At 43.5% G+C, this 71,254-nt stretch overlaps 1 protein-coding gene across 20 annotated transcripts; it reads left to right on the forward strand.

Moving 5' to 3' along the window:
- The first annotated feature begins 1,272 nt into the window (after positions 1 to 1,272).
- GPATCH2L (G-patch domain containing 2 like) lies at positions 1,273 to 40,380 on the forward strand. 20 transcript variants are annotated; one of them, XM_035540105.2, is made up of 11 exons: positions 1,273 to 1,358; positions 1,923 to 2,256; positions 2,369 to 3,036; positions 8,793 to 8,857; positions 12,042 to 12,218; positions 12,565 to 12,644; positions 14,746 to 14,813; positions 15,624 to 15,663; positions 17,851 to 17,936; positions 27,882 to 27,973; positions 32,882 to 40,380. In XM_035540105.2, the coding sequence occupies exons 3-11, from the start codon at positions 2,378 to 2,380 to the stop codon at positions 33,052 to 33,054; spliced, it is 1,440 nt and encodes a 479-aa protein (XP_035395998.1). In that variant the 5' UTR covers positions 1,273 to 1,358; positions 1,923 to 2,256; positions 2,369 to 2,377; the 3' UTR covers positions 33,055 to 40,380. The 20 variants fall into 20 exon arrangements, with proteins under 20 accessions (XP_035395998.1, XP_035395995.1, XP_035395996.1 ...); XM_035540102.2 differs by lacking the exon at positions 15,624 to 15,663 and adding an exon at positions 15,716 to 15,770 and having other exon boundaries at positions 1,279 to 1,358; positions 1,923 to 2,260; XM_035540103.2 differs by having other exon boundaries at positions 1,279 to 1,358; positions 2,366 to 3,036.
- The last annotated feature ends 30,874 nt before the right edge of the window (positions 40,381 to 71,254 follow it).

A 71,254-nucleotide genomic window follows, 5' to 3' on the forward strand; every position in this document is an offset into this window, starting at 1 on the left:
TACAAAAGATAATAGATCCATAAGCAATAAGCAGCGGTGTAGATTTATAGAGAACAAATCATGTCAGACAAACCTGATTACTTTCTCTGATTTAATTTACAAAATTAGCAGATGAAGAGAATGTCGTGTACATAATATATCTGGACTTCAGCAAAGCCTTTAATATATTGCCTCGTAAAATGTTACTTGAAAAATGAACCAATATTGTCTTGAATATGAATGCTGCCACATGGATTAAATAAACGGAAAGACAGGAAACAAAAGGAAACGCTAAGTAAAACGTGAGTGTGGGGACACACTTGGCTTTACTGATGGCTGCTGGTGATCTAGAAAATGGGAAAGATTATAAGAATATGCTGTGACAATATGAAGTGAGGTACAGCTCTTAAGGACAAGGGAATTACACAGAGAGGTTTAACTTGAGAAATAACAAAGTTTCATCCAGATATATAAAATCGGTGTGTCAGCACTGAAATGAAATGGAGGAGTTTTGGTACATAGTTTACTGGTTACCTACATCTTACAATTAAAAAATAAAAATAAAAATCAAGCAGCGCAAGAGTGAGCGCATGACAAGAGCTGCAAACATACAGCTTCTATTAGCAGCTAATGATCTGTAGAGACACGGGCTGGGACTCCGACAACAGGACCTACCAAAGCACAAATCTTCAGAAAATCGATAAGGAACACCGGGCCTTCTATAGGGCAGATGTTACTTTCATTCGCAAGCAGGCCAGAGGTCAGATAAGCCGGTGGCTGATATTTCCATAAATAAGAACTTCATAAACCGACCCATGGCACCTGATAATATACATGCACTAAATCAAGGGATGTGTCGAGATTAGAGATCTGGGTGCCGAGCTTCAGGAAGGACCTCAGACGCTGGGCCATGTGTCTGAAGGTGTTCAGTGGTCACTGGGGTGAAACATGAAAACACGAGGGGATCTTCATGTGGGACAAGTTGTGGTCGTGGTTTGGGGTGACAGTGAACCTCGGTGGCGTGGCAGCAGTCCCAGCACCTCACAGACACCCCCCCACGAAGCAGTGCCACGTTGAGGCACCTCATGTCCACCCTATCCCAAAAGCGCCTGGAAGAGGATCGGGGGACACAACTCCGCGAGCTTAAGCCCAGTAACAGGAGCACTGCGGAGGGGACGCCCCTCCGACCACCCCGCCATTACGCAGCGCTCCCTCAGAGCACCCCGCCGGCCCCGAGGGGCGGGCCTCGAGGCGCTGCGGCCCCGTCCCGGGCCAACCCCCGGCGCCAGGCCCGCCCCTCGGCGGGGCGGGCGGGGAGGAAGCGGCCCGGGCAGGCCGGAAGCGCCGTTGCGAGGGGCGGGCGGAGCGGCCGCTGGCCGGTGAGCGGGGCCGGGGGGCCGCGGCCCGGCGGCGGGGCCGGGGGGGGGCGGCGGGGCCGGGAGCGGCTCGGCCGGGCCGGGCCGGGCCGGGCCGGCGGGGCCCCGGTGGGCTCCCTGGCCGGGCCTCGGTGCGCGGCAGGCCCGTGCTGCGGGGCCGGGGGCTGCCCGGGGGGCTGCGGGAGGGCGCCGGCTGCCCCTCGGGGCGGAGGGGCGTTATGGGGCGGCCGGAGGCGGCCTGCGGCAGCCGGGGCTGCTCTGGGACGGGGCTGCGGGTGTTTGCAGGCTCGGGCCCTGTGGCTGAGTGTGAAACCTTCAGTTTGGGGAGGGAAATCCCGCCTCGGCGTGGCACGGAGGGGGAGGTGACTGTGGTGGGGTTAGGAGTTTGGCCAGGAGCTTAGGACACTAACAGCCCAGAGGTAGGGTGGGTGGGAATTCTGCCTGTGGCAAGTGGGGCTTCGTCTTATGCACGCTGTTGTAAGGATCACAGTGTCCGTGTGTCTTGTTTTGCTGCTGATTTGGTGCTGACTTGCAAACTGCCTGTTTTACTTTTTGTTTTGCTCCCAGCTTTACTGCCTGTCTACTTTTTGGAAGACTTCAGTCTGTTTGCCGTGCAGGCTGATCCCTGTGGCTTATAGTAACCAACACAATCACATGAGGTAGAGAGCTAGTTGCAGGCTCTGTTGCTCTTAAGATGTGTAATAAAGCACATCCCTTCAAAGCAAAAGATGCAGCCGTAAGGCCCTTCCAGACGCAGAGCACTTGACCCAGCTGCCGCAGTAGTGACGTCTCTGCCACCATGGTTAGAAGCGGGTTTTAACTCTTGCAAAAGGAAGGAAGGAGTGAACATTAGCCCAAGAAACAGCAGTTGCGCTGCATTGTTTCTCCTAGGCAGCTCAAAGTAAGTGCGTAACTCAGTTAATGTTACAAAGGCTATAGCATACTGTGGTTTAGCAATGTGTTAGTAGTGACACTTATGTCTGGTGCTAATTGTTTGCTGTTGTTTTTAGTAGGTATTGCCAATGGATGAACTGGTGCATGACTTGGCTTCAGCCTTAGAGCAGACTTCAGAACAAAACAAGCTGGATGAGCTATGGGAAGAGATGGCCCTAAGCCCACGGCAGCAGCGACGTCAGCTTCGCAAGAGACGGGGTCGCAAACGACGCTCAGACTTCACGCATCAGGCAGAACATGCCTGCTGCTACAGCGAGGCCTCAGAGTCAAGCTTGGATGAAGCTGTGAAGGATTGCCGGGAGGTGCTGACAGCCAATTTCAGTGACTCTGATGACACAGCAGTGGTCAAACGACATCCAGCTCTCAGTGCCACCCTGAGGAGCAAGCAACACTCGTGGCATGAGTCAGACTCCTTTACAGAGAACGCGCCGTGTCGACCTCTCAGGCGCCGTCGGAAAGTCAAACGCGTGACATCAGAGGTGGCTGCCAGTCTCCAGCAAAAGCTCAGGGTGTCGGAGTGGAACTACGAGAGGGGCTGCAGGTTCAAGTCAGCTAAGAAACAACGTCTTTCACGCTGGAAGGAAAACGCCCCTTGGACATCATCTAGTCGTGGCCTTTGTGAAACAGGAGAGAACAGGCCCTTCCTCAGCAAAGGGGGAAGGAAGGAGCGGATGGAGTGCGAAGCTGATGAGCAGAAGCAGGGCTCAGATGAAAATATGTCTGAATGGTGAGATCTCAGTTTCTTCCCTGTGTTAGAGCTAGATGGCTGCCTTGCTTGCAGCTGCTTGTAAATCCTGTGCTTTGCTTTTAGAAGTTCTTATCAAAATTATTCAGTGCTGTTCTCTTTTTGAAGAGGGAAAATCCCTCAGCTACTTTTAAACTGTGGATTTTTTTCCAACAGCATTTCCTGTTAGTGCTGTACTGATGACCCAAACACTTTGAAAAGTTGGTGAAGTTATTATGTTTCTGACTTACATTATACAAGCAGCCCTCTGAAAAGTCCGTGGCCTTGCTGCTACAAAGTAGCATGCTTGTGGCTTGAGAATTGGCAGCTAAATCCACTGCGGGCACTTGGGTTGTCTGATTGATTTGAACTGATCTTAGATTCTTGTTTTCAGAACTTACCATAAGTGATAGAGAACAGGTCAGATCTCCCATCGTGACCGCTAGTCTTCCGTGCAGGTACTGTATGGACCTCAGTCAAAACATCTTGTCTACTGTTCTGCATCTCTGAGTGGATCTGGAATCAGGTCCTGGAAAGCTAGCTTTGGGAGAAAGTAGTGAGAAGATTAATTCAGTTTCACCCGACTTCTTTATACTTACAGGATAGGTCTGCACAAGCAGCGGAGTCTGGTATATCTCTGTGTCCCGTTTTGAAAAACTTTTGATGAAATAAGAAATGTAGAGATGAAAATAAGAAGTGTAAATATTGTGGTCTGAGTTTGTTCATGTGTTGCTCTTGAGAAGTTTTCCCTTGAGTTTCATTTTTAGAATATTTGGGGTTGTAATGCTGCTTCTGTACAAAGAGACTTTTCAGGTTAGAAAAGAAACAACTGCTGAGAGTCAAATGGAGGAGATTTCTTAACGAATGGCGTACTAAAAGGGAATAGAGACTGTCATTGTGTGAGAAGCAGGAGACGTTCAATACAAAAATTGTATTACTTTTCATACACACAATTTTTGGAACTCTGCTGTGGGACACTTTGGAGAAACTTTTCTGTATCCAAAAGGGGGATGTGGAGGATGGATTTATCAGGGGCTGTTAAGCATTATAGCCCAGATGGAAGATCTTGCTCAGGAAGTCCCAAAACTGCTGGAAGCTATAGGATCATACCGAAGAAATAGTCAGTCGGTGTTACGATCTTATATTCTTTCCTTGGGCATCCACTATAATAGGCACCGCCAGAGAGAGGACAGTGAATTTGACAAGTATAATTGTTTGCTCCAGTGTAATTGTTCATATGTTCGGGTTCATTTAAGTGTTCTGGCTGTCTAGCTGCTGCAGTTTGTCAGAGCGGACAAGTGGCACTTAGTTATTGAGGGCTTTGTGGGTAATAGCTGCAAACTCCTCAAAGGTATTTTCTGAGAGACTCTGAAAAGCACAGGCTGTGATACGTCCTCACTGTCCTGATCCCGGGAACCACTATTGCTTTTTTGGTTTGTATGTGACTGCTAGAGGATGGAAGTAGCAAAAAAAGGTCTTTTTTTCTTGAAAAGTGGCTCTCTTTAGGTTAAAAAGTGAGTACAGAGTGGGCCTTTTCAAGAGACTAGTGGATGTGTTTTTGTTATGAGTTGTTAAAAGCACTTCAGTCTTTTCAGGGCTGTTGCTGGTGGTCCAGGAAAGGAAACACGCCGAGTAGCCCCTGAATGTTGCACGTCACTGGTGATGGACTGAGAGATACCCTTACTTGATGTGGCAGTGATGGACAGGGTTCCTTGAGTTTTTTTTTTTCCACCAGTCAGAGCCTGTTCCATCATGTCAAACTTGAACTTAAACCAGCAGGCTTTCATCCAGCCTTTATTTGTGCCAGACTTTAAAAGAGTAAGCAAACAGCTTTGTCTGGACTGTTACTTAAGGACCGTGCTGAGGATATTGCTTTGTTCTGTCTCAGTTGTCCCTTGCTCTCAAAGTAATTCTTGTGCAAGTGTCTGCATCAAATGACACTTACCATCTGCTGCCAAATCCTTGGGATTCTCTTTCTGAGAAATCAAATATTTCTCAGAGTATTTGATGTCTCCAACACCACATGTGTGATCTGCGCTGTGACTCACTAGGGAGGGTCAAAGTTGGAGAGAAACACACGCAACCCTCTTCGCTGCAGACTATCCCTCGCAGCAGTGAAGGATCACGCTTTGGTCTCTGCTGCTCCAAATATAGCTGCTAGCAGAGCGAAACTGGCTGTGCTCACCCTGCTCTTACTCTGCTCTAGCTGCTTTTCCTGGTACCATGAGAGGAGTACTTTGCACAGATGTGTAACAAGGACATACCCTGAGGAAAGGAGAAGAAAATTGGATGCCTAGGAGAGAGGATCATATGGGTGTCATCACAAGCTGAGGGGAGGGAAGGTGACTGATAAAGCTCACGGTACTTGGAAACAGCCCATCGTGATCGAGCAATTTATGGAGTGTTTTGATACTGTATTGGTTCTGTTGCTGTTCATGGAATCATTTTGGTTGGAAAAAACGTTCAAGATCATCACGTCCAACCACCTAACACTGCAAGTCCGCTGCTAAACCATGTCCCTAAGCACCACATCCACACATCTCTTAAATACCTCCAGGGATGTTGACTCCACCACCTCCCTGCCTCGTGTCCTTTGCTTTTCACCTGAGAAAAGAGACCCCCGGTGATGGGGAGTTTCACAAAACTAATGTGTTTTTAGACAACTAAGTTGTACCTTCAGAACTGATGGTTTCTTTCACCTTCTTTTTCCTCCACTCCAATGACACTTGCTTTTCTTTGTTATGTAGGAAAGAATCTCTTTAAATGCTAACATACCAGCATTTTCTCTGCTTTCTACAAAGCCCCTTATCCTAGGTCAGATCAAAAGCCTACTGTATTCAGTAGATAAACTCCCATTCATTGAGAAAGCTTTGGAAATGTATACTTAACTGGGAGGTAATACTTACAGTTTGCTTGTAAGGCTTCACCTCATCTTTTTTTTGTGGAAGGAGATGTGCTGCATCATTGTGATTCAAGCTGTGCACGAAATATTTGAAATTGCCAAATGTGGCAAGAGGTGAACTGAGAGAAGGAAAGATGTGCAGGAACAGGATGAGGGAAAGTGATGTTTCTAAGTTGGGTAATGACACAACTCAAAGCCTAATTTGTAAGTAATTGTGGAAACAACAGAGGAAGCAAGTGATGTTAGTTTAAATAGTCATCTGTATATTTGTACAAGGGTGACAATTAACTGCTAAGACTGTTAGAAGTAACCTTCTGTCTCTTCTAATGCTCTGAGATTCCCTGCAGCCATAATAAAGCAAAGGGAAGTTATATATTGAGTGCTGAAGTTCTTTCTCTTGTTGATCTAAGCTGAGTACTCTCAGAATGGTCTGGGTTTAGCTAGAGGGCAGAACAAACCATGGTACAAGAGCTGTCTGACAGATCACTTTGAGTGATGTGCTTGCTAGTGAGAGATGTTTGGTTTGGCTAATCTGCTATCAAGTGCTGTAACTTGACTTTTTCAAACTGCATTGCACTGACCCACCAGTGCTGTGACTTCACTGGCTGATGCTGATATATTCTGGCTTGGGAGTGTAACCAGTGGTGCTGGAAGGGAGCTGTTCTGATGACAGCCTGCAGTGGCACTCGAGAGCCTGGCTACGCTGATGAATTGGAGGCCAGTCTCTCAGTAAAGAAAAAATTCCTCTCTTGGAAGGCAAGTGACAAAGACAGAGTGTTCAGCATCCCCTCCTTCTCCAGCCCAGCCTGACCTTCTGCAGCCCCTCGGTGCCTCTTGTTTTCTTATTTTTATAGAAAATCAATATCTCTCCTGACACAAACAATAGCTCAGGAGAAAGAATAAATGGGGGAAACCTGAGATCTCTGTCCATCACCTCTCACTTTAACTCCCCCAAACTATTTAATTATAAGCATGCTTTGCTCCAGGTGTTTGTGACAGTGAAATTGCTAAATGAGGACCATTTTAACCAAAGATTGGGTGATCAATAACACTCTATAGCAGTAGGTTGTTGGATCAATAGGATTCATTATTTCATGGTTAAGGTAAGTAGCCTCCTTTGCAAGTGGAGGTCATTAATCAGCGCTTACTGGACCTGCAGAAAGGCTTGTGGAGGAGTCTAGTTTGTGTTCAGCCCTGAAGTGTAAAATGGGCGGTAAAGAGGGTGAGTGAGGTCCACGAAAATTCATTCAAGTAAGGCACCGGCAGTCTTGCTTATCTGTAAGGAACTAAAGAGCTCTCGGTACAACAGGATGCTAAAAGTACTGTTAACGTGATCTGGAATCTTGACTTAATGCGTTTTCCTTTCTCAGGCACCTTTCCTCTGAAGATGCTAAAGCTCTTACAAAGCAGTCACTCAATCCTTGCATCTGCTGCTTGTGAGGACTATTAATCCAGGCTTTCAAAAGGGAAAGCAGACATGCTAAGAGATTTGCCCAGGGTCATACAGTGAGTTGGTAGGAGAGCTAGGAATGAAACAAATGACTCGTGGTTATCAGTCCTTGGCCTTAATTGTTGTTGTGTTTATGTGGGAGGGCAAATGGATGGCCAAACTTTGTAATGAATTGATTTGGAATTTGATATTAACTTACATACTGAAATGTGGGAATAATATACAGACCGTTCATCCTTTCAGTTTAAATGGCCTTTATGCAATGATGAATATGCGGAGTTTATAGATACCACGCATGATGAGTTTATTTGGTTACACTTCAGAGTGTATTTTCCAAGAGTAATAATGTACTCAAGAATAGGTTTATTATGTTCCTGCAGTTCTTTGGGATTACACTTCTTGTGATAACGCATCCTTCTGCTTTGAAAACAGAGGGGTTTTGTGTCTAGTATGACCCAATCCCCTTGGAGTGGGCAAGGGATGCTTTCTAACAACGCTTCCCAACTGGGGATTGATTGGGATGCTGACTTACATCTGATGTTCACATCTTCTATAAGGCCTTAGTGCTAAAGGGGGTGGGAAGAAAGTAGCTCCGCTTGTTCTTATATCTCTCAGCTAAATCGGGGGAAGTACTGCCCGAAGTGTCTGAAGATTGATTTAATATCAGCATTAAAGCCATCAGATGCTTGGGACTGACCTGAGCGTGTACTTCTGCTGCAAATATTCATCTAGTTTTACAGTCAATTAACGGCTTCCTACACGTTAATTTCTGGTTTAATTCATTGGTTCAGGAATTAAGTCTCCTGTAACCGCTTCAGCAAATGCAAAGCGTGCTGTGACAAGGTTGCGTTGAGCAGTAGCAAGCCGTGCTGTGCTAAGGTATTTAGCTGGGGAGTTACAAATGTACCCATTGCTCTTCCCTCTAAAGAAAATAAAAGTTGCTGTAGATTGAAGGGGGCTTTATGTAGCTCTGTAACACATTTGAGAAAAAGAAGTCTGAAATACAAAACTTCGGATGTTTTTCAGTAGCTGTTAAGTGACCTAAGGACAGTTAAGTGCACTTAATTTCCTAGTGAGTATTCCAGACAATGTCAGAGTCAGGTTATTAACTCTAGTACCCGAGGCAAATGCCATTGTATTAATTACTTTTTGATACGTTAGAACTAGACTAGATACAGGATTCTACTCTTTTTCAAGTGATGCAGCATTGCAGATTTAACAGAAAGATATTATATCCCATGCTAGAGCCAGCTACGTATCTGAAATGCAACGATACCTAATTTCTATGAAATATGTATAGCATATTGGGCTCAGAGAAGCTAGTAAAACGTAAGAAAGTGGTTTTTGTTTTGTATCTGCTGGAATTGTAACATTTTTTTTAGTGTTTTTTGTTTGTTTTTGTTGCAGTGAAACCAGCAGTGTATGCAGCAGCAGTGATACTGGCCTGTTTACCAATGATGAGGGCCGCCAAGGTAACAACTGTCCTGTGATTTTCCTCAAGTGTTACTGGAGAATTTCTATTAATTTATAAAGACAAAGAAGGATTTAAGTTTGAAGACAGACAGAGAGGGAAGTAAGGGGGAAAGGCCGGTGGCTGAGAGGTGCTAGAAGTTAAGAAAATGATCTGAGAGAGCTAGAAAGGTGTGATTTTGGTAACAGTACACTCTTGTATATCAGATCTATAACATTTAATATACATAAGAAATGACTATTATGGCAAGGCCTGGAAATAGAAGAGAAGTTTTAGAGTTTTCCCTGGTAAAAGAACAAAGTTCAAGATCTATTGCTGCAGGTGTTTTAGATGTTGTCTACATACCACTACATCCTGAATCTGTTATTTTTTTCTGTATGGGTAGGAAGAGAAAACTCCAAAAAATCAGTTAGCAGTTCGTTAGGCAACTTCTGACTACTAAGAAAACCAGTAATGTGTGATAGATTTTATTTCTGTAAATATCTGTTCTTCCCTTGCTCTTGCGTGCATTAGTTGAGCCTAATATCTTCAATGTCTACTGCAGAAATGATTTCTTAGGGGTTTTGAGTGTGGACTGTATGGTGATTTTATCAGTGACAGCATAGTGTTCAGTTTCTGGGGGATGTGGTGGAAGTAAGTGCAAAAGCAGTTGCAGTAGGCACATAGGCAATCAGGACTATTACACTTGGAGCAGGTGGGATATAACCCTAGAGACGTGTAAGGCCATGCAGCTCGTGCAGGTGTGCACTCTGTCACATCTCAAAAGCTAAGATTTGGATGAGATCTCTTCTGGGAATACGTGAGCGCTAAAGGAAGTAGAACCAGTAACTCAGTAGGAAAATATTGTTTCCACTAAGTTGTTACCAGCCCAGGTGTCTGTGTGAGGCAGTATGATGTTAGCAAACATACGTACGCTTTTTTTATGATGATGTGTTAGGCTGTAGGGCTGATCTGTTGTGACCGTAGATGGCTGGAGTACTTTCCCTGAGAGTATGAATTTCAGAGATCAGCTTTGTCTTTGCTCAGAAATAACTATTTCCAGCTTCCCATACTTCAAAATCAACAGGAAGGTCAAATCTCCTGTCCCCTATTTTTGCTGATAACAAAAAAAAGCTGAAAATTTTTTCAGCTGGGGAGCTGAAATTAGTGAGCACTTGCATGCTAGGTGATGAAGCAGTGTGGTGACTGAAGTTTTGAATTTTTGCCTCACCGCTCAAGACAAGATTGGTGTAGATGATATGCACATATACACGTGTGCATGTATACACACCTGTAAGAGGTTTGTGGTCACCTCTGCTTGTTTAAACAGTTTATACTGTAACAGTTTTGTGGGCAAAAGACGTTTTAACTTATGTTAAAAAGGGTTGATGAGATCTTAGAAAATCAGATGTGGTTGCATTTTCAGGTTAAATAAGGAACATCTTTTTTTCCCCCCTTTTTGAGAATTTCTGGTCATAAAGAAGTAAATAACAGGTCTTTGCTTCAGCGAGGTGGAGAGAACACAAAAAGTATTTTTATTTGTCATAGATCATATCAAAGATAGTTTTCTAGGCAATCCCAAACTGAATAATTTGAAATAGCAATGTACTTAAGTTGAGTAGAGCTTTTTTCCCCTTCTTTTGAGGTTATGTTGTGTAATATATATTTGCTATGGCTAATTAAATGAGTTGTCTTGGAAATGCACTGGTAGCTGGAATTGCAGTGAGTGGAGAATGATCCTAGTGTATAATTGGATTGCAAGTTTTTGTTAAATGCACAGAAGTCTCTCAAGGCAAATGTTGCAGAGGTATCAGCATATGATCCTGGTTGTTAATGTTTGTCTTGTGGAAGTAGTGATTTGAGGTATTACATTGCTCTATGCTCACAGAGCCAAAACTGTAAGGGATATTTTTGCATAAGTTATGATCACTTAGAAGACCTAGACAACATTGCTAAGTTTTTGTTTGATGTAAGGTGGGTAGGGGTATGTGTATATTTCAAAATATATTTGTCATAAGCATTCTTGATCAACTGACATATCACAGAAATAAAAAGCAGTGTGATAGCTTTGGGTTGAAATGTTCTGGCTATCTTCACTGTTGCTGATTGGAGTTGGTTTTGGGTGCTGCTTCTTCTGTTATGTGTGAGATGATTCATACTAGGATGAGGTTTTTTTCTGCTTTTTTTGGCTGGCAAGGTGTGTGGGTAGGCATAATGGAGTTCAGCCAGGGATAATGTGACTTGGTGAAGAGAGAGAGAATAACTGGGAATCCTTGTGTCTTAATGATTAAGCAAATGAGAGTTTTCCCCAAGTCAGGTGCCTTAATATTTTAAGGCAAGGTAAAATAGCTTGCAATTACACAGGACTGTTTCTTAGATGGGATGCTGAAGAGCTAAGTGTCCCTGCCATCTTCCTGCTCTTTTCTTACAGTGCTCACGTGCTACTGCCCCCAGGGGATTTCTGGCCAGGCAGGTTTACCCTGAATGGTGTCCGATGCAGTTCAGTATTAGACTACAGCTATTAATTACAGTGGCCCTGCTTTATGGAGTCATTTTGGTAATGACTTCTGTTGCTGCTGCTGCTCTAGTTTTGCAGGGAGGTTGTAGTTCTGACAGATTTTAAGGAATTTTGATTGAGACAGACTCACTGTATGGTTAGTATTTACACTCAGAGTGACCATTTCAAAGCCTTATTTTTTTCCTGTTTGCTGCTGTATTAGGAGACTAGGGATCTGCATCATCAATGAGTGTGCACCTTTTGCTTACTCTGTGAGCCTGGTGTCCTGTTGTGAAATCTTTCCTGTGGTGGCCTAGAACACGTGTGCCAAATGATTGGCCTCTACTTCTGTCACAGTAATTACTTCAGAGAAAGAGTTGTGCATTAGACATCACACAGCATTGAACTAAGGTTGATGAGATGCAGCCACAACAGAGTGCTAAAGCTGCCCTAGGCAGGTCTATAAAGAAGGCTTTGTTCTAAAGGGAAATTTTGTAGACTGAGTTGTATAGTTTAAAGCATTTAGTGAGGCCCCATAGTTACTGCAGATGATTGAAACAGAATACAAATACAAGGTTCTTCAGGAAGGAATTCCTAATGAGACTTCAGCTGTTGTTCCACGTCCAAAAATGCCTACCTGTAGTACTTCGTGGGACAGTCACAGGGCATGTTGGTGTTTCTCGTTGATAATTCCATCCTGTTTCTTTAGGAGACGATGAGCAGAGCGATTGGTTTTATGAAGGGGAATGTGTCCCGGGATTCACTGTCCCCAACCTCCTTCCCAAGTGGGGAGCTGACCACCGATCTGAAGTGGAGCGGATTGACTCAGGACTGGAAAAGCTCTCAGATTCCACGTTTCTTTTGCCCTCGCGACCAGCTCAGAGAGGTGAGCTCCACAAGGAATGACATGTGATCGTGAACTTTTGATGTGATGATGAGTAGATTTTATTCACAGGTGCTGCAACATAAACTGATATTAGTGATCTGTTTCTGTAATAATCCAATTACAAATAGCTGCAGTGATGGAGAAGACAAAAAAAATACTCTTTATTCCTCATATCAGCTAGCTCTTTTTTTTAGATGGGGACTTTGATTTGTGAATAAAATGGAATACCTACTTCTTGTGGATTGAGAAACAGAGACAGAAATACTGATTTGACTACTGAACCAACCATTTTTCCTGGCTGTTTTACTGGGAAAAATTTTCAGTTTTTCTGTATTTGATTTTTCAGGCTTTCATGCTCGCCTGAATCGCCTTCCAGGAGCTGCTGCCCGTTGTCTCCGAAAAGGTCGAAGGAGGCTTGTTGGCAAGGTATTCCCTTTTGCAAGATAGTTCATTTGTATTTCCAGTGCTGATTATTGCTGAAGTGCTATTCTAAGACTGCACTTGAATCCTTTTCTGCAGAAAGGGAGCCCTGTACATTTTTGTTTCATACAGTCTTTGATTTGGTTTAACAGCTTTCACTGCTGAAAGTTGATTGAGTAACCAACTGGATTTTGAGACAGGCTTGGAGTGGCAGAGACAGTTGATTAGTGCTAAAATCAGTATGAAAGGAGGTCTGAAGATGAATGACGGAGAACATAAATATCAAGAAGATTTAGACAGTATATAGGGGAAAATAATGATAGCATGAGACTTGTACATGCCTGTAATTTGGGAGTGCAAGGGCAGAGAGGTAAGCAAAAGCTGAAGGAAGGTAAAATTTTAGGTTGGGAAGCAGACTGACATAAATGGCTGCAGAAGCAGGGTGTTTCAGCTGTTCCATTTTTAGTGATGTGATAGAGTGAAAGGGTATATACAGTAATGTTACCCAAAGCCATTGATTTTTTTTTAATGGACATTAACCATTTTTTTTTAGGCATCGGGCAAACAAAATGCTAATCCCATTCTTAAAGGAATAAATGATACTTGCCAGATGGTCTGGATGCTTGGTCTGGATCTTGGAGTGTGGAGTGCAGTTGTGTACTGTAAAAGTTGTTTCTGAGAGTCTGCTGTGCTAGGTTTTACTGGGACGTGATCTTGAAGATACCAGCTTATATTCTGATTTGGCTGGCTTTAGAGAGTTTGTTAACTCTAAGGTGTGTTAAAGGGGCCTGGATTCTAGGCGAGTGTGATTTCTTCTTCAGAAGCTGTTGTCATACTTGAAGATCGTTGTTTGTCCCTTCTTCCTCCCACTCACCTTGCTTAGTTGTAACAAGTGTTTAAAATATGAATCCTCAGCAGGCAAGAGACTGGCTTTGGGTAGGGTTCCTCAGGCCACCTGCAAGTGGCTGGGCCTGTTGGCAGCACCTCTAATGATCCAAATGAGAAGGATAATATTTACTTGTTTAATTCATCTTCATCACCTTAAAGGGATCTTTGTCATTTGCAGCGGAGGTCACTGCTCCCCCTTCCCCATCTCTCTCTAAATTGTAATCATAAATAATGAGTTTCATTCAGAGCTCCCCGCCAGCGAGCTGCTAATTACCAAAAGTACGGCTTGTAATTTACACAGTAATAAACCGTAAATTTAAACATTACGGCACTTTCAGTTAATAATTTTCCTGCTATAACAAATAGCCCATCTTTTACCCCTGCTGTTACTACTCCCCCTAAACTTTGAATGTGTTTTGCTTATGTAACCTGGAGTGAAACTGTGAAAATTCTTAACTGAGAAAACCTTATACCCTCATCTTCAGACCCTTACCACAAAATGTGTTTCTTTCCTGGAGGGAGCTGCTATGCAGATATGAACAGCTGGTGCTTCAGGCTGTGTGTGTATGTGTACACCAGCCTCAAGCACATACACGGGGCAGTGTCTCACAGGGAAAAACATGCTCCCAGAGCAAGTCCTTTCTCCTAGGATATACGTTTTCTTTATAGATGCTAGATGTCCTCATGCTAAATTGCTGTTTCAGGAAGGGCAAACTTCATGCTTCCTCCTTGTTTCATTCACCTGCTCTTTGTGAACCCTCTTCTCCTTTGGTTGGAGAGGCTGGATGCAGTTTTGTGAGGAAGATTTCTGTTAGTAGGGTGAGTAGTGTGATGTCCTGACCTCTCAGCCTGTGTCTGGCTCAGTTGACGCCAGCAAACTGGAAACAAGCATTCCTCAACCATTTTCCCTGTTCTTCACTGCATCTTTGTGCCGCATACTTCATGCTGGTTCAGTCCTTGGTATGCCCCTGTGCAAGCAAATGTAGTAACTAAAACAGTAAAATAAATAAACAAATAACAACGGCAACAACAACAACAACCAAATGGTCTTCTGCCATTATTAGATAAATCAACTCAGTTGAGGTTCTAAAAGGAGAGGGTGGATACGTTCAGCTGAGAGTGGGCTGGGGGAGCAAGATCTATTCTTATGGGCAGTAGCAAACTTTTAGGTCTGCTCATTGCATGAGTCTGCAAACTTTTACCTGTCTTTGTGTTTCAGGAGACCTCCATGAGCACTGTGGGCACCGAGAGGCTAGGTCATATTGTTAGTGATCCGCGCCAGAAAGAGTAAGGCCCTTAACAGCTGTTGCGTAGAGCTTTGGGAGGGGAGGAAGAACTATGGGGTCCTCTTCCCTTCTGTGATTGAAGGGAATGAAGAGCTTTGGGGTAACTTAAGAATGCAGTGACCTGCTGAATGGGAGACAGTCCTCTGCTGACAGCTTCTCTGTTTTCTTATTTGCAGTTGCTGACTATTTTAGTTACTAGGCTGCCCCAGTATGTTGACGCTGCTCAAATGTCCTTTTGGATCCAGTCAGCTTTTTCTTTTCCCCTCTCTTATACTGTGCCATTGTAATAACTGCATATCTCCTGCACAGTGTGAGAAGATTGAGCCCTGTATGTTAGTTATTTAAAAAGCTTCTTTGTGGACTCGCTATTGTTTCACACCCAGACTATAGAAATGATGCTGACAAGGCAGTAGTGAAATTGCATTCTTTCTTTGGTGTTCTGTCTCCTTCCCCAGTTTGTGTTTTAAAATCGTAGTCACCAATGGAAATAGATGGTGCCTATTCCTTGGCATCTCTCTAATGTTGTTCTTGTTGGGCTATGGCTAGGTAAAAGCAGGAAAGGTGGCTCCTCCTGAGTGTAGTGCAGTGGGTCCTGCCTGATTCACCACCAGTTGGTATCCATTTTTTTTCCCTGGGTTTGAAATTCCTTGTTTTTAATGAGTCCTATTGACGTTTAATCTTTCTCCTTCTCCCTCCATCTTTGTTCTTCTCTTGCCCTTCTGTCCTTATCCTCAACCCTCATTTTTCCCTCTGTGTTCCTTCCTTCCTTGGCGGTGCTCCCACCTGTCCTTCTGACTCTGCCTCCTTCCAGTTTTTGGTTACCATCCATGGGGAAGAGAGATCGCAACCAGGTAAGCTGACTGTGCTCTACCTTTTTTATTTTCTTGGTTTCATTCTCTCTAGAAAGAACAAAGTGCTGGCTTCTGATTTCCCTCACACTGTGGCGTTTGCACGTGAGGTAAGGTAGCCTTGTCCCTTCTTGTTTTGGTAACTGATGTCTTCTGGGCTTTGAATGCAACTCATGTCACTGGCATTATATTGTCTGTTTGAACCGAATAGCTCACAAACTCCTTTTGTTTATCTCCCTGTTTCAGGTTAGCATATGCCTACCTCTCCAATAATGAGTGGGAGGGAGAGTAACTCTTGGCAGGAGGAACTTTGGCCTCACAAAATTCTATAATAATTGGAACATTTTTCTCTTTTTGAATGCTTTGTTTTTCCTTGCTTGGCTCAGGCTTCTACCTGATAGTCTCTTCAACAGAGAATGGGGAAAAAATAGTCATCTGACTAATTAAATAAGCAACTGTAACAGGAAAAAGTAAGAGGTGATTAGCAAGAGAAATAGGCACTCTTGTAACTGTCTGAAGCTCTTGTGTAGGTACTCATACTGCTTTGTATTCTCTGTATGTAAATCTTGCATAGCTTCAGTGGTAGGAGACTTTTTTACTTACAGTGTAAGAGCACAGGTTCCCAATGGCAGCAAACAAACAAACAAACAAAGCAACTTCCAATTGAGCAGTCATGTTGTAACGGTGTTCCTAGTAATGCACACTCCCTTCTGTTCCATTGCAAGTTGGTTTTTGATCGGTGAACACTAGGACTGAAAGTTGTTTTACCCTTCAGGTGACTATAAATACATACGTGGCAAGGAATTATTTCCATGCCTTTCTGCAAAGTAATTTCTAGGCCTTTGTGCAACTGTGCGTTTCTTGTTAATGGCAGTATTTCACATACCACTTTTATATTTTTAAGAATGATAACTCTGTAAGCTTTAAAATGACCTATATAAATCAGTTTTATTTTTCATAACTGAACTTGAATCGGCTGCAGAGAGTTACTGGTGATTCTTCCCTACTGTGCAGCTGTGGTGTTATTTCACTGATGGTAAACTTATAGTCCAATTTAAGGAGGAGCTCCCCAATAACAGAAGCTTTGTTGTACTTAGGACCTCTTCTTTGTCAGAAAGTTTGAAGGCAAAGGCCTAGTACTGAGTTCTAGACTAGCATAAAGCATTTCTGACGAGAGGGCTTCTACAGCTGTGGATTATCCCTATCCAGAAATGCATGTATCAGTCACCCTAGTAATACAAGAACAAGTGTTCTGGAAACTGGTGAAGCACCTTGCAAAGCAGATGGGAATGAATTTCTTGCTTGTGGTGCGAATTATAAACACAGAGGAGACCCTGAATGGAAGTGTAACATGGGCACCCCAGACTGAAGTCCACTCTAAATCTTCTATGTGTACCAAACAAAGCTTTCGGTGTGCATTGTATGAGTAGATTTGTTCCATATCTTTCCTGTAAAAAATATTTTAGAGCTGTGTTTTCTACAGTGAACTGTCTTAAACAGGCTTGATGCCTTTAGGGTTTGTCTAGTGCATATCTTACAAACGATGCAAGATTAGCCTGACCACACGTGGTTTCAGAAAATCATTATAAGCAGTTTGCAAGGGAAGCTTGTGAGCAGGAGGAGAAGCTCACTTGCTGTGGAATGAATTGGGAGCTTGTTGTGAACTGAGCCTCGTGGGCCTGAGCCTTCTAGAGATGTTTCAGTGACATGTATGGCCACCGGGAATATTGGCACTGTTGGAAAGTTCTATGATTGCACTGTTTGTAGCAGTGACTTTTCATTCTGCAATATGAATGTGGACGGGGGCTTCACTACAGGGAGGTGAACTTTTTGCTTGTTACCACAAGCAGTGGAGCAGTGGTTGTTACCACAAGCAGTGCAGCAGTGGAGCCCTTCAAGTATGCCCTTAGTCAACCAGCATATGTAATAATACGAGTTGGAAGAGGAGTGTTCTTGTGGGGTTGTCTGTTGGGAGAAGATGTTTATGAGTTTTTCGGTTGCACCCTGTGCTAGCTTTTTATCTGAATTGAGAGTCAGTTCTCACCTGGCCTCATCCCTTGGTATTCTGAAAAGGTTTCCTTATACTGTATGAACAACTACAGGGAATAGATCTGAAATAGATCTGAGCAGTTGTATCTGGAGACTATTTCCTTTAATACCTTGCTTAAATAAAATCTCTTGACTTTCCAGTTCAATCCATTATCTCCTCTGTACTCTCTGGATGTGCTTGCTGATGCTTCCCACCGAAGATGCTCACCAGCACACTGCACCGCCAGGTAACTCTGCTCTGTTGGGGTTGTCTGACTTCCCTCCCATACTTCCCTTCAGGAGTACTATGCAGTCTGAACAGTACTCACAGTCCTGGAAGTTAATGCGCTTTTCCTTGCAAGGCCTGTGTTCAAACTTAGCATAGAACATACCAATGCAGCTTAGCTGGCAGACTCAGTACTCTAAGCACTCAGGATATATTGAAACAGTGTATGACGGACAGGCAGAGTATACTGTCTTTTTAGAAATAAATGTGATCTGTTTCTCATTGTGCAACGAGTTTGCTGCGAGTCTGTTGTGTAGGTGCAAATGGGCACAGTATTGTTCCCCAATATTCAAATCAGAACAAGATGAGAGGGGAAGTGCTGACAGACTAGTGTGAGTGCCTTGCTGAGGCATTTTGGTATCCTGGGTGCCTAAAATAGACTCTCTGAACAGATTCAGAACTCACCTGAGGTGACCTCCAGTGGCTTGGTATCTTTCTCTATTGCAATTTAGGTCTGGTCTGGCCAAATGTTGGAGTTAACATTTGAATCTGCATGGCTGGGGTTAACATGCTCTTTGGGCACCTTTTGCTGACTAATCCTAAATAAAATACAAGTGTTGGTCTTGGAGGTGACTCCTGTTCTTGTGCTGCAGGTGACTGTTTAAAGGTAAGGTTGAGCTCTTTCACTGTACAAGGAGACAGACTTGCTTGGGGGACAGCTCTGCTTACGTGCTTGTACGAAGGACCAAATCTGAAAGAACTGTCCGGACTTTAAGCTTCATGGCTTTTTTCCCCCCTTGTTAATTAGCAAATAGAGCATGAAAAATGTACTAAGGTTGTATGTGTCTAAACGAAAGCTTGGCACCCACCCAGCAAAGCCTCTCCTCCCACTGGCTACTGCAGGGAATTTTGTGATGTCGCACCATGACCTCATGCTGCTGTAGCCAGCATGCTAAAGCTGGAAGGGGAGGTAGGGGGAAGGGAGGGAAATCAACTCTTAAACAGTCAGCTGGATGAGAATAAAAAGAATCCAGAAGATTGTGCATCAGCAAATTGGTTCCTTTCTGTGCTTTTGCCCCAGTCTGGGGATGTTTTGTGCCTGTGAAGCAAGAAGATTAATTGATCTCTTCATCTGCAGTGAGGATAACCTTTCTTGTGTCTCAGGTGTTTCATTTTGTGCTATGCAGAAATTACAGGTGAGACCAGCTGTTTCCTGTTTGTCCTCCAGAAAGGAGATCTGGACAGCTCCTGCCCACAAATTTGAACATAGCAAAGTTCTGCCTTTATGATGATCAGTGAAGGGCTTTTCCAAAACTATTGAGTGTTGCAAGAGATTTCTGAAGCTGGAGTGATCATATTTGCTTGGTTTTACTGCATATATAGTCTAGTTAACCAATGGACATATGCTTGGTTCCTTCCTCTAAGGAGCAGATGACTGCTGTCCTGACAAACAATATCCCTGATGAATTGTTACTGAATGTTGGCAGAGAAGTTGTTTGTCTCATCCTAGCAGTGACTGCATTTTTAAGTGCCTGTCATTTGGGAAAGCAGTTCCTTATTATAGTGTGAAATGTGCTCATCTTTGGTGGGGCTGGGGGAGTGGAGGGCAACTATGGTAAGAATACAAAATGTTATATGGCCCCATAATGTGGCAGGGATTGAATTCTTTAGTGCAAGGTGCCTGCTTTATGTAAAGATGCTGCCAAGGGCACAGAAGGAAATCGATTCCTTCACAGGTATATTCTCTTAACAATAGTAGTTCTTTAGGTACTTCAAGAGCTAAGTCCATTGGCAGTCCATTTGCTTACAGGAACTTCAGGTGATCTCTGTAAGCTCTGTTCAACCATTGCCCCGGTTAACCTCTTCCTCTTTTTTCACGGACAGAGTCAATTCCAGCAGTTTGTGCTTTAGTAAGGTCCTAACAGCTTGCATCTTGTCCTCAAGAAACTCTACTCAGAGATTTGTCAGAATGGGGTGGGCATACTAATGCCCTGAGAATTATGTGAAATAGAAGAACCCGTCTTAATATTGTTTCTTCAACTTGATGCCAACTGTGTGATGGAAAATTACCTCTCTGCTAATCTTCTGCTGACACAAATGTGTCCAATGGAGTATAACTACCAGGTGGAGTCTGCCCCCTCCAATGGAAATGTTTTCTTTTCCTCTGTGGTGGATTTTGGTGTAGTTCATCTGGAAGTGCAGCATGTCACTGGTAACCCAGTGCTTCATTTAACCAGATCTGTTGCTCAGAATACTGAGCGCAGATGGGGGTGTTCAAGAAAGGCTTTTCAGTGTCAAGGAGGAAGTTCTATGTATGTGGAGGGTTCCTTGGGAAGTCTTATTTGAAAGGCTGTGTGAATTGTACACTACCAAGATTACCTTTCTTGCTTTATGTCTGTGATGAGAAGAGATTTCATTCAAAGTGTGTGCATAGCACTGGGAATTTCACACCCATCATTAGAAGCAGTTCTGTGTGTGTGTGGTGACTGTTATCATTAGTGGTATAATTTTATTTTGTGAAGCAAGGAGAGTTTCCTGCTTTCTTGCAGTCCTCCCAAGGGACAGCTGGTGTATTAATTTGCTGTATTGCCTCCTGGCTGTTCCCAGGCTGTTTTTCCTCTTCATCATGGAATTTTTAATGGCCCTGCTGCCTCTCGGGAGGCATGCAAGGAAGAGTACCTCGGGGATCTCTTCCTTTTTTCACATGCCTATAATTACTCTCCTTTAAGAGCACAAAGCGTTTGCTAATCATGTCTTGTCTGTTAAGGTTTCTGCTTGACGATGCAGGCTGTTAAAAGCAGGCTAGCAGAGACTTGCATGGACAGCCCAAGTGATCCTTCCCCTCTTTACCCTCTACCCATTTGCCTCTCTGGGTGAAAGGAGTGGTCTGTACAGAATTTTCTTCTTTAAGTCTTTAACTCTCCTGAAGAGGATTTTGTACAGGCTCAAGCAGAATGTTATTAGATTCTGGGTATCCAATGGCTCTATCAGTGGAAAGATGTTATAGGTTGTGGGCTGGTGGAATGTTATTCCACTGAGGCAGGATGAGAGTTTCAGAAGAGCCTAGAGCCAATGTTCCCTTCAATTTAAGTTTTAATAACAGGTAGGACAAGAGAGGAAGGTAGAAGATGATAAATTGTCCCTAATGTCATTTGTGGTTTGTCTAGCCTTGAAAATAGGGCTATGGGTGAAAAACTTAATTAAATACTCTGACCGGGGTTTATAAGAAAAGTGGACCTCAGTGCCCAGTGAGATGGCAAGTAGATGTTCAAGATGAAGATTTGAAGAATTATGTTAGAGAGACCTCTGAACAGTTCAGCTAAATCCTCAGAGAAATGAGGACTACATCATTTGCACGCCCTCTCAACTGATATTAACCATGAACCTAGAGGCTTAATTGGGTTTAGAAGCAAGACATGAATCTTGCCTGGAACATGGGATAGAAATCCAAAAGGGTTGGTGATCATCTTCCAGTAAACTGCCAGTTGTCCCAAACCCTGGATTTGTTGGTGCTTTTACAGTGAAAAGGCTTAAAGGTCTCTAATTCTAGTTCCAGCTCTAGAAATATGCATGTTTAAGTAAATTGCTTTTTTTTTTTTTTTTTTTGCCTCTGTGTAGAGATCCTGGCATTTCTGCCTCTTACCCAAGCATGTGGAAGTATAGGGATTGCCTGCAATGTCAAGCCTTTCCTGAGATAGCTGAATGAGTGAATGATTGTTCACAGGTTTGTGTTGTCCCACTTGACCAGGACAGTGTCTTGCTCATTTCATGTGACCTATCCACACATCTTCATCTTCCTGGAATGTCTGCATATAAAACTGTCTTTGCTGTCGACTGCTTTAGGCATCTTTCTCTGCATATTTTTTTTTTTTTTTTTTTTACCATTTAGCCGGAACACTTTCATGTCTTCCTTTGCTTCTAAAGTCTAGCTAATATTCCAGTTGGGGATATAACTGAATTCTTCTGACAGGCATGCAGTGAGCAGCAGCTATCAACCTAGTGTCATATGCAGTTGTCTAAGGCCTAATGCTTCCAGTTTGGTGAATCCTAATTCTCCAGAGTGAAAAATAAATTCCCCTTGGCTTCAGAATCTTGTTTACTTACTCTTTCTTTCTTCCTCTACGAAGTATGTTGCCATTGTGAAATCCATGTACTCAGTAGGCCTGGCAAACATTAGGGCTGTTTCTGGCACATGTATCATGAGTCAGTATGAAAATAGTGAACACAATATATGGGATCGCATCATTTCTATTCAGAACACTTACTTGGGAAACTAGAAAAAAATGCGTTCCCTCTTGTTAGAATGCTTACTTGGGGAACAGAGTGCAGCTGCATGAAGGCCCATGACATTCAGATGATTAAGAAGTGGACTGACCTGTTAGTGATTATGAAATCTGAAAATGTGCTCTTGCAGTTGTCTCATGGGGCTCTGCAGGGCAGAGGAGACTGCTGCAGACAAATATCAGCGTTGTGATGTGGTAACAGGAGCTACTTGAATGGCAGCTTTATATGCAGACTGGATGAGCAACTTGTATTGATTTACAAATGTTTGCAGATCAGACTTTGGTGCCCAGCTGGGTCTATAGTTTAAAAGAGGAGGAGGAACTCTGCTCTTACTATTAATTTTGTGAAGCCACCATAAACAGCCTCAGGTAACACTTCAGGGCTTAGAGGAAGAACCTTTCATTTGGCCTATGTTTGCTGGGAATTCAGCATTGCAGCTGCAACAGCTGGGCTGTGTGGAATTCTTTTGGTAGCAGTTTCCTTGTTGAACATTTACTTTAACGTGAGGATAATAGCACCCCTTGTTTGTATGACAGTAGATTAATGGCTACCTTATTTTCACTACACAATCCACATGCTCTGCATCTTCCAGGGATAGGGGTAGAATAAAGATTGTCAGCAGAGAAACTGAATAATGTTGAGATTACAGTGAGAGGCATATACCCCCAGGTGTCTGATAATGCCACCCCTTTCCAAGAAGGCCACAGACTGTCCCAGTTAGCTGTGCAGGCTCTTCTTAGAGGCCTCTGTTATGAGACTGAGGTGTATTTTACCCTGGATTTTGAGTGGACATCATTTTACAATCTCGACTTCTCTTTACAGATTGAGACGGTGTGAGGGGCCTGATTCTTTCAGTCAGGTTCTTTGTGAACTGATGTCTGCTTGTGCTCTGTGTTGTTTTCCACAGGTTGTATTGTTTGCCAGTCTTAAAACCTACAAATTTTCCATTTTTTTACATCTATGACAGGGTTAAACAGTAGCAAGCTCGAATGACCCTGATAGTCCAACATGCAGTCAGCTTGAACTGTAGGAGTGAAATAGGACACTCCAGTGTATGCAGTTACAGTTCCTTTAAAGAAAATAAAAATAAAACATCATAGAATAAATATGTCAAAGAGAAAAGAAAGGAAGCATTGCTTAAAATACTTCTGACGCATTAAAGACAACAATGAATCCCAGCTTTGTGCATAGCAAAGCCTGCTTTTTCTCCAGTGTGACCTGCATGCAGAATCAGGTACCTTGAGTGCTATGGTACAAACAAAAGATAAGGAATTACCCAGGAAATACGGATTTAGCTTATGATTTAAAAAAAAAAAAAAGGCACATCGCTGTCAGAAACAAACTATATTTTTTTAATACAAAACCATTTTTTTCTGTACATAGTTAATTTTTCATTCATTAACTACTGTCAGTGAGAGGCCACAGTGTTTAGTAGGATATATTGTGGCTACCCAGGTAGCTGTACTTTGTAGCCTACTTTGTGTCTCCAGATGTGTTCTGCTTTCTCTCTTCCCAGGGTAGAATTTCAGTCCTTTCTGGACTATAAGGTAGTTTTTCTGTGGTCACCTATCAGATCCAAGAGTGACTGAGCACTGCAACTTTGTTTTTACTTATGATCCACCAGCCATCGTCCAAAAGTTATCAGGCAATTAATTGCTTGTTATTGTTTGCGCAACATCAAGGAAATTATAGAATCCTAGCAGAAGAAATAGAAAGCCAGTAAGGACGGAGTAAGTACCATTCTACTTTTCTCAGTTTAGGCCCCAATCTGTCATCCCACCAAACTCTTTACCTCTGACTTCTTCACAGAGGCTTGTGACAGTGTACCAGCGTGCATTTGCTGTCATCCTTTGCTCTTGGTCTTGTTCTGCTTTACTTCTGAGTCATTTTGAACTGTTCAGAGGAGTTGTTAAAACTCACCTTTCACAGAACAGCTAATTCATTGTTGCAGCCTGTAACTGAGATTTTCACAATTCATAGTTCAGCCTGTCCGATGTTAGGTGGTATGCTATGCATACCCATTGCCTTACATTCCTGGTGGTGGTGTTTCTAGGAGTCTGCTGTTAGACTGGTATTTGCCAACCTATTCTCTTACCAATATAGCACCTGTATTCAGGTTAATAATCATAGAATATCCCGAGTTGGAAGGGACCCATAAGGATCATCAAGTCCAACTCCTGGCACCGCACAGGTCTGCCCAAAAGTTTAGACCATGTGACTAAGTGCACAGTCCAATCTCTTCTTAAATTCAGACGGGCTTGGTGCAGTGACTACTTCACTGGGGAGCCTGTTCCAGTGTGCAACCGCCCTTTCGGTGAAGAACCTCTTCCTGATGTCTAGCCTAAACTTCCTGTGCCTCAGCTTGACACTGTTCCCACGGGTCCTGTCACTGGTGATTACGGAGAATACGTCACCTGCCTCTCCACTCCCCCTCGCGAGGAAGTTGTAGACTGCGATGAGGTCCCCCCTCAGCCTCCTCTTCTCCAGGCTGAACAGGCCCAGTGACCTCAGCCGCTCCTCGTACGTCTTCCCCTCTAGGCCCTTCACCATCTTCGTCGCCCTCCTCTGGACACTCTCCAACAGTTTTACGTCCTTTTTGTGCTGTGGTGCCCAAACTGCACACAGTACTCAAGGTGAGGCTGCACCAGCGCAGAGTAGAGCCGGACAATCACTTCCCTCGACCGACTAGCAATGCCGTGCTTGATGCATCCCAGGATACGGCTGGCCCTCCTGGCTGCCAGGGCACACTGCTGGCTCATACTCAACTTGCTGTCAACCACAACCCCCAGATCCCTCTCTGCGGGGCTGCTCTCCAGCGTCTCGTCGCCCAGTCTGTACGTATAGCCAGGGTTGCCCCGTCCCAGGTGCAGGACCCGGCGCTTGCTTTTGTTAAACTTCATGTGGTTGGTGATCGCCCAGCTCTCCAGTCTGTCCAGATCTCTCTGCAAGGCCTTTCCACCCTCATCCGAGTCCACAACTCCTCCAAGTTTGGTGTCGTTGGCAAATTTGCTCAAAACACCTTCTAGTCCTACATCTAAATCATTTATAAAAACATTGAAGAGGACTGGCCCTAAAATGGAGCCTTGAGGGACCCCACTAGTGACCATAATCAGAAATTGAAAGGTGTGTTAGCTACCAAAGAATGCATATTTCATAAAATGTGCCTCAGATACCCTTCCTGACCATGTCTTAACGAGGTCTAGCATTCCTGTGTGCGTTCTTCTCTTTCTCCCTCTACCACGGTACCTACCACCTGGAGATTCCCTGTATGCAGATTTACGGTGCCCATAAAGTGCACCAACCACTTGAAACTGACACTTTTACCACCAGGGCAGTCAGAGCCAGTGAGTAATCAATAGGTTCCTGATTTACTAACTGGAGTCTGGGTGATCAATAAGGGATAAACCTGAATGAAATACATGTTACAGAGACAATTTATGACCTCTGAGCCTTTGTGCGTTAGAGGCAGGGCTGATAGATTCAGCATCCTTGCTACTAGTCTCCAGATGGAGTACAATTTGCCCTTATTTTTAGTACAAGAAGGGATTTTGAGATTCTCAGATTTTTTTTTTTTCTTTCGTTCTGTGTAAGTGTGAGGTAGAGGTAGATATGGTCTGAGCATGGATCTGAGAACCAGGAGCTCTAATTCTAAATTTAGCTGTAACATTTGTGAACCGGGAAAAATTGCATAAAGTCACTTAGAAATGATTGTGCATACTTTCTTTGTAGTCTGTAGTGATTATCTGCCAAGGATCAGTTAGCTTATATAGTGTAAGCTCATAAAATTAAAAGTGAACCTTTTCTTTATTATGTAATAAGATTATTTGGATTGTTGTATGTAATCATAAAGTCATCTAGTTAGTAATCTAATCTTGTAACAGTGATGCTAAATAAAAACCTGATGTTCCACTTGATTGACACTATATTTTCCTTGGGCTATGTGTGCCTAAATGTTTCAGAATACATTGTAAAACTGTGCCAAAATACTATTTGGCTGCTATCACAACCATGTACAAAAACTTTTTTTAGCATATACGAGGTCACTTACAAGTTAGTCATTTATGTGTATAAACAAAGGATTTGTATGTGCAGTCTCCAGGTGTGCTGGTATTTTTGCAAGCCTTTAGTTCTGATTATGTTAATATGAGCTCCCAGAAATTAAGGATTTGAAAAATTGGCCTTCAGTGGAATTTAACACAGGTTAAAAAATTTTAAACTACTCCTTAATGTCAAATTAAGATGACAAATCTTGTAGAACTTCAAGATTGTAGTTCAGAATACAGAATGGTAGCTATTTTGTTGTTTTCTTTCTTATTTTGTGATTGCATGCTTGTTACAGGTAAGTAGGTAGACCCAGTAGTATTCAAACAATTTATAGTTTTGGCTTGTACAGGAAATTTTTTGTGCTCCCTACACTGTTCTGTATAGCTACAACAGGAAACTTCCTATTTGCATAAATTCAGCTTCTGAATTGTATATATTACAAATATGGTGTTTTTTAAAATAAATTTTGGCATGAGGTGTGTAGCTGCAATCTTTCCCTCTTGCTATTTGTAAAAGTTTTCAGCAGTTGATAAATGTTCAGGAAAAGAAATCAAAATAAGCTTTAAAGACAGAAGCATTTCATCACTTAATTGTCAAAATGTATATGGTTCCAATCTTTACACGATGTAAACACCTCACAGTCCTTAATGGTTTTTATTTGCACAGTAGTTCTGCATTTGTCACATCACATCTGATGCAGAGAGCAACCAAACAACTTGCCAGAGAAATTCTGTTATCTCAGACAAAGCAGGGGTTTGAATCCAACATCATTGCTAAATTATGCATTTGTATTCATTATGGATTGTATTTGAGAAGGTTCTCTGGACTGCTGCCAAGGCTGTCTTGTCTGAATTAAACTTCACTTCTTCCTAAGTCTAGAACTTGGAGGGTTGCTCTGTTCAAGCAAGTCCTAGTAAGGCAAGTTTCTTCTTAGTTGGCAAAGGGTTAAACTGAAGTGGTCATTGGTAGGCTTCATACTCAACAGCTGATATGACTGGGAAAGATTAAGCCTTTCAGCTATCTTACAGGTGCAGCAAGGCTATGATGCTGCAAGCCAGATTCAGCTGTTTTCACTGCACTTTCTATAAGGAAATCATCATTTTGAAAATTCATGAAACAGTTTTGCATTTCTAACTACGTGAACTTACAGTTATAGTGGAAATAGTATTCACAGACACTTGGACTATAGGTACTTCGTAAGATGACTGAAGTTTTAAATATGTTGTAAGCTAGTTTCTGAATAAGGGAATAAATGTCTTGTAATTTCTTCAGTGCAACCTTGCAGACATTTTTTAGACTTGTATAGAAGTAATGATAGGGTGTCTCATATCTCTGCTTGATCTTGTCTTTACTTATGCAAAAGTTAGTTAAAAGTGAATACAAAACTAGATCCTTAAAATGCTAGGAAAGAATTATTATTTTGCTCAGTTTATGTTTGTGTGCTCTTAAAAGAAGTGTGAGCATAATGTTATGTTAACAAAAAATCTGAGGAAAACTTCCCTGAGAAGCTCCTGGTTCACATTGACTATTGATTAAGAGGCTGATGCGGAGGAGGGTTGGAGGGATGACTGGCCAGAGTTTTGTGGGAAGGTGACACTGGAACAGAGTTTAACTGGCTGTTGTTTTAATTTCTCTGTAGGCAAGCAAATGTACACCTGGGACCACCATGTTCAAGGGACATCAAGAGGAAACGAAAGCCAGCTGCAGCCTCCACGTCCAGCCCAACATCAGGTAACCTGGATTTATCTGTCTGCCAGCATTTCTAAAGTTGTGTCCCTCTTGGGCAGAGTGCCAGAGTCAGAACAGTCAAAAATAGCATTACCTTTATTTGAAACTAAAAATACAAGTGAGAGAAAGGCAACATGTAAGAGAATACCATGTGTTTTTTGTGGAGCATCAAAAGCTGCCAAGTAAACAAATCTTTCATAACGCGGCTATAGTAAGTTAACACAACTTAATGCTCCACTGTGCAGGGGCTAATAATCTGTTTTGCCAGAAGGTGTTATTTCCACTGTTCCTAAATTATGCAGTATATGGTAATAAGCAGGTGATTGGTGTACACATTGTGTGCCTTCAGTGTTGGGTTGACACTAGCTGGTGGCTTTGTGCCCTTTTTCAGGGTGCCTCTGGACACTTTGGCAGGAGCAGAAATATGGTAATTTTTATATGATCATTAGTTGAGAAGACCTAACTTGGAGTTGTCTTACTGTTGTGGGTGAAAGTAGTCATTTTTCTTCTTTTTCTTGCTCTGGGGATGTAGTGTTTTTCTATGATTTAATTCTGGAAAGTGATTACTCATCAGAATCTTTAAAAGTGTAAATCTGCAGAACACAGAAGGTTTTAGGAGACTGCCTTCTGGCCTTTCACCCTACCCCACCTCTTAAAATATTTTGCCTGCTATCAGTGACTGATGTTCTCCCAACTAGCTCATTAAGAAACTATGATTGTAATCCAGTGACAAAGAATTGGGTGAACTGATGGGAAAAATGGCGATGTGAAAACCATGAAGGCCAAAGAAACTGGTGATGAATAGGGGGAAATGAGGTTTGGGTTTCTTCATTGGGCTGGTAATACACAGTAGAATAAAGAAGTAAGGAAGAAAGTTGTACTATCTCTTCAGGTCACAGGTCTGGAGTGCAGACTGCCTAAAAGGTTCCGTATTAAAAAAGAAGAGAAAAGAACATTAACGATCTGTTGCTCAGCAGAAGTGTTACTTGTACTTGTTATTGACAGTTTATTTAGGATGTCCTTTCCTAGCTTTTGAGCATCCCGTATTAGGGTACTCAAACTTCTGAAGTGAAAGGGTTAGTAAAATTGTATATGGTAGCCACAGAATTTTAGTTCTGAGGTATTAGGTTTTCTTGGTATGAATGCAAGTGTCTCATTATGAGACGTTTTTACCTATCTGTGTATTTTTTGTTCAAAGTGTAATTTCTGTACTGCATTGCTGGTCATGCTCTATAGGGAGAGCTTCTACTTTTATGCATGCATGTTTCAAAATATTATGTGCATTTTACTTAACTGACTAGGCAAAGTGTATAGTGAACATCTTTTTACAGAGCTGAAGCTGCATCTGGAGTGGAACTCAGCAATGGAATATAGCACAGATGTCTGACAGTGTTTTAGGGAGGAAGAGGGAGAAAAACAGTATTGCAAATTAAGGAAGGAGGATGTAGTTGCTGGAATCTGGACAAGCTGCTTGTGCTGATCATCAAGAGAAGAGTGCTGCAGGATCTTTAAAGGCAGAAATGGTAAAGAGCTCTGCCTTACACCCTGTTTATAAACAGGCCCAGCAACATTAACGGATGGGCAGGGTTTGCTACAGTGCTTGCAGAAAGAAACTCGTGATAGGGTAACTGAAGCTGAGTCCTAGCTAACTTTCTACAGCAGTCTCTCAAATGCAGCTGGAGTACAAACTGGGCATGTAACTTGGAAACTTCTAAAAACTGATATTATTTCCATTGAAGGTGATCTGACTGCAGAATGACTAAATGTCTGAAGAAATAACACAGGATTACTCTGCAGTAATGTAGAATTAACTGAAGCCTCTTAGGCTTGTTAGACGTTGGTGAGGCAGATATAGATTTTTTCTGCCTTGTATACACCTACTCATCTCTATATAAATGTCCTACCCTGAATTCCCCTGTCGCTGAGGAATCATGGCAGCCTCATTTTCTCACTACAGAGGCTCTGTTTGTGGTGTCTTATTCCTTTTTCAAAAGACGAAACATGGGTGAATCAGAACGCAAGCCAATGACTGTCACTGCAGGCGTACACAGTGTTGGATTTCTTCACTTTTAAATAGATTCTTAGCTGAGTCCAACTGCTCCCGTCTCACTTGTTGACCAGGTCCTGCTTCAGTGATCTCCTTTTTTGCAACCTGAGTGCCCCATGGAGGTGAAGGACACAGCCTGAGCTGGCTCCATCAGTCAGCAGAACAAATGGGCTTGCTCTGCCGAACATCGGGCCATCTCGGATTCCACCTCTTTTATAGAGATGAGTGATGAAGAGGGGCTCGTTCCGCTTTGCCGCTGTATTAATACACATCAGGGGCCAGCTCCCGGCACTAAATCACGCTACTGCATACATCTGTTATCGGACTCCTCACTACTGTGATGAACAAGACTGCAGATAGAGGCTTCCTCGTGTCATTCTTTATAGGATTTTCCTAAAAGAATAAATAGCTCAAATCTCTGCCAACACTCTCCCCTGTCATTGTGATGAATTTAGCTTCTTTCTTAAACATGCAGCTACAAATCTTCCTCTGTCGCTTCCCCCGCCACCGCCATCCACTGAAAGTTTTGAGTTGAATTTGGCTGAAATCAGAAGATGCTAATAAAAGGAATATGAGATGTGAATGCTGGCTCCCTTCTAATTGCAGGAGTGAGAGAAGGGAGCTGGAGATAGGTTTATTTGGGAGCCAAGCAAACTAGGCTTATTCCATGTCTTCTCACATGCTTTTATGACAGTAGTTATGGGTTCTGGTAAAGGATGCTTTGTTAGAGACCTTTGTGTAAACATCAAAAAACATGTATTGTTGTAGCAGAAGTGCCTAGGTCTCTATTGTTATAGCATTAAACTTCCATTATTTGTCCACCCTTTGAGACTAATTAGCCTAAATACCACAGCTGTGGTTGAAGAATAACACTTTGGAAAAAGGCCTGGATGTTGAGAGCAACAAAAAAGAAATGCCAGAAAATGCAAAATTCATTTGCACGTCAGGGAGTGACTGTTACTACCAAAAATAAGTTGTCACATGCAAGTGTTGAGAGATATTGAAAATTAAAGTTAGTGCTGTCTGTGCTGCATGATTCAGCGGTGTGTGAGCCCTAAAGCATGAAGCTTCCACAAAGCAAGAACAAAAGTCTGATTGGTGTAGTTTGGCAGTAGAATAAGAAAATCTGGCTGTGAGAAAGACTGGCTGTGCTGGATTAGATGAAAAATTCATCCAATTTATTGACCAACAACCATGCCTAGGGAAGAGGAAAGTCTGTGGTGATAAAAATCCTTCAGACTTTCAGTGATCTAAGGCTAGGGGCTTCAAAACACAAGGATAGTGTCCTTGTGTTCAGTTAGGCTCAGTTTCAGTGAGATATATTTGGAATAATGTCCCCTGGGGCATAGCAGAGCTTGTTTGAGAAATACTTTGTAAAACTTTCTTCTCATTGTAGTTATTCTCTAGCTTGAAAGGGATCTCACAAAGATTGTCACATCTGTCTTCCATTTGTCAGAGCAGACCTCAAGTATAGATGGTCGTGAAATATGTAGTGAACGGTTGTCCAGCTTTCCATTGAGGTGTTCAGCAGTTGTGTGCTTCAGTCACCTATACACATAGCAGTGCATGTGGTAACTCACATCTTATTCAGGTACTGCAGTGGGGAGTCTGGAGGAAAAATCCTCATAAATAGATTTTGTCTGTCTCGATGTGCATTCATACTTGTAAAATAATTCAAAAAATTCTAAAAGGTAACAACTGCTTCTGAAACTGCATATTAGAAAACAGTCTGAGTAGTGGCAATTTAGTGAATTTTGCCCTTTATTTCTTGATAATGCATTTGCTCTTTGCCATGCTGTGATGGCACCCCATAATAAGAAGCCTGTTTTTTTTTCTTTGGTCAAAGATGAAGAGCTCAAGTGGGGAGGCTGTTAGTGAAGGTCCTTAGTGTAATATCGGTGGTGATTATTAGTTTAAAGACTTTTGCTTACTTTTTCTTTTTTTGTGTGTTCAGATGGAGGAAATCAATGGGCTACAAGTAAAACACAGTGTATACTGTTATCAGCTGTGTTGTTGTGGTTGTGTGGAAATGACTCACTGTTTTGGATTTGCAGGAGCAAGACTGTTGGGTTCCAGGTCTACTGAGTGTGGAACCTCAGCCATTGATACTATATTTTTATTTAAACTTCAAAGCAGTCAGTCCTCTAGTTGAGTCTTATTATGGCCTCTTTATCCTTCATCCACTACAGAGCAGCAGAAGCAGCTTGTAATAAAAACACACAATTATTACATTATTCTGCTCATGATTCAGTATACTGAGAATGGGAGCAAACTGTCATATTTCTAGGTTTTCTTGCAGTTGTTCTAGAAATTTGGGTTACTGTTTGGTTGAGCTGTGGATCTGCAAATCCTTCCCGATAATTATAGCCTGTCCCATTTTGAAGCAGTGTTTGTATTGAGAACATGAGAATGGATTCCGGCCTAGCTTAGCCATGTAGCTTCTTGTGCTAATAGGCTGATTTACCATGTTGGGTATATGTGGAGGTTCATGGTACCACTGGTATTGGTGGTGACCTATATTCTCTTCTTTAACTGAGCTTTTCAACCTTGAAAATTGTCAAGCTTTCAGAGACTTGTTGATTTTCAATAGGAACTCTGACTAAGGGAACCGCTTAGTGGACTGGTAGCTTGGAATTCTAAATGTGGGAATCATCAGGGCAAGGATGCTAATGCTATCAACAACCTGTATTTCAAAAGAATTTGGAGGGGGCAGAACTTGCAGGAACTCAATCAATAACACCCTCGTATAAGTAATGATATATATGAGGAGTTTGCTGTGAAATTACTTGTTCTAACTTGTTTTTTTAATCTCCTTTTCCTATTCTCTTCCTCTGTTCCCCTTTTCCTGCAATTCTATATTCCAGCGACTTTATCTGTGCACACGGATGCTGCAGAGTCAGACCTACCAGCAACAACATCCCTGAGATCCCAGAACTCTGAGTGGACAGGGAAAATACCAGCAGCTGAGAAAGCCACTATTGCTGCCTCCACTAACTTTTTTAAAATGCCGCCAGAGAAGAGCCCTGGATACAGCTAAAAGAAACCATTGCAACTGTAAAAGCTTGCAGGATTTTGGAAGTGTTTGACTCTGGTGTATGTCTTCATCAAACATCTTGTTTGGCAGTAGTGATATCTTCAGTATTGGCACGTGATGCGTGCCATCATCGAGATAGATCTGCGTGCCCCACATATCTAAACGATGTTTGTGAATCTGTGTTTAAAAAAAGGTAATCAGTGTTGGGACTGCAGTGACTTTTTAAACTGTTCTTGCTATTGCTGTATTTATTATGCATTCATCTCCTTCCCTGATGCCAGCTCCTATGTGCTGGGATGTATACAGAATCTTTTGGATTTTCAGATCTTGATCTATATTCAGCCATGGACATGTTGCTTATTTGCTGCATTTGGCATTTTCTGTGTGAAAGTACCCCCTGCCGCTCAAAGAGGCAAAAGTCCTTCCCCTGCTTTCTCCAAGGCCAGGAAGATTTCTTGACTGGGGACTTAGGGGAGGGAATGCTAACAAGATGGAACATGGAACCTGAATTCTGTAGTAGCAGAATGTTTTTAGGCCATGTGTGAATGAACTCAAACCACGTTGCTTCTAGTGAAGCAAATACAGTGCTTGTCCATTCAGAAATTGCCCCAGGCTCACTGACAGCACGATCCATTTCCTTCTTCCTTGTTCTGAATGTCTTTCGTCTTGCTTTGTGTATTGCATGTTCTTTCCTAAATCTCCTACTGGATAAGGATTTGGAAGAACCACTTGGACATAAATGTGCAAGCTGGTGTCATGGAAAGGAACCTGGGCCCTCGAATATCCTTAAAGTATGGTAGAGGTTATACCAAACTTCTGTTTCTCAGTGTTTAACTTCAAAAGAGACTGTCTGCATTTCCCAGGACATTTTCCATCGAAGTTACCATGTAACTGAACAACAACAACAAAAAACATTTAAAGTGTCACTTGTGTTCAAAGCCTTCTTGGTACTGATCAGACCACTTCTGTCTCATGTTCTCCCTCCCTTCAAAAAAGTATTGTCTGCTCTATCTGTTGGAGGTGTCTCCACCTGCTGTTGATTGTATTTTACTCTGCAGCATACACAGAAGAGATTCTGTTCTCTTTGTAATGCTTTCACTTGGTCCTCCGTTACCTTCTCTCTTGCCGGAATATAGGGATAGTGATTTCTCCCCTCTTTTTCATCTATTCTTGATTGCATTACATGTACTTTTATTGAGTTACTCTGCCTGGAGTTTATTTTGGGCTAAATTTTTAGGATATATACCTGTATAGCATGTGTCAAAGGGCCAGTGGCCTCATGGGTTCCCAAGTCCTTTAAAAATAGGACATATTTGTATGCACACAATTACTTTTGCTTTCCTCTCTGGGTGGAGCTTCCAGACAGGACAACTGAAGCTCGTAAAATTCATTTTGAATGTGGAGGTGCAGTTAGCGCTGTTTTTACTGGGTTTTGCAGTGTTTTTAGTGGTTTTACAGTGTTTGCCTCTCCCTTATAAATCAAATAGCTGAGGGACAGATTTGATTTCAAAGCTATAAGGCAGTGTTTTATATTTAATTATGTATTAATATGTTAAATGGTCATAACATATTCAAAACAAAATTGAACGGCTCAGTCTAAATCATGATTGACAAATACAGTTACGTTACAGACACACGGCCTGTGTCTGATCCCCTAATACCTACTTATTCTTGGGGAAGTTGCAAATTGGATTTGTATTTCGCAGCCCAAGCAAACTGTCAGATCTGCCCATGCAAATCCCCCTCAAAATATTATTTCTTTTTAGTGGTACATTTTAGAACTATTTAGAACAGGGAAAGCCTTTTTACCTTGCCAAAGGTGTACAGAGGTCAGTTTGGATTATGGGACAAGCAGTGAAGGCTTTGTGGAATGAGGAGTGTTCCTGTTTTAAAATAGCCCTTGGATTTTTTTATTTTGTACTTTGAGCACTTGGCTCAGTGGCGCTTGAGAGGTAGTGGACGAAGTCTCAACACTTGGAGGGCCTGTGATCTAGAATTTATAAAGAGGAAGGAAACCTGAAAAGTAGTCAATTGTCTATCTTGTACTTGTGAGCACAGTGAAGGCAATGGTGGTCGCATTCTGCTGATAGAGGGCAAATAAATTTTTGGTTTAGAGCTTTGTAACCCAACTTGCAGGGAGTGGTCCCCTGAAAGAGCATTTGTGCAATTCAGTGTTTATCTCATGAAGGCTCTTCCACAACCTCTCTTGGTTTGAGTCTATTTAACAGACCCATTCCAGTTACCAAGCATTTAGTTGAAATTTTAAAACCTGATCTTCTATGTTCCCCTTTTTAGAACAATTCTGATAAAGCAAGATATATTCTAAGTATTCTTCAGAGTTTCTTTTGTGGTGGCAGGACAGTTTACAAGACCTTTGGTGGCAGGATCTTTACAAGAGGTGTTAGGGAATCAACAGCCTTCATCTCCCTCTTGGGAGGAAGGACACCAGACTTCACATGATTTTTCTCTGTGGGCAGTGAAAGATAAATTATCATCAGATTTTCCTATTGAGGTCAGTAGCACTGTTCATCTGAGTAAGCCCTAAGGTTGTAAGCTTCCTAGGAGGTTCTCCTTGCCTTTAAAGGTTGAATGTACCTGTTGTACTACTGCAGAGTAACTATAGCAGGCCTTGTCTTGATTAATCATGCTTCTGGCTATGGCATCTTCCTGGGAGTGCTTGGAGACTTAAAGTCTTGTAGCTTCCCTGTCTTTCCTATTTCTATGTTGGAATCCATTTGTAGGTCAGTCAGGCTCTCAACCAAATTTGATTCTCCTGACTGGCAGACAAGCTATATGAATCACATGTCATGTTTCATCTTGTTCCTCCAGGGTGTTTATCTAAATTCATCTTCATACTTCAGTAGCTTCATTCAGTTTTGAATATTTGCAGTATTCTTAAATGAATGAACTAGGTACGTTGCTTCATCTCTTTTCCTCCAAGGCAGATTCCTTAAACCTGTCCCAGGTACAAGAATCTGCATCTACCTTGGTTGGAATTTAGGAGGTTTCTGTCTGCTCAGTCTGTCAAGGTCCCTTTGGATGGTATCACCACCCTCTATCATATCAGCAGCTCCCCCTATATACAGCATTTTTTCCTGTTCTCCTTGAGGGTATGCTCTGTTCTGTTCTCCACATCATTATGAAGATGCTGAACAGCATCGATGCCAGTATTGTCTTCTGAGGCATGCTTCTCATAACTTGCCTCCATGTACACTTCAAACCACTGTTCATTATTCTTTGAGCCTGACAGTTCAACCAGTTTCTCGCTGACCTTTCTTGCTGAGCTGCGTCCAGTCCATAGCTCCCCAACTTGGCTGTGAGGATGCTTTAAGACACTGCAACAAGAGGCTTGCGAAGGTCCACGTAAGCAGCATCCACTGCCTTCCACTCATTCACAGAGCTTGTCATTTCATCCTAGAAGGCAGTCAGATTAATAGGTATGATTTTCCCTCGTTAAATATGGCTGCCTCTTCCTAGTCACCTTCTTGTCCTTTGTATACTTGGAAATGGCTTCCAGAACTTGCTCCAGAAACTTATGAGGGACTGAGGTAAGGTTCACTCGTCTGTCATTCCCCAGGTGGTCCTCAATGCCTTTTTAGAAAGAGACACGATATACTGCCCTTTTGCCCTGTCACATCATGTAATTTCCCCAGAATTTCAATTTTCAATTTTCAAAGATTATGGAGACCAGCTCATAATGACATTCTTATGCAAAAAGAATTTTGTGTATGTGTGGCAAGAAGGTGCACATTCAGTGGAAGAGAAAGAGCTGGGAGGAACACAAGTAGTTGTTCTTTGCACGTTTCCAGTAGTTGTTCCAATGAGCTCTAGTGAGGCTTAAGTTCCAGTTTAGTAGGTACTGGAGAGGTGCAAATTAAAAGAATAGATTTACGATTTTAAGATAAGGTGCAGTAAAGAGCAAAGAAGGCAGCAAAACAGTAGTTGGAGAGAAACTCATAAGAGGCTGGGAGTAGTGCTACCGAATGACAGATTTGCTTCATGATTGTGCTGTGCAGAGGTGTGTCTTGCTAGCATTCCTGAAGAATGACATTGAGATGGTTAGTGCTGTCCTTCAAATTGCAGAAGCTCATGCTGTTACTTTGTGGATGTTGTGGACAGCTGCTCAGTGGGCAGAGGATTAGAAGGGAAATAGGTGGAAGGGCAACAATGAGAGTGGTTTTGTCATTTTTTTTTTTAACACTGTAATCCCCCTCTGCACTGAAGAAAGAACATGCTACAAAAACCAATGTATGTGCCTGGAAACTGAAAAGAAATTATGTAAAGTGGATAAGAACTTTGTTGTCTTCAGGAACAGTTTGTTAACCAGAAAAATTTCAGTGAAACAAAAGTGGAGGCTGCTACCAGTCATTTGTTCAGAAAATGTACTTTAGTAGGAGTATTGGTTATAGTAGTAATACTATTTTAGGAGAATATCAAAGGAGGACAAAATTCTGCTCTCACTGTGATACTGCTTTCTATTCCAGTTTGTGTTTGCATTGGAGACATTCTGCTTTTGTACCTTAAAATGCAGTAAAGTTTCTTAGAGTATAAAACGTAAGGGGCTACTTGCTTTACAGAAGGCAAGACAAGGTTCTTAGGCCATTAATTTTTACTCACTACAAGGACAGAACTTGGCATAGAGAGAGAATGTAGCCTCTTAACTATACCAAAGCATCTCATTGTTTAAGGAAGTAAACTGACTCACAGGCATGTGAGACTGAACTGTCACCAGTTCCTGGAGCCCTCAATCAGGTAACATACAGACTTGTGTTGTGGAGACATAGGGAACCCTCAATGTACATCACAATTTTAATGCAGGTAAAATTCCTTCCCAAGTGCAGACCCGGCTGTTAGTGTGACTTCAGTGTGTTGAGAATAGTGTGCCAACTGGCATACCCAGAAAGAGAATTCTTGCACCACCTCAAAGAATTGGTAGAAGTAGAAAATGGACCGGGACAGCTTCTTTTATGTCAAAGAAAGATGCAAAATATATATATCTGCAGAAGATAATTGGAAAAAGTATTGCTGACCCCTGCATGTGTGACCCTGTGTATTCATTGTCTTAAAGCAGAGCTGTCAGTATTATGAGGATGATCAGGGTTTTGCAAAGCTGTCCTCTTTTCCTTGTAACCTCTGAAGGAATGGGATGAGCAGCATAAGGAAGGCAGCCTGACCCAGTGCAGAAGGTTTGTCTAGCTTGGCTTGTATTCTGTCTCACAGTGGCCAGGTTTGGATGTCTAGGGGGTACCTGAGAACAAAGGAATTAGATAGTGAGACCTCCCTTTTACATTCTCTTAGCCACAGTGCCAAGTAACAAACAAGACTTAAACTTTCTTCAAGGCTGGAGAAAGCTTTTGTGAACCTTTTAGCTATGGTATCCTGCAACTGGATTTAATTATATTTTTAGAAGGACAAGTAATCTGACTTCAGAAGCTTCAAGTAAGGAGTAACTCATCTTCCTTGGTAGTCATTTTTATTATTAATTGCCCTCCCTATTAGGAAATTGCATCTTCTCTTGGAATAGTTCTTTTCCTAGATATCATCATCCTGACACTGTTTCTTGCTATGCTTTTTTTCCAGCAAGCTTGAGAAGTGCTATTCTTCCTTTACAACTAAGCTTCTTTGTCTTGTATAACTAGCTATACACAGTCAACAAGTACTTGTAATCCATTAACACATGTAAGTCATTATTCATAAGCTTCACACTATAAAACTTGTCATTCAGCCTTTTAATTCCATTCCTGCATGAAAATACCCAGTATTCCACATTCATCTGCATTCAGTTCTAGTGTCTGCACACAGTATTCTTTACAGAAGCAGGAAAACTTGCTTGCCTGTTGCTATTCAGCCTTCATATATTCATATAACCAAACATCATGTTAATCCTTGCTGCTCAAACACTGCCGTAGCACTACCATAACGCTGGTATGGAGGCAGCAGACTCAATCTAAAGTTCTTATAGCTGCTTTTCTATGCACAGACTCCTAGAAATAAGAATAATCTTTTTTATTATTATTATTATTATTCTGAAATGCGCCATGTTTCTTTAGCTGTATTACAGTGCAATTTTGGACTAACAGGTTTTATAATTCAGAATACTTAAGAACTTAGTCTCTTTGGTTTTATCAGAAGAGGATCAGAGATGGCTTGCCTGTGTAGTAGAAAGTCCCCTATGGAAGTGGAAATACCAGGAAATAAAGCGTTTCACATCTTGAGCAGGTGGGCCTAAAAATAAGCTGGAAGCCAAAGTCAAATGAATTCAAGGTAGAAATAGGGTGTGAGGTTTGAACAGTGAGGACAAATTAACCATGGCACAAAGCACTGTGGAAACTGTAGGTTCTTTGTATCTTCAGGCTTTGGTTTGAAGACGGCAGCAGCTTCCTGGAAAGAGTGTTATAGCCAAATATAAACCACTGGGATAAATACAGAGGCATCTAAAAGTCAGTGAATGGTCAATTTTATACAATTTTCCAGTCAATTTTGGTCAACTTTACTGTCTCCATGAAATGAGAGTTGCTTCTGGTTTAGAATCTTGGAGAAGAAGTCTGGCTTTTTTTCTACATTGTAGAGATCTGTTGAAAAATGGGAGGTCTTTTGGCAAACAGAGAGAAAAACCATGGTGGTGAAAGTTTTATGGTGTTACCAAAAATTGTCTTGAAATTTGCATGGGAAGGTGCAAAGGTGAGAAAAAATTACCTCTGCCATCTGAAAGGATGCATCGTTTCTGCATGCTTGTTGATTTCTGAGTAGTACAATGACATACAATTGTGCAATCCTGAGACACATGATCACTCAGTGGAAGATGCTCCTTGGTGAGGACTTCCTCGTTCTTGCTGTACTGGCTGCTGTTTCAGGGTGGCATTCACCATGTTCATGCTTAGCTTCAGCGACTGTCTCAGTTCTTTCATTCAGCTGTGTGAACATTGCACTGGAATTGGAGACAAGTGAGGAAGAGCATTGGTGGGATTATTACCCTGATAGGATAGTTGCCAAAAAAAAAAAAAAAAAGCAATATCTTTCTTACCTACTCTAGCAATATGGCTGCCTCTTTTCTCTTCTGTGGCATAAAAAGATGCTTCTCAATAGGAGTGTCTCTGTGGTGGCCTTTAGCTTTCACTATCACACCAAAAGAGCAAGATGGGAGGTTTCTCCCTGTGGAAGAGTTGTGCTGCACTCATCTGAGCGGAGATGCTGTGACTGGAGGAAGCGCTTTTCTGGTAGTCTATGCCCTAACATTAGGGAGCAGTGACCTTGTGGAGTGCAGCTTTAAAATGCATCATGCTATATTTGTTCTAAAATAAATGTGAAATATAGTGAAGGAATAGTGCCACATTCGAATTGTTGCTTAGATTTTTAAGGTCCCTTCCAACCTAGCCCATTCTATGAATCAAATCCCAAGTCCTGGACGTAGTGTTAATGTCTCATGCCAGCACCTCTTGTTGTTGTCCAGCATGGTGTGTGAGTGCCGTGAGCTGAGACTGGTCTGGCCTGACTTGAGCCCCTAGGCACTGCTGAAGCCTTCGAGTTTTCTTTCAAGTCTGGTGACACCAGACAGTTAGCCGAAGTCATCAGTTTCAGTCTAGCTTCCTTCTGTCCCAGACAGCTTACCTAGAGAGAGTTCACAAACAGGTCTACTGCTCAAAACCTTTAAAGAGCCACATTGTACATGTCACAAATGTTGTAAGTGGTCATAAGATTTAACTCTTTAATAGACTCTGGATTCTTAGGACTCTGTTTTGGGGGTAACATGTAAATAAGATTCTTGCTTGTATTATTTTGTCTTAAACATGTATTCTCTGAACGAGGGTCTTGCAGAATCTCTGTTCTGATTATAAAAACTGGAAATAAATCAATTTATGAAAGAATTGTTGTATCTGATACAAAGCAAAGAGTTGAAAGTGGGAAAAGGTACAGTAACATCCAAGTAGATTTACAGAACTTCAATGTCCATAATTTGCATGCTTCCTTAGTTTTCTTAAATATAAGCTGTTAGCTGAGGGTCTGTAGGAAGCTACTATGCTTTTTTCCTTTGAATTGCAAACTCAAGTCAAGGATTTGAGGTAACCCACTTATGTCCTTTTTTTTTTTTGCAATGATTTTGTTTCCCAGTTTGTCATGATGTCATCTCTAGGCAATTGTGATGCTCCCTGTTTGGGTTTTGAAAAGATTCCAGAGTTTAAGTAGTCTCTCACTTCCAAGTCACCACTTCAGATCTACCCAGTCCCAAAAAGGATTTCATTTAAATGAGTAGGTCAGTTCCAATTGATACTTTAATGGATATCCATTCATTTTGCCAACATCCTTTTTAAGATTGATTAGCCTCACTCTTTTTTTTTTTTTTTTTAACCATGGTAGCAGTGGCTTCAAAGATCAAATGAGCAGTGGACTTTGAATTTTTTCTTGCATGTATTTTTGTCCCCAAATTGATAGCTATACGTACTTGTGGAAGTAGGGCTCCTTCTACATTAACTGTTCCCATGAATAAATTGTGAAAAATTAGAACCCAAGCTGATTGAATGCTTTTAAACAAAGATCAAGATCTTTTGGAAACTGCTTCAAGTTGTCAGTATTATGTGTGTCCTTTTTATTTGTTTTGTTTTCCAATTTTTAAAAATGGTATTTTTTTTCTCTCTCATCTGCAAGCCACACCTCTGGGAACTGGGAAGTGTTTTTGGTCAAATGTGCTGATTTTTGTTGGCAGGAAGGTGAGAAGAGCTCTTAAGAACAGATTGTCTTACAGGATGTGCCCCGATTTGACAAATAATGGTGAGCTGTGGGTAACAGTCAAAAAGAGTCAGATGTTGTATTCCACCTACCTGCATTTTTTCTTTGTAATGAAGCATTTCATTTGATAATTGGGATGTCTTTTTTTTTTTAAGCTGATTTTTTAGTTTGTTTTCACATGCCCTTAGTTTTACATGCAAGTTTGAAGAGTGGGTGGTAACTTCAGTAGGCGGGCTGGCTGTGGGGTCCCATCCAAGCGGTGGCTTTTATCTTCTACTGGTGTTTTTCAGACCATGTTTGTTTTATAATTTTCCAGCTCAGAGAATCACCTGAAACTACAAATAAATACAGGTAGACTTACTATGTGCTCACGGAGGATTTCACACAGCTAAATAAATGATAGTTCAAATCTGGGAGTACAAAATCTGTTCTCTACCAAAGTCAACTAATTTTTCAGTAACAGCAGTTACTTAATTTTTTAATGAAAAGTTGTATAAAGTAGTATATAGAGTTTCAAAAGGCTAAGTGACATTCATTTCATTCAGTACTATTGGGGAGTAACAGGGACATATCTAAAGATGAGAACAAGAGCAGACTTAGGCATACTTTAGTCAGGAGGTGTTGCCATTAGGAAGATGAAACACATAGATTTTGCAGAACACCTTTAAAATTGCAGTGTATTGGAAGAGCTCTAGTTGGAGAACTCTCCCTGAAAGGTTCACCAACCTTGCCTTAGGAGTCTTCTTCATCCTGCTTCACCACATACTTTGCCAATGTGTGGCTTTCCCCCTCGTTCCCCCTTTCCCTGGGGAAACACACATTGCTGTTTTGAGAAAGCCAGAGGTGAAGATGCTCTTGATGCTGGGCGTTGTGTGGTGAGTGAACGAAATCCTGTGATTTCTTTCCTGTCTGTCCAGTGTCACCACAAAAGTTGCCTATAGAGATCAGCAGCAGGGTGAGCTTTCATGTGCTTTTTCTCCCTTGCTGGTCCTTTTGGATTCCCGTGGGATGATGTAGGGCTGTCATGGCCATGCACTCAACCAGCGCAGGGACTGCCATGGGGCTACCCTGGGGCTGGTGGCATTTCCCATCCTCCTGACCACATCACCGGTGATGCTGCATGACTGCAAGACACACGCTTCCTGGGTTTCCATTTATTTAGACATCTAAGCAAAGCGCATTATTTAACAAAAGAAAGAAAGAAAGAAGTGGAAATCTCATGCTTCCATGATGAACCAGGCTCCAATTCCATCAATCCTTGTTAGTCTCTTCGGGGTGCCTCCTGCTTGTAGTAGCTTAGAATGTTAATGGGTTTATTTATGTGCTAGGAATTTGGGTGTGATTGTCACCCTTATTTTATAGATGAATGCAGAATGACTGAAACAAAAAATAGGGATTCTCTCTAATTTTGGGGGGGCCCAAGATGAGGTACGAAGGAATGGGCAATTTGGAATGGCTTACTTTGTAACCTTTTGTAGATTCAAATCAATTTCCTACTAAGTTCCACAGCAGCTGTGAGTGCTCAGAGCTTCAGCCAGCCACAATGTACCAATGAGGTGAGGATCACTGTGCTCCTCGTTGGAGTCTCTCTCTTGCTTCTCAGGCATCAGAGAGGTGGCAGGCAGGCATCTCTCCAGGGCTGGTGGTCACTTGTTTTCATCACAAGAACTTTGTTTTGACAGTTTCAGTCTTTGTTCTTTCTGTCTTTAGCAGCAGATAGTCAGACCCAATCTCCTTCAGTTCTCAGACTTCTCAGACCTCACCTCCCTAGAGGTGTGTGTTCTGTGCTCTGTATGAGGCTGGAGTTCATAGAAAATAAACTGTGTGCTCGTTTGATTTGATGTTATGGCAATACATATGTGCAGAGGGATGAATTAGGATGGCAGTTCATTTCTTCACTTTTGAGTATTTGTATCTGTAACCAGATGTGTACATACATACATAAAATTATGCATACATAAACGTGTGTGTATATATATACACATATATTTATTATACATACATAAAATTTATTTTTAAGCTAGGGATTTTTGGTATGTATTCACTTTGTTGGAGCTTTCTTACGGGATATTATAGCTTCCCAAAATATGTTTTCTCTCTGTAAATATCTATGATTCCTAGTTTTGAAATGAATTGGAAAGGAAAGGACAGCCCAAGTACGTGCTTTCATAGAAGATCTACTTTGAAATAGGTTGTCCACTATGACTTGAAGAAGAGCAATAGGTAGGTGAAAACTTGGTCTTGAGCAGTTGCACTGCATATACTTTTACCTGAACACCACAGGACGATATGACTGTTGACATGTCTTGCACTGACACTTCAAGTGTTGCCTTCTGATTCTCATCCCCAAACTCCAAAGCAATGACTATACAGTGCAAAAACCAGCTGTTTTTTAACAAATGGTAGGCTGCCTGTCAGTGCCCAGTTTAGTAGAGAGTTAAAATATGGGAAGTCTGTGTTCATATTTCTGCCGTAAGGTCAGAGACCATCTTTGGAACCACAATCAATTATCTGACTGAGCTGTATCAGAAAATGAAGGGGAAAAGTATTAAGAAAAGCAGCATTAACTTTTGCCTCTCCTGTGTTTTGTTCTGTTCTCTACTTTGATTCTCAGGTTTAAATCTTGTAGAGAAATTAACAACTTTTTCATTTTTCCCCTTTTCTTTAAAAACAAGCAAACAAAAATCCCTCCTGCAAGTTTTTGTAGGATTCTTAAAGGGGTCTTACAAAAAAGATGGGGAAGGACTCTCTGCTTGGGTAGATGATGACAAGACAAGGGGGAATGGTCTTAAACTAAAAGAGGATTTAGATTAGACACTAGGAGGAAATTCTTCACTGTAAGGGTGGTGAGGCACTGGAACAGGTTGCTGAGAGAAGCTGTGGATGCCCCATTCCTGGAGGAGTTCAAGGCCAGGCTGGATGGGGCCTTGGCCAACCTGATCCAGTGGGTGGCATCCCTGCCCATGGCAGGGGGATTGGAGTTAGGTGATCTTCATAGTCCCTTCCAACCCAAGCCATTCTATGATTCTTGTTTCAGATATCGTTCACAGGCTCTGTTCACAGATGAACACCCAATTCCTGATGTAAGCGGATGCCATTAACCTGAAAAATCAGAAATGTCTCGATTTCCTTGAATTTCCACAAATACCACCTTGAGATGGGACAGGTAGCTGCACTTGTGGTATCCTGATTCATGCTATAAAGCATTGTGGACCACATCATCCCTTGCTCACGCACTGCACCTTTACACCTGTGCTAAATGGGTACTTTCTGAGCAAAGTGCATGTTTTGCTCTTCAGAGGCATAAGAGATGACACGTAGTGTTGCTGTACACCTTATGCTCTCTCTGCTTCTCCTTGTGGGTAAAGAGATGACTGTGCACTGCTGTGTGACTCAGATGCAGCTCTGCTGAAACCCACAAATTTATTTTGGGTAAGCTACATCACACCTGTATGTATACTTAAATGTAACTGTGGTACTTGTTCATGGGAAGGACTCAAATTCTCATCACAAAAAGCTGGGAACTGAAAACGCCATACCTGGTGTATTCAGAATGTGAGTTCTCTGTCATTCTGCAAGCACCTTGAGTGTTTGCGGTATGGATGAGTACAACTTCTACTGCTTGTCACTGAACTACTGCTGGTAATTGGAAATTGGAATACAGTGTTCCCTGGAGAGCTTGTCTGTCATGGAGCTCAAGAGGTTAATATGTAGTTATGTGATGATACTATAATTTTATATGCATCTGCAGATATGGGTAATAGACATTAAAGTGGGCATTTACATCCTTATTATGGGTCAGTACTTGATGTCATAATAAAAAAGTCACATCAGAAAAGTATGGGATAAAAATCTGATTATGCCCCTTTTGGAGTGTAAATGGCTTTAAAATTCAAATTGTCACCTGATGGGAGGATCAGGAAAGAGTCAGAACAAGGGCAAAGGGGTGAAGCTGTGAGACACAAGGGGCAAGATAAGGAAGAAAAAGAGAGGCCGGACTAGGCCTTTGCTTGTGCAGTTTATATCCATATGAATACTATATCCTATTACTTAGGTTTAATGAGATGACACGAAGAGCCTAAGCTTGAATGAAAGGTGGACTTTGCAATGTGGTGTGAAGGTCAGTAGACCCCAGATCTTCTGTCTTTCCACAGAGTGCAAATCTGGTCGGTGCTGGTGAGCCTGGAATCTCATGTGGGTTAATGCAGGGTGTTCGTTTGAAAAACATCATCAAAACTAGTAACAGAGTTTCTAAGGCAAGGCAAAAGCTGAAACCCTCTCTTGGTGCTGTCCTCAATAACTCCACCAATAACTATGCAACTACTGGCCCAGAGCCTGAGGAGAGGGATGGATACTGAGGGGGACTGAGAGAGAGAAGAGGGCAGTGTAGGTTAAAATCAACCTAGAAGAGCAGTGAGGACTACAGCAGTGTGTAGCATGGACTGAATATGCAGGTGGATAGATTGGGATGGTGAGTTCAGCTGCAGTGCACTCAGAGGGTTTCCAACATCTTGAATGTCTGTGGGAGATGAAACCCATACATACAGAAACTTGGAAGGGTGCTGACCTTCTGTTTTGCTGCTACTTTCTTATTCTGCAAAGTTTTCACAGTTGGCTGTACTTTTAGGGACATTATATTCTTCATTGAAAATACAGGGGGCAAATGCCATGGGGTGAGGTAAGGTAAGCAGTTCAGCACATCTGAACAGGTAAGCCACCTCGTTCCATTTCCACCCCCATCATCTTCCTGTGCCTGGCTGTGGTATCGTTGAACTCCTTGGACACCTCTGAGTTGCATCAACCCTCTACCAGGGGACTAACTAAAAGGGAACAAAAATTCAAACAACAAGAGCAACAACAACAAAAACTTGTTTTCTCCTGGTTTAATCAGTTGATCTGGCTCAACTGATGTGTGTGAGGAGTGCCAGAGGCAACACAAGGCATGAGGGCAGGACTGGGGCTTGGAAGGTGGGCGGGCTCTGGGGGAAAGGCCTGGGAAAGAAGAGTGTGAAGGAGCGAGACTCACCCAACTGGCAGCACCAACCCTTTAACTTTGGTGCAGTCACTCACAGACTTGTGCCCACTACCCTGTGTTCTCAAGGGATTCAGCAGCTCATGGCAACTCCACATGGTCTAAGGCTGCAGGAGGTGCTTTGTGGGGGCTGTAAAGTCACATGGAACTGCCTCACCAGGAACTGTGCTCCTCTTCGGGTGTTCCCTATGGGGTTTTGCACCATAAAAAGGTAAGATGGGACATTTCCTGTGAGACAACTGTATATGCTGCCTAAAAAAGGGATTATGGCTGAAGGGAGTTTGTCTGTTTTAGAGAATCCAAAGTGTCCTTGAGGCGGATCGCTTCCTGGGGGGTGATTTGTTTATCTGTGTGGAGTAGTGGGTGATGGGGCAAAACGATGGAAACCTCTTGGCATCTCTCTGATCTAAGAAGGCGTGTGATGAGAACAGCCTTTCTGGTGAACGAGAATGTTACTAAAGAAGCCTACTGTCCTCTGCAGCCGCTTTCAGTAGAGACTCTGAGATGTTGCGGCCTACAAACAGCATGCTCTGCAGTGTCCTGGGAGGGGTTATACAGCAATCTTCTCAAGAAAACCAGAGGGTCAGGAAAGTTAGAACTTCACAAGTACTGCAGAGTGAATCTGCAGCAGGCCCCAAAAGCTTTTGAAGTTGCCTAAGGGCCTTGTATTTCTGTGTCCTTGCGCTGGTGGGACACGAGGAAGGCTCCAAGGGGCTGTCTGTTCAGTGGGTCGGTCAGACACCGAGCAGGCTGGTGGCAGCTGCTGAGTAGGGTCTATTCAGCGACAAGCAGGTCCTGGGTTGTGGTCATGTCGCTTGGCTCGGATGGCTTCTGGCTGCCGAGAGAACAGGGATGGAGAACTCCATCCCCGTTTGCAATTAATGTTCGTTATTAAATGCTGACGGTGTGTTCCCTCTTCTCATGTCACTGGTCTTTGTTTGTGTGCTGGGTGTTGGCGCAGGCTCCTGTGCTGTAATGTCTTGCATTAGCTGCTGTTGAAAGAAGTCCAAGGAGCAGTGTGAGCAGCTTTGAGGAGGACAGGAGGGTGGCTTGGCACAGAAGAGCAGGAGCAATTCCGAGGGAAGGATGAAAATGATTTTATTTAAGTGGGAGGCTGGCAAGGAGCAAACAGCAATGTGTCCATGCACATCTCTGGTCTCAAATGTGATGCCAAACTGTTTGATGGTAATAAGGAGCCAGCTAGAGGGTGTAATCAGAGGTGAGCTAGCCGTGGAAATGGTTTGGAGGATTCTTCTAGCAGAGATGGTATCTTCAGGTGGATAGGTGGTGTACAAGGTAGGAAGTGTGGGACCTAGAGGAGGAGACTACAGTTGCTGGAGATGACCATGGGTTAGAGAGACATACATCAATGATAAGAGAACTCAATCTGTATGTGGAGGAGGAGGAGATAAAAAGCAAAGAGAAGAATGGAAAAACATGAACGTAACCTCTAGATCCCTTGCTGGTTTGGGTAATAGTATAATAGGTGTGAAGGACAAGAGAATGACCTCTGTCCCTCCCGTGGGGGAGAGAAGATTGATTCCATTGAGCAGGGGTTGTGTACACAGCACCTAGAAGGTCTGAAGGGCAACATCTGGACTAAATAGTATGGCACGTGCAATGGCTGCAATGCTGCAGCAGTGTGTAGGACACTGAGCAGCTGGCCCTTTTGGAGGTCAGGTCTTCCCCTTGTCTGTAGAGAGAACTCGAAGTATGGATCAGGAGATGGTGCGCCAGGATGCGTACAGTTTGGTTATGAGAAGGCAGCATCTTGAGAGCAATTTGCCACCTGCAGCCCATCTGCTCAGAATGGCTGCGAGGATCTGAAGTAAAAATAAAGGGAGTCAATTGTTCTTTCTCAAAGGCCTGGATACCACCTCTGCAGCTTCTCTTCCTCACTTGTCCTTTCTTCAATAAAGAAGTGAAATATTAACTGGGAATAATTAATGCAGCTTCCTGGAGTGTTGCTTGAGTAAAGGACTTGGTATGTTCCTTGATGCAGTGGGAGTGGACAGGGAAGGGTGTCATGAGGCCAGGTTTGTCTCTGTTGGATGCTCTCAGTCACTGTTTGCCTGTGGCCTGACCAGTCACAGGCTGCCTGTGCCTGTCCAAGCCACATTCCCAGGACACAAGTGGCTTCAGGGGCTGCACCAGCTAGGGCTTTGATGTTCTCTGGTCTCCAGGAGAAGAGTGGGATGAGCAGGATTCTCAGGTATTTGTTCATCGCTGGGGTCTGCTGTGTGTGACTGCCTCTCTGTGCATTGCCATTTCATCCTGTCTACTGACTAGCTTCTGCAAGCATTTCTCCAGAAATCTTTAACAGTACAAATGGCTGCTGCTAGTTATTTTAGGTATTTTGGATACGTAGCTCTGGAAATCCAGAGCTTGCTTGTTGGAGCAAATTGAGGTCACCACCACCAGAAAGATGCTCTGCTCCGGTCACTGCTCATCTAGCCTACTGGGAGTGAGCATCTTTATCTTTTCCCATCTCTTGCTTAGTCTTACCTGGTCTTCCCATCCCTCTGATGTTGCTGTGACACTGCTCCTCTCCTACAGCCCGCTTTCAGGTGTGGCTGTTTAAAAGCAATCACTGTCAACATTTGTCATTAATCTGTTTCCATTTTTATTTATAAAAGAGAGAGAGAGAGAGAGAGAACGGAACAGCAGCAGTAGCAGGGCAATTGCAGATGAATAATGAAAGGATTCATCATAGCCATACCAGGATATATATATTTTTTGCAGCCAAGCGAGACGGATTCCCATCACAGCTCGGGGACTCGTTCCACACAACCACTCATCTTTCATGCTGGGGGGAAGGGAAAGGTGGAGACAGTATCATTATGGATGTAACGGGGCTCTGAAGTGACTGGTCAAGGTTGCTGCTTCAGTCACAAGGAAGCTGCTTACAGGAATTTTCTCTCCACCATGTATTGCTGCCTGGTGAGGCGGCTGCCTCCTACAGCAGGCTGCCACTTGAGAAAGGGAGGGAGGCTTAAGGTTGGTTAACGGGGAAACTTGCTAAGTGCTCACTAAAGAAGGACAAGACGGCCAGTGAGGAAATAACAGGAGTGAGAAACTTGTCTCTGAATGAGGGACATGCTGATCATTCTTTTGCACCTTTGTGTCTCTTGAGCCCTCCCTCACATTCACGGTCATATCAACAACCAGCTTTCAGCTTGCCCTGTCCCCCAGCTTTACAAATCCATCCCCGGTGAGCACAGACAGTTTTTCTTCTTGTCCACTTTTAGTAAGTGGGGTGGAGGAAAGCTAGTCACATGGACAATGCTGAAATACTCCGAAGTCCTGAGGGCAAGAAGAGAAATAACTACCTTTTAAAATAAGAAAGGGGAAAAAAAAGGCCCCAAACAGGCCTGGTTTATTTAGATGTGCATTCAAATCCCAAAAGATCTTTGTATCCTCCTGCCTGCTATATGCCCAGGGGAGCCGGGCCATGCTCATCCTCTGAGGGTGGTGCTGATGCTTCAGCACGGGTTGAGCTCTGCACCCCTGGGTGCGCCCAGCTGTGGTGCTGATGTCCCTCAGCAGTGCAAGAGGGACCCCAGCTCCCCAGCCCCTGTGTGCTCATGGGGAGGTGGTCCAGGGCAATGCTGTTGTCATCCAAGGCAGAGGTGGGCTGTGCTGAGTAATTGTCATGGATGCAAATGCAGTTACCCTGTCTGCTCCTAGATTTTTGGAAAGAACCTGAGATTTGACCATATATCTTTATCTAGGGAAGGCCTAAAGCAGTCTGGTTCACTGGGCAGAATGTTCTCATCTTCACATGCTGCAATGACCTGTTGTGCTGGTTAGCATTTCCACTTCCAGTTGTGAGAGCACATCAGCCCAAAAAAAGGTACAAAAGAGCTTATCCCAAAGGATTGTGTATTTGTCAGGCCTCTTGGCGTCCTGGAGTGCTTCATGCACCTCTGGCAAGGCAGCAGCATGAGGGCATTCCTGCATTAAATCCTTCCTCCTGTTAATTGAAGAATAAGTGTCACTGGAGGTGATCCAGTTGGATGGAAGGGTGCAGTAAAACGCCACAGCTCAAGTGATCTTTAATAGGGGAAGACAAGCCGATACATTCCTTTGTTGGGTCCTTAGGGCTGTCACGTTGACAGGGAAAAAGAGCTCTGATCTTTTCTATTCCAGACCCTTCTTTTAGTTCTCTCTTCTTTCCTGTATAAAATCCCAGCCTTGCCAGCAGTAGAGGGATCAGGGTAGAGGGATATGTTTCTTAAGCTGTCCCTCCGTTTCCCTCTTGTGCTCAGGAGACGCAACACAATATTCAGAAGCTTAGACTTGGTTCATGTTTTCTACCATTCCCCTTCCAACATAAATCTCCCTTTGGGAAACCATTTGGTCCATTTCCTAATATCCTGGCACAGAATTATGACAGATCATTATGAATTGGTTTTTATTCAGTTTGGCTACAGTAAATGCTCTGGAGTCCTGAAGGCCTGAAGAGAAATGACTACCATTTAAAAAGAAAAAAAAAAAGAAGAAAAAAAAAAGGAAAAAGCCCCAAGCACGCCTGGTCAATTAAGATGTGCATTCACATGCAAAAAGATCTTCATATTCTCCTATCTGCCATATCCATTCAGACATTCTACTAGATACAAATTCCCATCCTGATACGGATCCTTGGTCACTCAGCTCTGAAACAAGTTTTCTGTTGAATATGGAAACCATCATATGGGCAGTACCATAGAAAGGTGCTTGCTTATTCCAAAAAAGAAAGGTTGTTTCAACCATGATAGGTCTCATCCTTGAACAACATTAGTTGATTTGTACAGTGTGTGATTAATAGCTTCTTACCTCTCTTCTGGAGGATCTTACTTTTATATGCTCATAGAATCAGGTCATTAAAAGTGGTTTTACATCTGTCGAGGCAAGGTGTTGTTAATACTAATGGTTAACTCCTGGTCTTGCTTGCATGTAGCCATGTGTTTGGTCATTGGAGAAAAAAAATAATTAAAAAATCAGATTACTCGCACCTGTACTGTACATGTACATAACAGGGTTGAATGCACAGGTGAGAAGACTTGGGCAGTTCTGAAAATGCTGTGCACTTTCTTTTATTTGTGGTGTTATGGATTCTAAATAGAAAGCTAGCTTTGTCACAGCCTGGGAGATTACCTTGCTTCTTACTTGTTCTTTCTAGGTAGATATAAATTGATGTGTAATAAATATATAGTATCATGTCTGTAGAGCATAAAGTTCCCTTCTGACTCCAAACACCTTAGCAGTTGGTTTAAGAGGTCTCATCCCTTCTTTGTCAGGGATGTCAAGTCACCTTTGTCTTGGTGATACTTTGACTGAATTCTTTTGTTTCAAGTGATGGCTTTTCGTGACTCCACGTAAGTGACAAGTTTGGGGTCTTCATTATTTGGCCTCCATGTCTGTTCTGTCTAGCCCCATTCTCTTCCTCCCAAATGCTCCCAGCCAAACCAGGAGTTACTCAGAGAGTATTTTTCTGTGATTTTATAGATGTGGCTGTTTGTGATATGTTCCATTGTAGGTCACAGTTTCTGGGCCCTGCCGTGTACCCCCACACTAGTAAAGGCTGTAGAACCACTCTACAAATTAAATATTAAGGAGGAAGACCAGTTTGCTATCACAGGGTATCACTGAGATATTTCATGTTTAAATAATAAAGCTAAATTTTCTTTAGCCTTGAACAGTCTGTAAAATAGTGCAAGCAAGAAAATCACAGTTCTTGCTGAAGGCTTGTGATGCAGCATACAGACTTTTACTGGAGCTGTCTCCTTCCAGCCATGTAAGCTCTTCACAGCTGGAAATATTTAACACCCTATTAGTTTCTGATGTGTTCTTTAATATATTGGCGATCTCAGTGTTCTCTAAGGGGCCTCAAATTATGAGGATATAACCAGGTGCAGGTTTGCATAACCTGTTTTGAAGTGCTTCACTCTATCTGATGTGTACTTGGGTTATTTTGAAGTTTTCATGGTGAGCATGCAGAGAAATCTGCATAGTGTCCAGTGAGTGGTGGCTGAAGAGCTTTAAACTCCTTCAGCAAGGATAATATGGAGATCAGTCACTGGGTGGCCTCCTGGAAAAGTTGTGCTTATATTTGGGAGATGTAAGGAGTGTTCTTTTAGCAAAGCAATCCATCGACAAAGGTGATAACCCTGAGCGATTGCTGTAGCCTGGAAGATCATTGTAAACTCCCTTTCTATAGTACTGTAGTCCCTAGAAGGTTCTGTTCAATACTGAAGTCTAGCTGACCCTGATGCTTTACAGGCCTCGAATAGGAGCATTTATTGTCCAGAGATTGTACTGTCCAAGCAGAGACAAGGTGTAGGCCACAGTTAATAGAAGAGAGGATGACAATTGATCTGTGATGACATCAGTGTGAAATAAAAATGCAAAAAAAGAGAGATTGGTGAATTCTTGATAGGTTCTTAGTTTTCAGAACCTGAGCCAGGGCATCCCAAGATACCAGCTAAGGCACACTGAAAGGCAACAGGAAAGATGGGTGTCTGAAGGCATGTATAGGCAAGAAGAGGAACCAAGATATTAAGTAGATGTGTTTGGAATAGAGATCTCTTTGGGGAGCACAGCCCACACTTTGGAGATGTTATCAGGGAAATATGATTTGGGTTGAAAGCTGAGTGAAGTTTTGCTCTTTATATCACCTTACTTTGTTATCCACTGTGTGGATTTTTTTTCATCCCAAAAGCCAGACTGCTGCAATGACTGCATGCGTACATCTAGTTCTCTGCGTGCCATACCAAAGCAGTGGGAGCCAGCTGGAGAGCGGTGTCTGCCTGTCCCCAAGCTTCCTCCCTTTTGCTCTTTGCTCCTGTGAAAGAGGCATAATAGCAGACCCACACTCAGTATAGATGCACTCATGAATTGAGGCCTCAGCTGAGGAGATGCTTTCCTGGTGACAGTGGCATGGTGGTAAGTGGTGTCCTGCTTTCTGCAGTCCCCATGCTTTGTGCTCTCAAGCTGTGCTTTCAGTGGGAGGATCCATTTCTCTAACAGCAATCTAGGAGGCCAAACTATTACCTCTGGGAATAGTACTTCCTGGGCTAACGCTACCAAGTGGAGGCAGTTCTGCAGTGTCTTTTCTGGATGGCTCAGCCCCCCTGGGCTGCTTGCCCAGGGTTTCTCTCTGCTGACTCGTTCCCATGTCTGATGGGATGAGTGCAAGCAAGATATTCCCTTGCTGATTCCTGCAGCAATTAGAAGAATTGGTGAGTTTTAATGATTTTAGTCAGTTTGTACTGTACAGTTTTGGTTAAGGGACTGAAGGCAGTGGTGACGCCAGGGGCATGGAGCTGTTTAATCTGAATTTGCATAGGTCTAAAATGTTGCAAAATGATGATGGAGTTGGTTCAGCTGATATTGACTGAATAGCCATGGTGGCCAGCAGGCTCGGCAAAGCGAGGGCAGGGACTCTGGGTTCTATCTGAGGAAGCATTTGGACTCGAGGAGCCTCTTAGGGACTGCAGGTTAGGTGTATGGGCCAGGTCCTCCACAAAGTCACTGTCTTATGGTTTGTGCAAAAGCTTATGTCCCAGGTGCAGAACCAGCTATTGCAGTCATTACAAAACAAAAAACAAAACAACAACAACAACAAACACAACTTTTTATAATACATTCAACCTGAATATATAACATCAAAGCAATATTAGTACCCTAATTTGCAAGGTTGGAGGAGGGGCCAAAATGCAGTTAATTGCCCCCAATTCCTGTTAAAGGAAGTTACCCATCATTACCCCTTCCCTCTTGTCAGTTGCTGGGGTATCGAGGATGATTCAGTGGCAGGGTTCTGGATGTCTCATCAGAAGCCAAGGCATGATTGTGATAGTGAGACTGGAATCACCTGAGGACAAGACAAAGACCTGTTCAAAGGTGCCTGCGCTGTATCCCTTTCAAGGATAGGTAGAGTTAAAACCAACCCTTTGTATTTGGAATTGTTATGGGGTCCTGAATTTGCCCTGAAATTTCAGGGAACAAAGGTTTCTCCTACAGGCTCAGTTGAGTCTTACCAGATAGTCCAGCTCTCGGAAATAAGGCTGGTCTTGTGCTGGTCTGTGCCCAGAACCAGGGGCTGTAATGGGTATGAGTTACCTGTCAGTCCCTGTATTTACACGTGCCCCTTAGGAGAGTGGTGAGGGGAGGAAGAGAGCTGGGCTGCCTAGTTGACCTTGCTTCTGTTTTTTTCCCGTTGTTTTTTGTTGTTGTTTTGTTTTTATTCTCTCTGCACGTGCTTCTAATTGATCTTGAAAAGCAGGGGCAGTTAAAGAAGACGTTAAGGTGAAATGAAGCCGTAACTGTGCCTGGAGACTTTTATTAAGTGTGGCAAAGTCCTCTGAGCTGCGTAGAAATTGTTTATTGATTTCGGTATGGCTGGGTGCTCCAGAGTAATCGCCCGCAGAACCGCTCGAGAGGGAGCAGAAAGGGGAGTGCTTTGCCAGGTCCCTGCTGCCTCCTGCCCCTGGCTGTGCTGGAGGTCTCCTCTTTAACCTGTAAATGAGCAGCCACAGCTGGTTAACTCTCATCGTGGCTGGCTCCTGCAGCCCAGCGCTGGGCTCTGCCCTCCTGCATGAGAAACACCCAGTGAAGGGATGTCTGGGGGAGGAGGTGACTTTGGAGCGTGCATCACACAGGTGAGCGTGGCACAGCTGGGACTTCAGCTGCTCTTTGGTTCTTCCACCTGCTGGCTGCTGCATGCGGGATCCTGCGACGGTCAGTGATCTCAGGGCCTGCTTAGCCATGGGACACAGCAGTTTTGCAGACTAACAGGTGTGTGTTTCTTGGTGGTGTCTAGGAGAGGTTTTGGCTAGTATCCCCTGCTGTCTCTGCCAAAACTGCAGGATGCTGAGGAAGGGTGAAATGGCTGCACCTCCTGTACCTCTCTGCAAGTCCAGGAGAACATCAGCCCCTTCTGATATTTCTTGTGCTTGTTGTGACAGCAGTAAGGTGGCTGATGTCTGGATCATCAGACACAGAGCCCAGCTTTTATTGCTGTAATTCAGTAAACTACCTCATACAAAGGCTTTTCACATTGCATCTGGGAAGTTTTACACCATCGTCCTGTCGGAGGTGGGGTTTCTGCATGTTCACTTCCCAAGGAGGTGCTGCACACCGTTCTGGCCACACTACTTCTTCTACACAAGGCCAATTAGGTTTTTTTTGTTGTTTCTTGACCAGAGTGCTATGACTAAAGCATGCTGCTAAAATATAGTGGCCCCTCAGTTCCAAGGAGGAAATGAAAAGGGAAGGAATTTTATCAGCATTTTATTGGATAAGCAAGGGAATTCTCTAAGACCCATTGCAGTTCTTGATACCCTCTCCTTTACAGGCAAGGTGCTGGTATTAAGATAGAGGTTTTATTCTCTCTCTCTCCATCAGAGTGGTTATTTCTACCACCTGGTAGCACAGGTTGCTTTAATCTCCTTCCTTCTTGCAGAAGACCTCAGAGGCCTTCTGTAGTGTGGTCATTAGATGAACTATATTCAAATGTGTATTTGTGTGGAGAGAAAAAGAGGACTCGTCCGCTTGTTAGGGCTCCCTTAGAACCTGCTGAGGTTTAGTAAGAATATCAGAAACTCTGGTGTTAGAAGAAGATGAAATAACAAACTGGGCTACTTTCTTACTTGTCTGTGTATAGGAGTGGAATTATGAAGCCAGAGTTAAGGTAAGATCCTCTTTTGTATCATTGGGAAAAATTTTCAGGAGGCCGTGTAGATGCTCTAAAGATCTGTTTTCTGCTTTGAATGAACATTGTTTCTTTAATGAAAAAGCTGGGGAAATGTGTATTAGTTTAAAATTTAATTTCCTACGGGCCATAATGTTAATGGAAGGTAAAATATCTCTAAAGTGTTGGCAATTTAACTCCTGTGTAAAGTGTTTTGAAATGGGATAAAATAATATAAATAAAAATTTGCATCTACCTGGGGAGTTCTCTGACAAAAATGATACATGAACATAAGTGTTAGGAACAGCAGTAACACCTTCAACTCTGATCTTTTTGTTCCTTTTACCCCTGTAATAAAGTTCAAAAATGTAACTTACTGTGGAATAAGGACAATGAATTATGCTGATGCTGGTCTGTGTACTTTGGCTAGGAGGTGTGAATGCTGTAATAGAAGCCGCACCAGCCTGCGCTGGTACTTCAAAGCATACACTGTGTATGTACATCACGTAAACTTTTGTAATGCTTAGTTGCTTGAATGAACTAAGAAGACTGATTTATTCTCTCTTAAAAAAAAAAAAAAGTCTTCTGGTTAAAGCTGCAAAACCTTCTCTCGTGGCATGAGTTCCCCAAGTGCAAGTTCTTGCTGGTGATGGCTGTTGCTTTACTGCTCCTGTTGCTTGTTGGAGAGATTTTTTTGAGCCCCCACCCTTGGGAAGAACAAGCTGCCTTTAAATTCCTCAGTCCAGCACCTCAGACTGAAGGAGTTATTTTTAACCTGCCTTGACCTCTGCTTGAGCAAGAATAAAATAGGGATTGGGCGGAATATGACACAAATCAATAGGTTATCCCAACAGATGTGATCTTTGGCACCGTTTTGCCTTGGACACTTGCTGCAGTAACAAAGATAAATGGTGATTTGTTAACATTGTGATCTAGGGACTGGGTGGCTCAGTGGATCGTGTGGTGACCTCTGGCCTCTGGGTCTCCAGGCTCTGAACATCAAGATGAAATCTCATTCTGATAGTAGGAGGGGGAAAAAAAGGGTCCACAAGGGTTGGGTGGTTTTGGTTCAGCGCTAATCAGAGTGCTCCACAAAACAATCCAGCAAGGACTGAATAGACAATGCCTCCTGGCAAAAAGGAGCATGAGGAACAGAGCAGGAACTGTAGTGGTAGGGCACTAGTGGTCAGTTACTGTGGGTTATTGCAGTGCTTTTATGGAGTGACATAGGAGCACTCAGAACTACTTTGTCTCTTAGCCTACATATCAAAGAGGACTTGCACTGGGGACTATTTGTGGCAGCTCTCAGTAAAAGGGAAATTGGTTGTATGAAATCAGCTTTCATTTTCTGGGACGGTTTCTGCATTTCTTTTGACCCTTGACTGATTACTGAAGGATAGAGATGAGGGTCTTTTTTGGGAACTGAGCTGTTGGAAAGAGCAAATACAACTAACCGGGCTAGCTGTGAGCCAGTCATGTCTCCAGTGACCTTGTGCAATCTGTCCATATCTCCACAGAACCCTGTTGCACATCCTCTGTAGACAGCTTTTAATAAGTTCTCAGATGTGCACAGTCTGTCTTGCAGCAATCCATGATGGTGCATCCTGCTCAGGGTGCAAACAAATTCCTGCAACAGAAGTTCATCCAGAATGTCTGTAAGGATTCATAAACACTTGTCCATGTTGTAACTAAGCTTGTGCAAAGGGCCCTAAGCCACTGTGAGTTCATCTGCCTCATCTGTCGCATAATTTCCCTTACCATGAGGAGGCAGCATGGCAATACCTCATTCTGAAGCTGCACCCTTCAACCTCCTGGCTCTGGAAGTCCTTATGGTTCTGCTGACAAGACTGGTGCACTGCTCTCAGGTGCTTTGCCATGCTATGTCCTCTCAGTGTTGAATAAACAAGGGAGCAAAAAGCTTGCACCTGCTGTGGGGCAAGGGATCTCCTGCCTACCGTATTGATGCATGCAAGATGCTTACCCATTCCTCAAACTTTCCCACGTGATAGATGCGAGGTTTACATGAGAGCTCGTGTTGTGCCTGGGACTCCCAAGTCTGCCTCTGTGATGATCCCCTGCAGTATCAGTCCCACTTTGTACTTCGCATTGGGCTGTGTGTTGCTGAGTTATAAGGAATGATGATAATTATGTGGTTGAGAGTAGCCTCTCTCGTCATTTTAATTCATTCCACCAATCTGTATGTAGTATGTAAACCAACGAGTTGGAATTGCAGTGGGCCAAGGCAAGCTTCTGCTAGTCTCTCTGTTTAGTGCTGTCTTACCACTGACAGATGCTCTTGGATCTCAAATGGGAAGCCAGTTTTTAATCCATACATTGCATACCATGTAGGTTGCTCACAGTACGCATTTGCTACTTGAGATGTAATAGAAGGAAGTTAGAAGCAAATAATTTTGTCCTTTGTTCTCATCTGCTCATGAAGATGGTGGGAGACACTGGTTCCTGACAACTTTGCCCAGTGTCCTCCTTGCTTCAGACCAGGGCACATCTCAGTACCCTGCCCAGCTGCTCACACTGCCCCAAGCTCCTCATGATATTTGTTCCTCCAGAGGCAGGCGTGCAGCCTGCCTTTAATCAGGAGCAGAGGTTGTAGCCCCCAGCTCTGCCCCTCTATTTCCATGGGAACATGGCTCTCCCCGGCATTCTTACCTGCCAGTCCTTGGGCAAAGGTCTGTCCCCCTCTCTCCTGCAGCCTAGCCCAGAGCTTGTCATCCTGCCTTAGAAAAAAAGGAAGAAAGAGCCAGAGAGAGAAGGCAGCAGGGTAGCAGCCTAACAAGACCTAGTTTCCATTATATTTTTAGCCTCTGATTTTATTTTTCCCATTATAATTCTGAATTAACTGTTTCGTTGTTTTGTCCAGGCTGAGATCAAGCTTAACCGATCTGGAGTTCCCTGACAACATCCATTTGCCCTTTTCAGAATACGGGAACTTCACTATCACCGCTTCACTCTTTCCCTGAGTTTCATGGGACTTTTAAATTTTTATTTATTTTAAGTATTAAGTGAGATCACTGACAAGATCTTTGGAGGGTCTTGATAAAAAATTATCCTGTTACATCTTGAAAACCTCCAAAGATGGAGATGGCACAGCCTCTCTGTGCAGCTTGTACCAATGCTTGACAGTATTCATGCTGGAAAAGCTTTTTCTTCTATCCACTGTGAACCTCTCCTGTTTCTGTTTCTCTCTGTTGTGTATTGACATCCCTCTGCATACCTCTGTAGAGTCTGGCTCTTGATAACCTCCTGGTAGGTGTCTGAATTGAATGTCTGCTGCTAGGTCCCTCCAAGGCCACCTCTTCTCGAGGCTAAACAAGCCTGGTGCCCTCAGTCCTCCCTTGCAAGGCACGTACTCCAGCCTCCCTGACCACCTTGTTCGTCTTCCATTTAACTTGCTTCTATTTGTCAATGTCTCTCTTGTACTGAGGCCCCCAAATCTGAACGCCATATTCAAGATGTAGTCTGACAAGTGTCGATTGAAGAGAAATAATTACATTCCTACTGACTGAGGTCCTGTGAATAGGGCTGAGGGTACTGTTGGCCATTTTTGCTGCCAGGGCACACTGCTGGCTCTTACTCAGCTTACTGCCTATCAGGTCCAGCAGAACTGCTGCCCAACCAGGCATTGCATGCCGTGTACTGCTTCAGTGTATTATTTCTTTCAAGGTGTAGGACTTCGCATTTGTCATTGTTGAATTCCATAAGGTTCACCTTAGCCCAATTTCTGCAGCTTGTGTAGGTCCTTCTGGATGGCAGCCGTGCTTTGAGTATATTGACCACCTCCCCCAGTTTTGTGTCAAGTGCAAACTTGATGTGACAAAGCACGTTCTCATCCTCCAAATCATCCATACAGATTTTAAACAGGTCGGGTCTCAGGATGCACCCCTGCATACATCTTGTTACTGACCTCGAGGTAGTATATAGCCATCGCCCTCTGAGACTGATCTTCCAATCAAGTTTTAACCAGTCTGTTAGCCCGCTCATAGTAGTCTTGTATCAGTCTTGAGACGTTCTGGGAAGCAGTGTATCTTGCCTTCCCTGAGGAGGAAAATGGACTTGTACTCCAACCCAGCAAATGTTATGCGTATGGGAAGGACACATTTGCCCTGCCATCTTCCTTGAGAGATGTTCAGATAACAAATAAATTGATTTTTTTTTTCAGGCCTCGGAATGAGATAGGTAGAGCATTGGTCTCGTTCTTCTTGAGATATATCTGTCAGCATCATCATTAGTGATCCACAGGCAGCTTAAATGCAGCAGTTGTAATTGAAGCTGCAAAGTGCCTCTGGATGTTGAGCGCTTTCTACGGCCACTTCCTTCTTGTGAGAAGTTTGGCCAGGAGCAAAGGAGATAAGGCTGAGAGAGAGGAAGAGGTGCCCATCCAGAGCACCTCTTTTTTTCTGCTGCTGGCCCCAGGGCAAGAGGGCAGGTTTCAGCAGTGTCAGATGTTGCTTTGCTCAGACCTCAGGTGAGTGAAGCAGCCCTGCTCAGAAATAGGGGGTCCTACCCCTTCCCCTTTTCCAGAGTGCTCCCTTTTCTAAGTGAGGGCATGTGGCAGTGGGGAGCTTTCCAGGGCTGAATGTGACTTTACATCCACTTATGTGCCTTTACATGCAAATGCAAGTACCTCCAGCTACTGCAGTTACCTTTATATAAATTCTTGAGCTCTACAGAATGTACCTTTGTTTTTCTTACTCCCAGCTTTAGTGTAAGATGACGTGAGGAGAAACGTGCTCAAGGGAGGCTGGAAGCAAGGGATAGGGGTGGTGGAAGTATTGAGGTTCTCGTGGTGGATGTATCTCCTTGGAAACTGAGGTGGAAAAGAGGAAGAAATGACGTGGAGCTCTTAGGAGCAGGTAATGACATCTGTGAAGACAGTATGGAGAGTAAACCAGGCCAGGCAAGTGTTCTTAACTTTCAGTTGCTTTTGCTTGTTTACTCACAGTCTTGTCTGATATTTTACATGTATCTGAGTCCTACTGAAGTGTTCGATTCTGCTATATGAAATCCCATTAGCAGTGTTCATTTGTTCTCCAGATAGGAAAGAGAGTGGAAACTGAAAACTGGTCAAAGGATGATCATCATAAAAGAATCGTATAAGTTTGAGACAGAAAGATCTTAGCCATTGAAAAGCTGGTATGTAATGGTATGAGATGGCCAGTGAGGTGGGACAGGGATCAGCATTCAGCCTGGTATGATTAATCCTTTTCATTAGATATATAGAAGAGGAGTTAAGCAGACTATTAATTAAATCCACAGAGGATACTAAATTGGGAGCACTGTAACCAGTGACTGTGGTGTGGAAATGCCAAAGGGATTTGGAAATCAGAAACAATGGTATGAAATAAATGTCCCTGGTGCCAGGAAACATTCAAGTGAAAGCAAACCAGATTGAACATGATATTTGGAGAAGAGAAGCCGGAAAGTCTGCAGTGCCAGGAGGATGTGCAGCCATATGAGGTTAGTCATTTGGTATCTGGAGACTAGTAGGTTACTGTCCATGGGGGGGAATCCTAAGAATGTGTTCCTTGGAGAGACAAATGAGTCTGACTCACTGTTTGTGGAAGTCAGTGGAAATCCTCCCAGAGGCCTCCGTGAGGTTTGGATAGCCATGTAGTCTGTGTCTGAGTGCTGATGGATTAGCCAGTGGGAGTGTGGTCAGAAGCGGTGTGTGCATACAGCTGAGTCCGTGAGCATGCTCTGGAGAGGAGACCTGTGCCCTCTGTAAGGAGCTCTGCCTTTAGGGTGCCCTCAGGGCAATGTAGCTAATCAGTGACAGAAGGGGTCTGAATGGGGTCCAGGTGTGGGATCAGAAGGATTTGGCTGCAGTGAAGGAGCAGAAGGCTGATGGAGGCAGGAAAGGAGTGCAATCCATAACCAAATGCACTATAACCAACCTGCTCTGTCCTCCAGTTTTGCTTTCCCAGCATCTCCAGAGAGCTGCTCAAGCATGGCCACCCTGATCAACACCATCCCCAGGGGAGAAACTTGTTGTGGAGAAACAGAGGATCAGGAAAGTAATGAAGTCAGTGCCAGGGAGTTGTTAATGTGGGTGAGCCAGGCTCAGGACCAGGGCTTCCAGGTTTTAGTTGTGACATTGGACTCTGTGTGTTGTCTATTTAGCATTTGAGAGACAAAATGGAGCAGTAGGGCTCTTGGAGGAGGTTAGCGTTCACCCTTTGTGCTGTTGGGGAATCTGCGTTATTGTCAAGCCTAGATTGTCTTGGGCCATTGCTGCAGATTATGCTGCCTTATGGCCCTGACATTCCTGCTTTTCAGCTGGGACACGTGGTAAATATACCCCTGTGTTCCCCACTAGCTGGAGGTGTCCTCTCTCACATCACCTCACTGTCCAGAGGACTCTGAAAATCCATCCCTTGAAGAGCAGGTCTGCATTTCTCACAGCTGGGAGCCATGAGCGCTGTGCTGCTCTGCATGGGAGCAGGAGTGAGCAGGGCCCTGGATGTCCCCAGAGGTGCTCATGCAGTGAAGTCTCTGTACAGTCCTCACAGTGCTCCAGGGAGGCTGGCAGAGGCTGAGGGGAAGTGAGTGAACTTTTCTAAGGGTGAGCTTGTACTCACCAGTCTGGAGAGGCTCTGCTGTGCCTATCCCATCGTAAGTGGAGCAGGTTAAAGGGAATGTATGATAAAAGCGTTTTCATAGGGTAGCATCAATCCTGATGCCACCGAATGTTGGAGCTGGCTGGTCCTGGGCTGTTACACCATGTGGGGAATGCTGTGTGCAAGGGGTGTGTGTGTGTCTGTGTGTGTATGTTCATCTTTAGTGGGTTGTCAGTCTGTAAAGGTCAGGGAAGGGTGAGGCAGAGCTGGGAAATGTAACCAGGGAAGGAAGATTATCATTTTTCCCTTTGATGGCTTTTTGTATCCTGCAGTGCTCTGTAGCCTGACCCCGGCAAGCTGGGTTCACATGGCTGGTGCAGTTGTTCTGCCTCTGGGTAACAAGTCAGACTTATCTTCCTGTAGCTTCTGGTGCCCACAGCTATCTCCTCATCTAGAGGGGCAGAGGAGGGAGGTCTGGAGAGAAGAAGGTGCAGAGGATTTATACAGAAAGGAGGCATCCAGCACTTGAAATAGACCTAGGTGGGCTGAGATGCACAAGTTATCGTACAAGTTTGCACCAATTATCTGCCTGCTCCTTTTGTGCTCTTTCCCAGGGTGGTTGATATGAGGTGCTCCAGGAGAGCTGGATTTGGAGCATGCAGTCAGGAGGGTAAGTTTTTTCTCCTGCTGGTTTGAGGTTGACTTCAGCCTCCAAGCGTGGGTATTCTTTGCCTTTTTTCCTAGAAGGTGGATCCAGCTGGTGGTGCCTTGGCCAGGTGAGGGGACAGCAACGTACAGTTCTAATCTCGTTCTGTAGGAACGTTCTGTAGGAACACCATTACCATGCACTGTGCAGAGTCCTACCAGCTTATGAGGTTTTGGGGAAGTAGGGCACCACATGCTGCAGGTTTAAATTGAATCTCTGTTGAGATTATAATTTATATTTGTATCCTAATGTTAGGAGGCAGATTATCCCAAACTACTCTGAGTTTCTTGCAGCAAGTTTTGGCTGCTGTCGGTGAGAGAACAGAGGACTGGAGAGCCTGTATAGATCACCTCATAATTCATACTCCTAATTAATCCTATTTTAAATCCTGCTTAATCAGTATCTTGAGTGCTACCTGGTGGGGGTAAGTCCCATGAGTTAATGTGGTTTCATATGTTCTAAATGAGGACTTGCTTTTTACTGTCATTGAGTGCTGTGCCATGCTCCTATTGCAAAGAAGTGTGTTGCAGTGGTTTCTTCAGGCACTTTCATCTCTCAGCTTTGCAATTTTCTTCTTACTGTCCTCATCCACAAGTTATCCAATGTTAACTGACTGTGGTAGCTCTCTCTGAGAGAGGGTATAGTTCCAGTGTGCTCTTTAAGGTAGTATCTGAGGAAGGGAAAAAAAAAGGGTAAAAGCATTTCCCCTAAGAGACAGTGCCTCTGTAGAGTACAGAACATAGGGACAAAAATTCCTATCTATTATCACTTAGTATTTCCTTCCTGGGGTATCTGAATGAGTGTGTTTTTTTTTTTTTTTTTGACACTGCTGTAGAATTAAAGGTCACTGCCATCGAAATGTCTGTTTCCTGTATTCGTTTGGAAATTCCAGCCCTATGGAAGTGCTGAGTACAGTCTGCCCTGCCTGGCTTTGGCTGATGCTAGATTTCACTCTCAATTGTCTGCCTTTCTATCCAGCTTTGTCAGTCTGAGGTTCTTCTGAGTCCACATTTACCTTGATTAATTTAAACAAGGCTGTCATCTGCAGTTTTCTACCAACAGTTTTCAGGTCACTCGTAATATATATCAGTAGTCCTAGCACAGACCCTGGTGCAACTGAGTTTTTGACCTGTTCTTTTGCTGATGACTAGCTGTTCATTATTTACTAACATTTTCAGTTTCATCCAATCTCTCATTTGTGACAGAACTCTCACTCCACAGGTGCTGTTTTTCCAAGAGTGTCTCTGGAAGAAGAAAAGGGGAAAAAAAAGCATTATCTGAGGGTCTAGACTGTCAGCTGGTTCCCACATCAAGGTGTTTCAGGTGTAACTTGAAAGTTCCCTGAGTCTCAGCAAAGGACCAACGCTTGTTCTGGAGTGATAGAACTGGTTTAATTGGTAGTTGTAAATTGGGCTCATAATTGCAACTCCAGCTTGCATGGACATGGGTATCAGGCCCCTGGGTGAAGCAATCATGGAGATCCCTTTCAGTGTAGCATTTTATTCTTCCCTCAGCCATCGGGGTGAGCTGAGTCTCTTGTATTAGGGACCTACAGAGATGCTGGTTGGAAAAGCTGTGATGTAGTGGGAGGAGGCACGCTGCTCTCAAGCATCTACTCGTGCTTAGGTGCCCTGAGTTCAGCCACAGGAAAGTAAAAGGCCACTGCTCTCCCCACTCATGGGAAGTGGGATATGACATTGAGTGGTTATCGGAGATAACTTTCTTTGCACACTTTCCCCTCTTAGGAGTCTCCTTTAGGCTAATTTCTTATTGAGAAAGGTGAGCACTGAGGAGTTAGGAGGCTGGTTTTGTGGTGGCACTTCACCCATGCGAAGTCACTGTGGAACTGAGGTTTCTCTGGGATTTGTGGACAGATGCACTCAGTGCATCCCATTGTCTAACTCTCGGCTCTCCCCTTGTTCCAGCACCCCTGGTTCATGGCAATGCCCAGCCTTACAATGCTGCTGCTATTCTCCGCGCACTGGCATGTGCTTCCCAGGTGCTCGTACCCTCCTGCTTCTGAGGCTGACCCTGTGATGACAGCTGCCTGGCTGCCTATCAAAGGCTCCATTTAGAGCTGGCCCAAGAGCAGACAGAAAGCTGCAGTGTTAGACCCCGAAATCTGACACAGCATGGCTTGCCCACTTTTCAGTGGTCCTTGACAGCCTTTCAGCTCATGTCTGTCAGCCCCCCTGCCAGGCACACAAGTTCACTTCCATCTTAGAAGAAGGGGAGAGAGAAGTGACATTTCACTGAGTGGCGGGCACGCCAGGGGATGTAGGGAGATAAGGCAGGATCACAGAAGCAGCTGAAATCCCCAGCGGATATTGCGTTGCTGGCTGGATTGACAGGTTAAAAGTATTGCTGGGACAAGTCTCTCCGCTCCGTCTGTCCCAGAGGACCGTGCAGTGAGAACAGCACTCAATCCTAATGAATCTTGGCCTACATTGGGACCGGGTCTGCCATAGCCTGGCATGAGGACATCCATGGGGAATTTGTTTCCAGCTTTCAACAGGAGCTGCCCATAGAATGGCATTTTAAATAAATAAGTTCACTTAACAAACAACAGCAGTAAATGAACAGAAACACTGTTGTGGCCAGGGATGAAATATTAGCATTTTTCAAATCCGTTTAGTGAAGACAGCCACTGGGCACTGGTTCAGGTCCTTGTGTTAGCAGGCTGTTTGCAAAGCACTAAGCTAACTTACAGCCAAAATCTGTCAGCTTCTTCCTGGAGCTCAGGAGGGTAAAACTTGTCTTAGCTGACAGACTAAGCCTGGTCTAAAAACATACCTTTACATTTCTTTCATCCCAAAGTACTTGCAACACATCAGTTAGAGCCCAAGCTTCAAGCAGTGTTTTGGCCACTCCAGACTGCAGGCAGGGAAAGGAACAGTTGCTTTCAAGCCCCACAAAAATACTACATAGGCAACACCAAACTGAGGCGACTTGTAAGAGGACCACAGGATCTTCAGTGATTTCAGATGGTCGTGATGCACGGTAAGGACTCCCTGTCACATCACAGCAGTGAGCACCAGGCCCAACTAGTTCTGACTGGGAGAAACCTCCCTGCTCAGTTATGAACTGCTTCCTGCCCACAGCTGAGTTTCCTGGGGCACTCATCTGTCCAAATGCTTTTCTAGATGGGTCCACCAGCTCTTGTGGGGTGCAGCACAGGATGGCATGGCTGAAGGCTATGGTCTATAGTGCAAGTTTTCCACTCTTGGAATGATGTGACTGTATACCTGGGAAAGGAGAAAGGTACGTGGGCAGCCTTTTCTTTGAGGTCATTTGCTCCAAGCTGTCTGGACCCGCAAACCCGTGCCAGCTCTGTGCTGTGAGTGGTGGTTTCAGACCAGCACTGATCCGGGGAAAATCCCATGCGCAGATGCTAAGATTAGGGCTTCTAACCTGGGAAAAGAGGTGTCGACCCACAGGAAAGAGATATCAGAGTGGAATTGAGGGTCTTCCCAAGGAAATTAGCTGTGCGATTGGGTGATATAATGGTGAATGACCAGTGTGTGACCCAAGCTATTACCTGTAGGTGTGGGCCCAGGCAAGTGAGGGATCGCTTCAGAATGGGAGAGTGCTGGGAAATGGGGGTGCTTTTTCCTGCTGGGTCAGCAGAAATGAACCAAGAGAGTAGACTACTGCCTGGCCAGGGGATTGAAGGGCTGTATTTGCCCCATAAGGAGAGTGCCTGAGGCCAGGCAGGTTACAGGGCTGGGGAGAGGAGGCACGACACCCAAGGGAGGCAATGCCAGGGAGCAGGTTATAACAGTGAGGCAGAGACATGCTGTCATCCTGCAACTGGTTGGCAAATTGCACCAAGGAGCACTGTGTGCCCTGTTTGCCAACCTCCCCACACCACTCTCCATTCCCTGCCCACTCCTACACGTGGTGGGTGGTGACACTGCCTTTGTTTTATGGTGTGATCTGTGTCCTTTCTCCCAGGTGCTGTGATTCTGCAGTACCTCCTGCCCAGACTATCCAGTCCTGATATCTGGGGCCTGTTTTATGCTTCCTTCCCCCTGTTGTGCTATTCCAGTCCCATTCTGAAGCCCTATTGCTGTTCCGCATGCAGCACTGCCCCTTGTAGTCCCTACTGAGAGGTTAATAAAGACCTACTCCCTGAATTACTTTTAGCTTTTATAAACCAAAAAATACAAACAGCATGTAAGCAGCATTCATTACCTTGCACGCCTTCAGCTGCTTATTGGATACACATCCCCCTCCCTCTAGCATCACTCTCTTTTTTTAATATGTTTTTTTAATTTGTTTTGATGAATGAGTGACAACCCTGACACCCGATTCGCTGAGATTAATAGAAACGACACAATATTTACGTCGCGCCAACGAGCAATTATCCTGCCATCTATCTTTGAGATTATCTTTCTGATTGAAAACTACTCATCCATGTATCGGAATTATTTGGAATTAGAAGGGAATTTATGGCCCCTCTCACTCTCCCTCCTATTTGCCTCTGTTGCCATCCTTCTTCCCTCTCCTTTAAAAAGGGATCCTTTCTTCTGCCGTTCCTTCCATCCTTCCTTCTTTCAGCCTTGTGGATGGAAATGCATGCTTTGCTGTGCAAGGCATTGCTGTGCAGGTTTTTTTTTTTTGTGGAGATGGGGCAAATCTGTGGCCAGGCAGGCACTGGGGGCTATGAGGATGTAGGGAGGCTTGGGGAGCAGCTGGGGCTCCTCAGGCTCTAAAAGGCTCTTCAGAAGAAGGCTGGCATGGGAAATGGACAGGTGGAGTATGTGACGTGGTGGAGGCTGTGCATGCAGCACCACAGCGACAGAATATGTGGAGGCACCTCACTTATCTCCCTTGTTTGTTGCATTTTACAGGTCTTTCTTTACCGCTCTGTTTTGAAGATGCCTTTCACCAGCTCACCACTTAGTAAATGTGCTCTTTCTGCATTTGTTTTATCTAAACGCTTATCTGAAAGTATTTTTCAAGCTATCTCTGTGTAGAAGAGGGACCCATGTTTACGGGAATCTTCTTGCTGTGAACCTTTCTGTAGCTGTTGTTCTTGTTCCTGCTACTTTGATAGTCCCTGGAGACAGCCTGGTGTCCTCTAGTGTGTAGGATGGGGTCTGGAAGTCTCTTTCAATGCTGGTGTCTCCTATCACAATTCTGTCTGTATAGGGCTTGTAGGAAATACTCTTGCTCATTTGTCACAGCTTTAAGGAACTGGTAGGTGGTACAGGACCCCTATTGTTTTTTCTCATTGGGAAGAGCTCTGCCTTTCTGTATTTTTTCAGAGGCACCAGTGTTTCCCACGTTTGTCTTTATTTGCTTTTCATTCTTTTGCTGGCCCAAGATATAGAGGAACTAACTAGTCTAGTTGTTTCAGGTCATTTCTAGGGGCAGGAGGCACCACTTTTTGGTGATTCCAGGCTAGGATGGAAAAATTCTCATATGGTCCCTCTCTTCCCTGGAAGCCCAACTCTGAACACAGTCCTCAGTGAAGCATCTCCTACTTTTCCCTTCTTGCATGAGATGACAGTAGTGGGACTATACTATTACATGAAGACACAAGCCTTATAGAAAAAAAATCTGTGCCATAGATCAGTCAGCTCTGAGAACTCCTCCATCTCTGCAGACATGATTCAAAAGCAGCACTTGATTTTTTAAAAGTGGTTGTGGCAGAAACAGAGACAGTGAAGTGGATGTCGGGGGATGTCAAGCAGCAGAGACATTTTAAATGGATCTGGTAGCATCTGTGTCCTTGGAGAACCACAGCATGGAAAGGTCCTTGGCTCACTTGAATCCTGACAGAGAAGACATAAGGGAAGCAATGTAGGTTTATGAGCAAGTGCCATGTTCTGAAAGAGAGAGACAAGCTGAGCACTGAAGGAATTTAGCCTGAACTCAATTGCAAATATACCAGTCAACATACAAGCCAGGCTGACAAAGATGTTTGATGCAGAGAGCAGCATAAACAGTTAATGACACAAGGATTTGGAAAGGGAAATGTGTTTTGAGGTACAATTGCTCAGTGAGCTCGAGAGATATAGGCCCAGATGGGAATCCGAGATCCTTCCGCCCAGAAATACCGATGTTGTTATTAATTAGTATGGAAATATTTTCCTTTCTTTAGAGAGGGCTCTTGAATTGCCAGTGGGATACTGGGGGGATGGGTGTGTGCGTGTGTGGGGTAGGCTATCAAGGAACTATTAATTAGGTTACTTCCCACTGCTGTTGACATGCTGGGGAAGGGGTTTGTTTGTGGGCCAAAATAAAAAGGAGAGGGAAACGGAAAGACTGAGAGCGAGAGGAAGAAAAAAAAAAAAAAAGCAATCAGATAGGAGAAAGCACACAGACTGAAAGAAGAGGTGTGTGTAAAGAGGTATTCCTAAGATCCCATCTTCTGCTTCGGGAAAGAGCGAGAACCCAGGTTAGTACCAAAAGGGAAACTCCTTTGAGGTGATAGCAGCATGGGTTGGATGCAGCCATCCAACTGGACTGATCCCGTCCTGTGTTGTCACCAGTTTCCTTGTTCATACTTCAATAAACTTGGCACCAAAGCTTCCTCCTGCCAGACTAGCAATATTTTATGCCAACTGCTGTTTTGAAGCAGGACAGAATTTGGATGAGAAACTTCTTCAGTTGTAGGTTACCTGCTGGCTGGGTATCTTACTCCCTTTCCTTTGGAAAGGGATCTATATCAGGCTTGACGAATAATCATAAAAATACTAATTGGAATTTTTGCTTGGCTTCCTACATAAAAATATTAAGTGGTTGAAGCATTATCAAGGTTTCCTTATGATCTCTGTACTGCTGGTCATAGTGTGTACAGCCGTGGGAGAGCTCAGACACAAAAAACAGCAGAAAGTGATAATGTAGCAATGTATCTAAGAAGTAGATGCTGCATTTACAGTTCTGAGAGTGCCAGAACAAGAACAAGATGAGGAACGTGTGTGGCGGCAGTATGAGTTAGAATAAGTGAAGGATCTATTCACAGAGGGGAAAGAAACTGAGCAAGTGGGTTACCTAAAAATATCAGTGCAGGCTCCAGGCTCCCTTGCAGAGGGGAGAAATCAGTGCAGTTGAGATTATTCAGAGAAAGTGTTTTGGAATTGTGAAGGGGGAGGAGTGGAGTGGTAAGACAAAGACATAGCATTGATACCTCATATGGGACCAACACAATCCAGACCTATTTATCCTGAGGTTTGGCTCTAGAGAACATAGCTGTCTGCAGCATTTTTCTTCCAAGAAACCTGCCTCGTAGGAAGTTGGATTCTGAGAATGCGGACAGCCGACCCAGCCTCCTTGGAGTAATACAGCACTGAAGGGAAGCAAAGGAAGGTGTCCAGGCTGCAGCCTACCATTGCTTCATATCCACACAGTTCCTAAGAGACTCAGAGTGAACAGAAGTGGTTTGAAACAGAGAACGTGGTAAGAAAAGGGGAATAAATCTAGCACAACAATGTGGTTTTCAGTTCCAAGGGTTTGTGCGTGACCATTTATCAACATATGAAAGATGA

This window comes from Cygnus atratus, chromosome 5, assembly GCF_013377495.2.
Source record: "Cygnus atratus isolate AKBS03 ecotype Queensland, Australia chromosome 5, CAtr_DNAZoo_HiC_assembly, whole genome shotgun sequence".
Lineage (NCBI taxonomy): Eukaryota > Metazoa > Chordata > Aves > Anseriformes > Anatidae > Cygnus > Cygnus atratus.

Excerpts from the sequence above, each read along its gene's own strand:
- GPATCH2L (XM_035540102.2), top strand. The coding sequence starts at position 2,378 with ATGGATGAACTGGTGCATGACTTGGCTTCAGCCTTAGAGCAGACTTCA. Across the intron at positions 3,037-8,792 it reads GATGAAAATATGTCTGAATG|TGAAACCAGCAGTGTATGCA; the intron begins GTGAGATCTCAG and ends TTTTTGTTGCAG. Across the intron at positions 14,814-15,715 it reads AGTGATCCGCGCCAGAAAGA|AAAGAACAAAGTGCTGGCTT; the intron begins GTAAGGCCCTTA and ends CATTCTCTCTAG.